At 41.1% G+C, this 62,681-nt stretch overlaps 1 protein-coding gene across 4 annotated transcripts; it reads right to left on the bottom strand.

Annotated features, from left to right (window-relative positions):
- Nucleotides 1-2,701: 2,701 nt before the first annotated feature.
- On the bottom strand, nt 2,702-34,999 carry Aplp2 (amyloid beta (A4) precursor-like protein 2). Of its 4 annotated transcripts, XM_005378559.2 has the most exons (17): nt 34,822-34,999; nt 34,055-34,178; nt 27,127-27,239; nt 25,982-26,196; nt 25,375-25,574; nt 24,223-24,390; nt 21,157-21,287; nt 20,002-20,076; nt 18,491-18,649; nt 17,562-17,690; nt 14,155-14,254; nt 12,070-12,222; nt 10,598-10,633; nt 7,381-7,466; nt 5,864-5,938; nt 5,520-5,675; nt 2,702-4,075 (listed from the first exon to the last, which is right to left on the bottom strand). In XM_005378559.2, the coding sequence occupies exons 1-17, from the start codon at nt 34,939-34,941 to the stop codon at nt 3,974-3,976; spliced, it is 2,142 nt and encodes a 713-aa protein (XP_005378616.1). In that variant the 5' UTR covers nt 34,942-34,999; the 3' UTR covers nt 2,702-3,973. The 4 variants fall into 4 exon arrangements, with proteins under 4 accessions (XP_005378616.1, XP_005378617.1, XP_005378618.1 ...); XM_005378560.2 differs by lacking the exon at nt 10,598-10,633; XM_005378561.2 differs by lacking the exon at nt 24,223-24,390.
- Nucleotides 35,000-62,681: the final 27,682 nt, after the last annotated feature.

The raw sequence follows: 62,681 nt of genomic DNA, 5'->3' as shown, positions 1-62,681 counted from the left end.
CTATCTATGAAAAGTGTTGTGTTGACGTGTTGTTTAGTCAGAAAGGGACACTGATTTCAAAATTTTAAGTTCAGCCAGATTTTGGCCTCCTTGGCCACAGAACTCCAGCAGGCTCCTCTAGAGCCCTGCTGCAGCCGCAGAGGTTTTGCAATCGAGAAGGGGACCAACAGTCAGAGGGAAGGTGTAGGTAGGGGGAGGGGAAGGAAAACATCAGGATGCATTGTGTCCATGAACCAACGCCACACGGTGAATGTGATCATTGTGTACTGCAAATACGTGCAAATACAAAACTTTAAAATACAAAAGTAAAGACTCGAGGGAAAAACTTTTATGCCACTCACTTCTTGTGTATGTGGAATGTACCAGCAGTCTGTGACGAAGGTCTGCGAAGCTAAGTACTCGCAGGGGACAGGACAGACGAAGAGGCCTTCTCTTACTGCACAGGTAACAAGGCCAGACACTGGTCTCTGCTGTCACAGAAAAGGGTCCAGTACCCGCAGCCTTGGACTCTGCTCTGCTGCTGGCTGCGCCTATCCATCAGGTTTCACCTCTGAAACGAGGGTGGAGCTAAGGGCCCTTCTGTTTTGTCTGCACCCAACTCCCTATCCAAGAGGGAGGACAGTGTATTTCTATGAGAGGAGGCCCATGGGGGCCCAAAAATCTTAGAAACTCCTTGCATCCTAATCTGGGTCTCTGAAAGTAAGAGTATCAGTTGTCATAGCAACCGAAACCAGAGCGGATCACGGGACACCTGGGCTGGCTCTGCTCTCAGTGGAGAGCTGGTTTGCAGACAGGCAGGTAGGAGGGGACCTTTGCACCTGAGGCAGGTGGGTAGGGCCGTGTTCTGAGGTCAAGGCTGTGTCATGAGCAGAAACCAGGAGTCAGTTTCTCTCAGGAGTTGTGCCACCAGGGAGCAGAATGCAGCCAGCCTAGGGTGAGGCCACAGCAGCTCTTGCCATACCTTTCCCTGATGTTTTCTTACAACCTTTCTCTCTAGGCAGATGTAGTGCTTGCCTGTATCCCAGCACTCAGGAGGCTGAAGCAGGATTGCTGTGAGATCTGGGCTTCATAATGGGTTTAACACCAGTTTGAAGTTCTCAAAAATTTTGATGTCTGCCATATATAAACATCTACCTCAGTGTAAGGAAAGTTTTATTAAGATGAATCTGTATCTGTTGAGTGCAACGCAAATCTAGTCAGGGTGAAGTTCCAGGGTCCCCAGCTGCTCAAACACCTGAACTCTCACCTATCCCCAAGCCCCAGTGGTGTAATAAATAAGTAGAAGCCACAATTCCACCAGCTTTGAACAGGAGTGCAGGAACCAGACTCTGTCCTCAGCTGAGCTGGTGTATGGGAGACAGGCCTGCCATCTTCCAGGACAGAGGGAGGGAGGGAAGGAGAGGGCCCACCAGAGGCCACTGTGACAGGTGCCCGCTACACTTCAGAGGGGATTAAACTAGGCATGGACAGCTGTGAAGCAGCTGGCAGCCATTACATTACATGTGGTCAGTCTGCTACATCTGCAGCCAGATCACGGACACTAGAGCTGCTTTCCAGCGGACTGTCAGCAAAGTGATAATACTTTTTACAGCACTCTGACAGAACTGGCTTTAAAAAGTTCCCTCTTAACTTTCTCAGCAGCAACTTCAAGTGGGCAAACAGCAGGGTGAGGCAAATGGGGAAGAACCAGCCTGTCTCCAGCTCACAGCTTATAAAACCCTCACTCCCTCTCCATGTCCCAACAAAGACCCTCATGCAGGTACATGTGTGTAACACAGCATGCACCTGTAAGTGATATGACCTTGGTAACTACTGTAAGTTTTAATGCACCACTGGAAACTAGGGTGGGGACTGCCAAGAGCAGCTCTTGAACTTTGAGCAGCTGGACATTAAAGAGCAAGCTGGGTATGGCACCACAAGCCTGTAATCCTGCACTTTGGGAGGCTGAGGCAAGAGGTACACAAGTTTTGAGTCCAGCTTGGGCAACTCAGTGATTGAGGGTCTATCTTAAAAATAAAAATATTTTTTAAAATATTAAAAATGGACTTAACCGTAAGTACCACCAAAAAAAAAAAAGCAACTTAGTGAACAGGGCACAGTGAGGAGGATCATGAGCTCAGGCCCGCCTGGGCAATTTCGTGAGAGCCTGTCTCAAAATAAATAAAAAGGGTAAGGGATCCAGCTCAGTGGAAAGCACTTGCCTCATATGCAAGGCCTCAGCCTGGAATCAATCCCCAGACTGCAAAATAATAGTCATTTAAAAAAAGATTTGGTGAAAACTCTTACAGGGAAGCCCGGTACGCAGTGACACCTCACTCAAAAACGCACACAACACCCCTTCAAGGACAAGATCAGCTCCCAGTGGCTGGCTGTTTAAGCAACTCAGAGATGGAGGCTGCAAACACATTTCCGAAGTTCAGCCACAGCTCTCCTCTTTGTTTCCAGGAGCACTAAGAAAATTCTCCTATCAACTAAGTACTGATAGTTCAATTTCAACTTTCCAGGACAAATGTCCTTGGCAGACTTTCCTTTTTTTGAAGGGAGAGAGAATTTGAACTTGAAAGGTGAAGGCCTGCTTGGGCTGCTGCGGCCCAGTCTGTGTGCGCAGGCCGTCACCCTTTGGAGCAGAAGGCACCCACCATCCCCAAGGGCTGGACACGTAAAACGTCAGCACGGAGCAACGCCAACAGAGCAAGGAGTCTTGGCGGAAGTTAAAGTGTTTATTTATGTGTTTAAACTCTGTACATTCTCCACAGATCATATTAAGAAGTCTGTAGGTGAAGTTTAATCTGTGCATAGTGGGAAGAGACATGGATAGGGTCAAAAGGGAAGGAAAAAAAAAAGCTACAGAAAATTAGAAAAAACAAACCAAAATAAACACCACTGGTTACCAGAACTTTAGGATTAAAAAAACAAAAAGCTGTGAGCAACAACATCAACTATACAAGCATTACAAAGACTTGTGTGAAGGAAACAAAACTCTTCAAAGCTTTCTGCAGGGTTTATAGATCCAGCTTCGTGCACAGCGGACAGCACCCTCCTTCCCAGCGACAGCCTGGCTCCTCCAGCCCTCAGCTGCTTACTTTCTTAGTCTTCTGCACACAGCAGAGGCTGGCGACGGGAGGCGGAGCGGTATGGAGGCAGGCGCCCCGAGAGGAAGAGACTATACACGTGGACATACGTGGGAAGGGGAAGTGGAAAGCAAATGCCATTGTAAGTAAACAACACATGGTGAAGAATGTCAGACACAAACTACAGGCGAGCTGCTGTGGAAGAACTGGATTTAGAGGAAAAGCAGCAGTGGACACCCTCATTTGTATGCATCAGGCTCGCTAAAAGATGTGAGAACAAAATGCCCTGACTCGCCTTGGAGACACGGCCAGTGTACAAGCAGTGGGCTTCCGAGCGTGCTCCTGTAACAGCACTGAGCCAGAGTAACATGCTGTCTGTCAGTGGTCATTCACAGTTCCCTATTCCACTTATTTCTCCGTGACTCTCTCAAAGTGTAAAAAGGGAATACTGTGTCTTTTTCACTTTTTTTAAAATAAAAACTAGGACAGTGAATGAGCCTAGAGTTGATTTATACAATGTAACTGGAACAAACAGCCTGCATATACAATCTATCATTTAAAAATCAACATTTTCCATTTATATAGAGCAGGTGTGAAACAATACAACAGAAGTGGGATTTCTGATTAATTTAAAAAAGAAAACTACATCCTTCAGATATCTGCAATAGATCATTTTTTCACGTAAGGTTTATATATCATATATTGTTATATTAACAATTTTCACCCATTTAAAAGAATGGAAATTGTAATTCTACAGTAGTACTTTATAGTTTTAATGAGCGAGGAGGTCAGGATGTACGATGAGACCTTCTGGTGGTAACTGGCGGTCTGTAGTCAATCCGGAATGCTGGATTCTTCTACCCGCCTAGCTTCTAACTAGGGTGCCGCATGCTTCCTGCCGCTCAGATCTGCATCTGCTCCAGGTACTTGTATGTGGGGTTTTCATAGCCGTGGTTCTGCATCTTATTCAGGTGGCGCTCTTCTGGGGTGAGCATGGGGTCAACCTGGAAGAACAAAGACTACAGGTCACTGTGGGGACTGTAAGAGGCTGGTTCAGGGAGTCGGGAGACCCACGCTACAGGATGCCCAGGACTAAAGGAAGCTCAGAGTCCTCTTCTCACTGGAAGACAAAGGAGAGGGAGAGGAAGGGATTGAAGAAAGAATTAAGATGTGGCATGTACATGTATCAACTCCCCATATGAGTGTAATCACACACTATAAACATGTACTAACAAAACCGCGAAAGACCCAGTGAGAGGAGAGAAGAGAAGAGAGAAGTCCAAGGGACTGTTTTTCCGTCTGAGACCAGAGTCCTGAAAGCTTGCTCTGCAGAGCCCAATGGACCTCACAGCACCGGTGACAGCGAATCTCTGCTCTGCTCCCACTCCCAGGATAGTTTAAGTGTCACAATGGCTGTGAAATAAGGAGTGGGGCCATATGGACACTGGTCCTCTGCAGCTCTGAAACTCCACAGGGGAGACAGGCTCTACGAGCAGATAAAACAAACTACTAAAACTTGCCTCAGAACTAATTTTCTGTAGCACATTCTTTTTTATCTTTTTGAGACAGAGTTTCACTATGCAGCTCAGGCTGGCCTTGTAAGTATATTCTAGATTCAAAAGACTCCTGGTCAGCCTGCTGTAGCACGCGTGCCATTAGGCTTGCCACCACTGCTGTAGTCATTTCTCTTCATATCCTCCAAGATACTGTTTCCTGTTGCTTTTTGTAATTTTTAAAAAATTTACAGTACTAGGAATCAAACTCTATGCCTCAAGCATGCTAGGCAAGTGCTCTACTACTGAGCTATACCACCAGCCCTCCTACTGGCTTTTTTTTTTTTTTTTTATTCCTTCCCTCCTGATTAAGAAAGTGGAGGTAGACTGTGATATACACGTCAGTGGTAGAACATTTGCTAGCTTAGCATACTCTCCATGTGGGGCCTGTAGCATCACCAGCAGTCATTCATTTTATTCTTTTTTTTTTTTTTAGACAGGGTCTTACTATGCAGCACAAGCTGGCCTTGAACTCATAGCAATCCTCCTGCCTCAGTCTCCCATGTGCTGGGATTACAGGTGTGTGTCACTATACCCAGCCTCATTCCGTTCTTAAATATCTGACCCATCTGAAAAAAGAAAACACTAGGAACACTCTGAGAAAACCAATTTTGCTATCCAAAGCACAGAATATTCCTCGGACTTCCTGATATTCAGTCAAAACCCAAATTAAGGCTGAAAGGCAGCAGCAGCCCCCTGCAGCAGGAATGGCAGAATTCAGCTATGGCCAACTCCCAACGCAGCCTAGCAACTAACACAGTGCTGCCGTAACTGACGACGGCAGCACATCTAGTACTCGAGATGCTTGGGCTCCACACAACTCCTGCCCGCACGTCACCCCAGGCTGCAGGGCCAACCCGCGCCAGCCTGGCCCAGGCAGGACCCCAGCCCTCACCTCCACAATCCCATGGCTGATGGTGCCGTACTGCCTCTTCCTCAGCATCACCAGGCTGATGACGATGACTGTGGCGATGGCCACGGCAATGACCAGCAGGCCGATCAGGGCGCTGCTGCTCAGACTGAAGTCCTCCCGTACTGGTCGCACAGACTCCTACAATCAAAGCAAACAAGGACTTGGTCCTTGACCACCTTTGAGCATTTTCATTTCGCCCTTCTCACCCCAAGTATGGGAAATTAACTTGAAACACTGGGCATCTCTCACTACCCACATGACCGGAGCGGGTAAGAAGTTCACACTGACATGAAACCCGGCTTTGGGCTCTGCAGTCCAACACATACCGGCTCTCCCTCCAGGCCTCCAACTCTCTCGGCATTGAAAATCATCTCCTTTACGTCCAAAGTCTCATCAACGACCTGGAATGGTGGTGAAAGGTCAGCAACCAACTGGGTGGCTGGGCAAATTCAGTATAAATATCAGCGCTTTTTCTCTACTCCATCTGGTGGAAAGCAGACACCTGAGGGACCCCTACTAGCCAGTCACTTCTGTCATGTTCTCCCAAATCCATTCACCAAACCCTTGGCTGGAATGGTTAGTAAATTAGTATAGCTGTATAGCTGGTCTCATAAGGGTTTTTATGAAGAAGCCATATTTACATACCAAATTCAGCTATCTAGATATAATCTGGAAGACAATCCAGAAATATAAGTGACAAAAATGCTGAAAGAATTCAAGGAGGGTATAAATTTCAGCAGTATAAGAACCAAACCCAAGCCACACATGGGGCGCATGCCTATAACACCTCAGCACTGGGGAGGCTGAGGCAGGAGGACTGCTGTTATTTGAAATAGCCTGAACTACATAGTTCAAGGATAGCCCAAACTATACAGTGAGGCCTTGTTTCAAAAAAAACGAAGACATGAACCCAAATTTATTCTATTTTTAAGTTACCAAATTTCTGCTCATTTGAAAATGGCTTCTAACATGTTATTCATACCTTTAGTAGGAAAGGTACAAGGGGATCAAAATATACAATGAACGCTTAAATTGTTCTTGCTACTCTTTTTTTTTGGTACCAGGAATCAAACTCATAACCTTAGGTTTGCCAGGCAAGCGCTTCTGCTGCTGAGCTACATCCCTGGCCCACTTGCTACTTTCTGAAGAAGTTGTGGAAGTCCTCTTTTGTGCCATGAGGTGTGACAGAAAAAAAAAAAAATATAGCACCCTGCTGCCAAATGCCATCCAATGAAAAGGCAGGCAGGTAAAACAGTACAATGTATCCTCATCCACCTTGTTCATTAGACCTGGCACTGTGTGACCTCTGGGTATTCCCAGAGTCAAAATGACCTTGAAAGAGCTATGTTCTGAATTGATTCAGGACATCAAGTCAGCTATGACAGCACAACTAAAGACATTCAAGAAAGATGACTTCCAGAACCGCTTCAAGAAGTGGCAGGATGCCAGGCATGGTGGCGCATGCCTGTAATCCCAACACTCGGGAGGTTGAAGCAGGAGTTCAAGACCAGCCTGAGTTACAAAGTGAGCTCAAGGCCAGTTTGAACTACATAGTGAGACCCTGTCTCAAAAAGACAAAAAAAAAAAAAAAAAGAAGCGGCAATAACAATGGGATGAGTGCATTTGAAGTGACGGTAAGTATTTTGGTTAAACAATTACCATATTTTTTGCACTGCATATTTGTCTACTGTATAGGATGAGGTACTGGACAAAAGACGGTTTCATTCACTCCTCTCCTCACAGACACAGATGTAATGCTTACAACAGTCAATCTGTGGGAGCAGCTGGACCACACATCCTTAAGCACTGACACTTCAGTGGGCAAGAGAGAAAGTGGGCTCACCATGTTTTCATCCACTTTATTCTTACTGTTAATCACTTTCTCTTCTGCACCGATCAGTCCTCGGTCCTGCTCTCCTACTCCTGACCCTGTGTGAAGAGAGATCACAGCTGAGTGTCCAGGCTGTTTACCGCAGGCTTGTCTCACAAAAGCGGCAAACACCTGCCCAAGGATATCACTGTGGTCCATGGCCTGAGGATGCTCTATGCTCTACCCCAGGGTGAATTACAGGCACTTTCAGAAGACTGGTGGGTGTAATGAAGGAGGGCAGAGTGCTTACTTTTCTCCCACTTGGAGAAATGGGACCCATGACTTTGGGGTGAATGCTTTGGTAAGGTATATACAGCAGCTGAGTGAAAACACGCAACAACACCCTCCCAGCCTGATCTTGCTGTCACCTGCTATCCTGCAGCCCAACCCTTCAGCACCTGGGTCCTCTGGCATCACCCAGCAATGATTTGCATGTTAGCTCTGAGCTTGACTTTACTGTACAGGCAATTCTTTCTGCCTCAAATACACTCCCTATGCTCAAGCCCTCCTACCCGTCCTTTGAGCTTCAGCTCCTCATGGGAGGTGCTCAGTTTGGAGCTCTTAAAATTACAGTTTGCAATTCTCAATCTCCTTCTGCACCTCTCACTGGGCTGCATGTACGGCAGAGAGTAGATCCCAGATAGATGCACTCTCATTGGTTAGTACAGAGCAAACAGGAAAAAGCATTTCCTAACACCAGGACAGAAGGCAAGAAGGACAGCAACTCTCCTCTTTCCAAGCTCAGACATGGCCTGAGCCTACATCACTTGTGTGTGGCACCTGGAACGACAGCATCAAAATACGCAGCACGAGGGGCTGGGGATTTAGCTCACCAGCAAAGCGCCTGCCTGGCAAGCGCAAGGTCGTGAGTTCGGTTCCCGGTACAGGAGAAAAACAAAACAAAAAAAAATGCAGCACGACTAGACTCAGCAAGGGCAATACTGGAGACAATTCCCTTTGTTTTTAGCTCCAAAGGACCCGATTTCTAGCTATTCTAAGCTCCTCTGCAATATATGCAACTCTACACACATTTATGTTTTGAACTTTTTATAAACAAGCAGACCAACTTGACAGCATACAGAACATTCTAAGCTAACTACCTGCAAGCAAGATCCTAAGTTTCCGCACAGCCTGCTTTCCGAGCTCATTAGAAGCAGGCAACGACTCTAGGACCTGCTTCAGCAGAGCCTTCCAGTTCACATCCAGACTCCTCCTTACCACAGGCAACATAAGCAATTCACAGCCTCTGCAGCTGCTCGGCTTGCAGGCTAATTCACTAACATATTATAACACAGCCAAAAATGATGCAATTTTTTTCTAAGCCTTTCACTTTAAAAAGACTTGCACAACCTTATTCAAGTTAAGTCAGAGCTGGCTTTTGTAGTCTTAAAATGCCAATGAAAACAGTAGCACTGCACTCCAGCTTCTGAGAAAGAAGAATCTGTAAGTGTTGCCACAGCAAAGATGCTATGAATAAGCCCAGTAAATTCTGAGTTCCTTCCATATTTTTTCTTCTGAATTTTAAAGGTCGTAAGGGCAAGATCCTACTCAAAAAATGATGTGATATGAACCGAGTCACTTAAAGGCCTATTACCAATCCAGATCATTCTAATTCTTTTTTGGCGGGATAAACCTCATTCTTTCTTTTTTTTTGAGACAGGGTCTGGTTTCACTATGTAGCCCAGGCTGGCCTTGAACTTGAGGTGACCCTCCCTCATCAGCCTCCTGAGTGCTAGGATCATAGGCATCACAGGCATGCACCACCACACTCAACTCTCGCATTGTTTCTTCGGTCAGTTCCCAAACCATTTGGCAGCCAGGTGTGGTGGAGCATGCCTATTAACCCCAGCACTTGGGAGGCTGAGGCAGGAGGATCACTGTGAGTTTGAGGCCAGCCTATGCTACATAGTGAGTTCAAGGCCACCCTGAACTACACAGCAAGACCCTGTCTCAAAAAACAAAACAAACAAAAAAGTCAAACCATGTGATTTATAAAAATGTTTAAGTGACTTAAAGAGACCAAAAATTAATGGTTAGATTGTCCTAACTCGTAACAGTTTGTAAAAGGAAAAGCCATGTGAATTTCAAGAAAATTCATCATTATCTCTTAGCACTGGAAATGTGCTGCTGAGAGGAATGTTAACACAATGACGTCTATGAAAAGGCACAGCCAAAATAAAGCAGCTACATGTAAGTCACTTTCAGAACATTCACATCACACTGTTATGTTCCGAGAGGAGCTCTGGCATAACCGAAAACAACGAATTCTGAGCCAGGGAAAACTGCCTGGTCTACCCATAATCAGTCTGCCAAAACCAAGAGTGGGTCCCTAAAATACATGAAGGACATGAAGAACTTGCACTTGTTAGCAGTGACTCACTCAAGAGGGGACTACCCACCCAGCTGGGGCTGAGCAGCTGCTGCTGCAGCTCAGGCAATAGAAACCACATGGGCTTCAAGGACAGAGTCCCTCCTCCCCCCCTGAAATGCAGACTGGGACAAGTCACGCAGCCTCCAAGGGTTCTTCAACCGCCTCACCTGTAAAACTGAGTGCAGAATCCTGCACCAAGGGTAAATTCAGTGGGTTAAATGAGGTCAAGTACACAGGGACTCAGCCTGGTGCTCTTCCAAAATGTGAGCTGTCTTTGAAAACTGGGGACTTGCTATACCAAGAGTTCACCTGTCGCTATCTGATCATCAGCTTCTCAAGTTTGCTACAACTCAGAGGACATGGACAAGTGATGTCACACACACACACACACACACACACACACACACACACACACGGCAGAGAGAGCTAAAAAGGGAAAGAAGGTAAGTGGGAAAATTAGAGAAAAAAGATGCAGAAAGGCAAAAGATGCACCCTGTGAATTAGGCATATTGTTATTCTATATATCAGCAATTCATAACCAACTTGTTTAAGGTTCCTAAATCCTAGAAGGATTTAGCAAAGCATCTATGTGAGTTACTGTGCATTTTCTGGACAGCCTAGAAAGAAAGCTCCAGGTGTCCACACAGCAGCCACCGCCAATGAAAGCGGCCTCTGGGTGCTGACCGCCAGGGCTACTTGTGCACAGCACAGCCAAGGCTGAAGGAATGAGGTGGGGAATCAGGCGATGACATGAAACAGAAAGTGAGACTGCCGACACGTAGGGAGGTGAGAAGGAATGGAGGTCTTTGACAAACCAACCTTTCTTCATTGGGTGGTACAACTCCGGCTGAGTGTCTAGCAGAAAGGAAAACAATAAAAAAAAAAAATAGCACAAAAGGAGATTAAGAAAGAAAATGGCTTCTTTCAAAATTCCTGTCTTAGAATTTCTCTATCATGTAAATGAAAGGCATTTTTACTTAAAAACCATGCCTGACATATCTTATAAGCAAATTAGCAACAAGATCCACAGCAATTTACTTGAAGACATTCTTGATGAGAGAAAAAACAGTAAATCTGACTTGGGCCTTTTAAGGGAAATTATGGGAGATTGACAAATTATTTACCTTTCCTTATTTTCTCAGGAAATAGGGGAAAAAAAACCCCAAAAAACCAAGGTTAGTATTGGTTGTGGTTTACTTACACGGAGACCAGGCCCTACTGAGCTACCACTATGCCCAAGATGCTTCAACCCCAACTAAGCATAAAGAAATGGCCCTATGTGACTACACTACAGCCCCAGAGCCTGGGATCTTTAAATCAGGGTCAGGAAGGGTGATACCTCTTCATTCCTGCTTTATTACTGGAAGGTCAGAGTTGGTACCTCCAAGATAACTAGTTCAGAAAGCATTTCTATTAAAAGCTGAGAGCTAAGCTGGACCCGGTCTGTTTCAGCACTATGTGCGGTCAAAGGTATGTTACTGCAATCCCGGGGCTACAGGTCCCTGTTAGCTCAGGTTCGAAGCCTCACTCTCCCCCTCCAAGTGACATGGCTCTGGGAGGTATTTAAACTCTTTAAACTTTAGGATCCCCAAAGGGGACATTCCCAGTATCTACCTTAGAGGATTATTCTGAAGACTGAATGAAACCCTGTGAGCCAAATGCTTAACTAAAGCTGGCGAATTGCTGTGGCCATTTTTACCACTGTTATCACCATTTGCAGTAGCAGTAAATAGAATCTGATCACACACATTGGTCTTGGGATTCTGGTCTCCAAAGTATGCTTATTTCTGGTGCAGACTCATCCCCTTTAGAGATCCTTTCAGTCAACACGAACCAGCGAGAGAAGGGAGGAAAGCAGGCCTGACTAGGTCTCAAGACTGACTAGGACACAGTTTCTTACTCAGCCACATCAGAGATGTGACCTTCAGCCCATCCAGGCCCTTCCTCAGGCCCTACCTCCCAAAACTGTCATAAAAAAAGACAACCTTACATAAGACAAAGGTGCTATTTCACCTACAAAGTGACTCCTGCATGAAACAAGGCATCGCAGAAGCAGAAGAGCAGCAGGCTTAAAGCAACCCATCTATAACATGGCAGGAGGACCCCTGACTTGTGTGGTAGAAAAGCCAGCTGGCAGGCAGGACCACCTTGGTGCTCACACACAGCAGTGTTGAAGGAATCCAGTCTCCCTTTCCTTGCCTCTCACCAGGAATACAAACAACAGACCCCAAATGTTCTAACTGTGCTGTCCCCCAGCCCACTGTCAAGAAGTTATGTGAGGACATACGCACCTTCATTCTCAGGCAAGGGTGGGAAGGGATGGAAAGAGTGAAACGGCGGGAACTCTTCGCTCTCCTCAGAGCTCACCCGTACATCCATGGGGCTCTCTGAGATGGAGGCAGTGAACTGGTCCATGTCTGCTCGCTGTTCCTGAAGGAGTTCATCTGAGGACATAGGCAGGAAACAGAAATGCAACTTTCAGAAGACTTAGTGTGTTCACCCAGGACCAGCAGCCTACAAAAGGGTAATTCTTGTTACACAAGAGCTCAAGATCTGCCCAGTGTCCCATCAGTCTGCAACCCAGGTGACCTCTGCATCCCTGCCCTCAATACCAAACACCTTCTATGACTCTACAGTACTACCACGTAACCTGAGGCTCTCTCCAGACCCTCTTCTCGTAGTTCTCCACATACTGGTTAAGTGGTCTTCTTGAATGCCCCAGTTTTGGATTTTTAAAAATTATACATATTTTTGATATACAGGGTGATGTTTTGATACACATAGTAAAATGACTACTAACTGTGCACATTAAGTACCCATCACCTTCCACAGTTACTCTTATTGCAAAGAATACTGAAAACTTACTCTTCTCGCAATTTTTCAGCATACAATATAATATATTCTTTGAGACAGGGTCCTGCTATATAGCTCAGGCTGGCCTTGAACTCACTATGTAGCCCAGGCTGGCCTTGAACTTGTGGCAATCCTCCTGCCTCAGTCTCCCGGTGCTGGGATTATAGGAAGCGCCACCACATCAACTGCAGTATCCCATTAACTACACTGCTCACACTGCATGTTTGATAACTAGGCCTACTCACTCTACATGGCTGTAGTCTCCTACGCTTTGGCCTACCTCTCCCATGCCTGTTGAAAAAACCACCCATATATCGTGATTCCCATACCCTTAACCTGTAGCTACTGGATCTTTGATCTCCACTTTCACGTCCAACAGCACCTCCTATCTGAATCCATACAAGCAGCATTATTTTCCCTCCACCTCCGTAAGCACTGGCACCACCATCCACTCACTCACTCAGTTCCTCAGTGTGACGTGCTGGTGCTCTTCTCCCTCACCCCTCTCCGCACACCCTTTTACCTGTCCCCTGGAGCACCTCTCACAAATGTCTCTCACTCTCCAGCATCAGCGGCACACACTACCACAGTCTTGCTCCTGGATTTTCATAATCTCTTCTGGGCTGGTCTTCAATCTCAATCAGTTCTCCACATGGCAGCCAAGAGACTTTTTTTTTCCTTTCCAAAATTCATATTCAGGACAACAATCCAGACCTAGTCACTCCCTAGGCTGAAGTCCTCTAGCTGTTTCCCATTATCCTACCTAGAATAAAATCCAACTCGATTTCATTTAACTCTCCTCAGGATCCAGACCCTGCCTACTTCTTTGTCGTCATTCCCTGTGACATGGGACTCAAATGTGCTGGTGACTTAAACTTCAGGCCTTCAGAGTGATCATTCCCTCTACCAGCAACATGATTTCCCTTATGATCTTTGCAGGAAACCAACTCTCAAACTCTCAAGTTATTGCTCCCCTGCCTGACAGCATTCCCACCATTCCACCCTGGTTGTAAGGCTCTACTCATCACTAGAACCACCTGATCCTTGTTTTGCTGTTTTACTATCAGTTTCTCTCCTGCTATAACCTCAACTCCAGTAGTTCCCCCCCACCGGTGCACTATTTTACCCTGGGACACAAAAGTAGACACAGTAAAGCTTGGAGAAGAGGATGTTGGAATTTGTGTTAAACAGGGTGCCTTGGAATACCTCAGTAATTAAAGGGAAATTTTAACAGGAAACTTCTCAGCCCCTGCATTTCATACCCTGGATTTTCTTCCACTAACAAGAGTGAATGTCAAGGAAACTCAAGGCTCTGTGGCTTCCAGCCAGCACACAGCTGTCCTTAGGAACTCCTTGACCTTGCCATATGAGCTTCTGTTGACTCCAGACCTCTGGAGCCACAGCATGCTCGTGCCCAACCTTATGAGCCCTGCTAGTTCCAAATTCTCTCCTCTTACCCAGCCATGCCACCTGAGCCTCAGCAAGAAGTAACCCCAACCTTGATGCAGGCACCTACGACCTACCAATTTCTGCTTGAATTTCCTGGGCTACATAAGGGACTTTGTAGAGCAGAGAGAGGCTCTGGTTCCTCCTTTCTTCGATCACATGGAGATGTGTCATCACCTGGAAGGAGAGTTAGGGTGGAGAGGTCTTATTACAGAGAACCATCAGCTAGGAGGGAACACTTCCAGAAAGGTGAAGGCAAAGGTGTGCCCCCTCCAGAGTCCAGCAGAGTAGCTGGCCAGGGAAATGTGTTAGTCCCAAGGTCCCACTTACCCAATACATTCAGACAGCATGTTCATCTATAGAGGGATCCAAGTCAGAAGAAAACTTCACTGTAAAAAATGTCTGCTATCTAGTTTTGAGTGTGATTTTCACAGGAGGCACTTACTACCAACCACACTGAGCTAAAGGACCCTCATTTATACAATGCTGGGTGTTCAATTAGTTTTGCTGAGTGAAAGTATCAGTCAATTATTACCAATGCTCAGATTAGGGGCAAAAACAGACTGAAATGACCGGCCAGAAAGTAGGTATGTGGAAAGGGGATCAATGATGGATTTTGCTTAGTGAAGAAGCCACTTACAATGATTACTATGGTGAAGAGCAGAACAGTTTATTCCTACTTAACTAAGTTACTGTTCTTGAAAAAATTAATGTTCAGGTATAAATAAACCACAACGTGACTTGGGCTAACATCCACCCAATGAAAACAAGGCACGCTGCTGCAGCTCACACGAACTCAGCAAACCCTGTCTGGTCAGGCTCGCAGTTACCCAGTTCTTCCTAAAGAGGGTGCTCAAGGCCAGCGGATTAATTATGAGAGCTTGAAGCCATTAAAATGAAGGGTCAAAATGAAAGAAAAAGTTAAATGTAAAGACGCTTTTATTGCAGACTGATGTGTCTCTGACCTTTAAAAGCAAGAATGAAAGCAATTTAATTTTATATTTGCCATTCTGCCAATCAAGTAAATTGATGGGAAAGCCCCAGAGTGGGTGCCTCTGAGGAAATGTAAATACGCAGCCCTGCACCACCCCCATTCTCAGCCGGTGTGGGCATCATTATGCTTCCCCAGAGCAGTCAGGGAGCCTTGGTGAAAAGGCCAACTCATATATCCATAGGAGGTGAAGAACTACAGGGCAGAACGCTGGAAACTAGTGTTGCTACGGTAACCCTGAGCTAGATGGGGGAGGGGCACATCACTTATATTTCAGGCAAGAAAATATAGCTGAAGTTCTGCCAGTTAAATGTCTCTAACATGCAAATCCAAAATCAGAAATGCTCTAAATGCTTAAAATCTGAAACATTTTGAGTACTGGCATGATGCTCTAAGTGGAAAGCTCTAAACTTGATCTCATGTGAAAGTCACAGTCAAAATATAGGTCAATAAAATTATATAAAATTACTTTCAGGCTATGTGTAGAAGGTATATATGAAATATAAATGAGTTTCATGTTTAGACTTTAAAGGATAGCTCATCATGTACTGTGGCAAATGTTCCAAAATCTGAAAAAACAAACCAACCAACCAAAACCAGAAATATTTTTCTGGTTCTAGGCATCTCAGATAAGGATAAGGATAAGGTTGAGTATCTTGGGTTTTTCTAGAGTTCAGATAATAAAAGGTTACTTTAACTCAGTGAGGATGCTGGGCTAGAATTAGGAACATAGCTGATATAAAAGCACCAAGAGACAAGCCGGGTGTGGTGGCACACACCTGTAATCCCAGCAGGAGAGACGCTGAGGCAGGAGGACCACCAGGAATCTGAGGACAGCCTGCGCTACATAGTGAGTTCAAGGACAGGCTGAACTACATAGCGAGACCCTGACTCAATAAATAAAGCAATTAATTAAATTAAATAAATAAATGAAAACACCGGGAGAGCTGGGCCTCCCTGGAATGCTCTCTGGTAGGATGGTTCTTTTCACTGTACTTGGTGTGGTGGTTTGACTGTGTGCGGGATCCTCTGATTATCTGAGCTATTGACCAATGTCTCCCCTTCTATTCTGACCACACAAAACAGGATTATTTTTTTGTAAAATGTAATACTGCTAATTTTTCACCAAAAAGTGTGGAAAACAATTAATTTTATTTAAAAACAGAGTAGACATCAGAAGTCTACCTAACCCCTGACAGGAGGCATTTCTTCCTGTCTTCCCAGAAGTCTTTCCAGGACTCTTGGTCCTTTTCTCGTTTTTATTTTGAGACTGGGTCTCCCCTAGGTTGCCCAGGCTTGCCTGAAACTTTTGAGCTTTCCGAGTGGCTGGGATTAAAGGTGTCTGTCATCACGCCTACCCAAATACCTAACTTCTACTGCTGAACTACTCTGGACATTTATGGATCATCATTCTCCATCTTTATAGTTAATAAAATTAATTTCATATTGGCTGTGAGCTGCTCAAGAGTACTCAACTTTGTATCATCCAAAGCTACTATGGAATCTGCCGGTAAGTGGACATAAAAATTCTCTTGCCCAGCAAATGGAGTAGAACTTAGCAACAATATTCCTAAAATTTAAGAGACAAATTACCTTATGATCACAGTACACACAAGAATGGGAGGGAGAGTTTCTAGGATGATGAGCAATGACCAATAGTGTATTCTGTGTGGACTGGTGCTTGCAATCACACAGCATTATATTTAAAATATGGAAGTAAATAAGATCAGTGATGATACTGTACAAGGCCCTTGAGTAAAACTAACAGGCAGAGGCTTCCTCGTTTATAAGACAGCTAGCAGTCTTATAGGCAAGTTCTTTTTCTATGAATCTAACAAAAAAGTAAAAAGTCAACATAGGGACAAGAGCAAAATGACAAAAAGGAATCAAGTCTCTATAGATGACTATAAAGTAAAGCTAGATGCTGCATGGGACAAAACCAGGAATGAAAAACAAAAAACCAGGAATGTGAAAATGTCTGCCTAAATAAAAACTGTAATGCACAAAACAAAAAGAGAGATCTTTTGTTTGTGAGAGGCAACAGCACTAGGGATCAAACCAGGGAAGGCCTCATACATGTAAGACAAGTAATCTAACATCTGAGCTGTACTTTCAGCCCAAGACAAACTTTTAATATCTGCTTAATGATCTTTTCTGCCTAGAAGAGGGTCTCAAATATTAATTCTGGTGGTATCAGAAATAAACTGATATAAAATTTGGCATCAAAACTGACTTTCTCTTCAACATAATCCTGTATTTCTAAACCTTCAAAAACTGTTAAATACAAAGCACTTAATATAAAGTATGGAAAGGACATTTTAAAAATAGCACTGCAAAAAAACCAACTCATGTGCCACTCTCTTTGGAAATCAAAAAATCCCTTCCTAAGGACTAAGAAAACGAGCATAACCAGCAATGCTGTCCCAGTATCAGTCAAGGAATACGCCCCTACTTGAAACTATCTTGAGGTAGAGAATTCTACATGCAGCCTACCTGAGATTTCATTTGGGCTGCCTTTTCCGGGTCAACAGCCAACACGTGCTGATAATGACGAATGGTATGCAGACGATCTTTGTTCTCAGCACGGACATAGCGCCGCAAGGCCTGGAGAATGCGATGAGGCTGAAGGAGAAAACAATTATTTTAATATCCACTCACTGGAATTCAAAATAGGTAGAAAAACAAAAGCTGAGAAAGTTCACTTAAAAATGTGAAGCTTACCCAGATACAAGAACAGAAACTTTCCATATAAAATAGCAAAATTTTAAGTTCCAGCATGGAATCAGCTCCTTAAACAGTACTGCCCAGAATCTCCAGCCCACTGCCCTCCCAACCTGTCTTCTTTCTTGGCTCAGCCTCTGACACCCAGCTGGTGGTTTTCTGTCACCCGAACAGAAAAGGCCTCACTGGCGTACTCAAGAAGGACACAAGATACAAAAATCCTCCCTTCTGATGTCTGCCATCCCCAAGAGCAAGGCAGGACAGAATTAAGAGGTTAAAAAGTGGCCTCCACTTGCACAAGTTTCAATATAAATTACTTTATCCTTTTCTTCATAATCTTGTTTCTAATGGAACTGTTTCAAAAGCTTTCATTCACAGAAGGCTTTGTTCTCATTCTTTGAAGACAAGGCTACTAGAGAAAATCCAATAATTGTATAACTACCTATCAATATCCTGAGGTTGTTTTTCTAGTATAAAGTATTTGCATATCATAGGTGGTACTCACAGGCATGAAGTTATGCAAGTTTATATACACAGATACTAAAACATAATACTTTTTCCTTCTAAATCTTTCCATACCCTTAACTTAGTAAAAATGTGTTATAAAAACATAATTTTCACCCGCCTGTACCCCACACATTGATTCTGCCAAGTGCACCAATTTAAGGTAGGCCCCACTGAAAAGACCAATGCCAACTCACTCGCGGTGGGTCAGACTGCAGGGCCGCCAGGTAGTTCTCCAGCGCCATCCGCCGGCGGTCATTCAGCATGGCTTCCACTCGAGCCAGATGGGTTTCCACAAGCTGCTGCTTCTCACTGGCTGCTTCCTTCTCTAAAGCTTTAACCATAGCTTGGAAGTGCTAAATCAAGAGAGAAGGAACACCACATAGCATGTGACCCCTAGAGGAAGTCTGAGTGAGCAGCTCTAGACTCCAGTGCTTCTCCTTGCCCAGCACCTATGCAAGACAGGTTCAGAGAGTGCAGCATCTGAGATCGACATACTCTTTATCTGCCTGCTATTGGAATACTTCCTCTCCTAAAAAGCAAGTCAGATCTCAGTGTCAGAAAGACTCCTTAAGCGCTTTGGTAAGTGAAATTAATAGCAGTGCAGCCTCGTGCCTGCCATTTCAATGTGCACTGCAGTAAAAACCTCTCTTTTCCACATTACAGCAAGGTGCTGACTTTCCAAGGTGGTGAAACCAGGGACCAACAGGAGATGTACTTTGAAATATAATCCAGCAATGTGGTAAGTTATGCTGAATTGCGCTTGTTAACGTAGTAAAAGGCAAGTTATCCATAAGATATCTAGCCATGTTTACAGGTACCATTTAAGGCTGTCAAATTAAAATTTCACTGGGTAAGACACACTGGCTGGTACAGATATTACAACTTAGGATTTTCAAGGTGATTAATAAAAAAGCAAAGATCTTCCTGAAAAGAATTCCCATCACAAGAGGGAAGTCAGCTGAACATAAACATCTGAGGGCTGGGGAGATAGCTCAGCAGCACAAGCACCAAGCACCAGGTCCTGAGTTTCATTCCCAGTACCAAAAAAAAAAAAAAAAAAAAAAATCTGAAATGTAATCAGGGGCTGGGGATGTAGTTTAGTGCTACAGCATGTGCTCGGCATATTACAGGCCCTGGGTTCAAGCCTCTGAACCCCAAAATACAAATAAAACAGTTTTCCCAAACCAACCATACCTTATAAATTGGTACCCCTATCAGCAACTCTCTTTTATCAAAGCAGAATGAAGTTTGTTGCTATGATTTTAAGGTTATACTTTCACAAAGTTAGAGATGAACGTGAGTTAAAAACCTTTGTTTTTCGGCCTTTGGACTCTTCAATTAGTCTACCCCCCAGTCTAGTACTTCTGGAAAACAAGCCACATCCCAAGAATGAAGATGACAGGGGACTTTTGTCAATGAAAGAAAATTACCAAATGGCACCTGAGCTAAAATTACTTCTTGGCCAAGAATTAGGCATGCTCTCAGAGGGAGTCTGGTTTCCCTCTGGCGTTCAGAGGGACTCTGGTTTCCCTCTACCATAAGCAAGCAATGCTAGAGGTGAAAAAGGAAACAACTTTCCTGCAACTTAAGCCCTTGACTAAGAGGAGGTATCAAATTCCCACTTCCTGGAAGTTTGACTGCGAACATACACACTTGTTTTCAACTGGTCAAGATGCACACTTTGTTCCTGGAGAAGGCATCTTACCTGAATGAGAGTCTGCCGCTCTGCTTTGGGGAGATTCTTGGCTTGAAGTTCTGCCTCTTCCCATTCCTTCTTTACCTAGAACAAAGGTCAAAACATCAGAGAATAATCCTCTCAAACAACTTCCGTACTTTCTAAAAATACTGCCAGGCACTGATCTCTGTGTCAGAAACTGCAAAAGGAAACTGTATCTGTATTCTCTGATCCCTTCTGAGCTCAGGAGCTACTGCCTAGGAAGGTTCTAGGCCTCAGCTAGGCACAGATGGAGCTTCAATTCTGTGACCTCTTTGTTATGCAACCTTGGGCAAGTTATTTCAGTCTATGCCTTAATCTCCTTACCAAAAACCAGAGCTTAGTAGCTATTTCTCAGAAGAGATGTGGAAAAATAAAATGAGCCTGTCCCAAAGTATAAGGCCAGCCCAGGTGTCATGAGGGTGTTGGGGTGAAGCACAGGCCTTGAAAGGTGCATCTGTGTCCACCTCCTTCAGTCCTGGGCAAGGCCAGAAGAAAGCAGGCTCCTGCCTGACACTCAGAATCTGCTCAAGGAAGACACAAGGCCCTGGGACTCAGAGCCTTCTCCTTATAAGGATATCTGGCTAGAATGCATTAAAATGTTTCTCTTCATCTATTTTTTCAGCTAACTTGTTCACATGGCAAATGACACTAGTTGTCTATTTATGACAATGATATAGCTCCTGGCTTTAAAAACTTTGTTGAAGTCAGTGATTGCAAAGAAAAGTAGTAAGTAATTAATAGTTATGGGAAATGCTCAACAGTGTCTGCAGCCAAATTTTCATGGAGACAGGATGTGGGGGAAGACTTGCCCACCCAGAAGGAAACCCCACAGAAGCTCAGCTTTTCTTATACAGCGCTACATTTTAGGGAAACAACATCACTTTTTCTCTTTCCTTCTCTGGAGATGGTCTTATCATGTAGCCCAGGCTGGCCTCAAACTCATGGCGATCCTCCTGCCTCAGGCTCCTAACTACTGGGATTATAGGTGTGCACCACCACGCCCAGTGTTGCCTTCTTAATATAAAAACCATGCAACAGATTGCTTGTCTAGCATGTGCAAGGTCCTAGGTTCAAGCCCCCACATCACAAAAAAATAAATAAACCTACCCAATACCAAAGCACCATTAAGATTAAGAGGTTTACCCTGTCCATTCGGTTGCGGTGTCGAATTTCTAGCTGTTCCTTAGCCTTCTGGAATCTAGCATGTTCATTGTCATCTGCAGCAGTCTCAAAATACACATCAACATCATTGGTTGGCAGAGGAGTTGGGGGAACTGAAACAAAATTATAGAAGTTGTCTTCCTGGAGGTCAGGTGCACTATTAAAACCATGGTGTGCTCTAGGAGAAAACCCAGCTCAAAACCTGCAGGGTGGATTTAATCTGTCGCTTGGCTTGCTAAAAAGTGCCGGCGCTGCTGTCTGCCAAGACTTCACTTTGTGAGATTACATGAGCTGTCTCTTTTACATAGTACTCATTAACCATATTGGTCCATGCTAATACAGCAATTTGTTGGTGGCCCCACCCCCCAGGATCCTAGGACTGCAGGTTAGAAAAGGAAGCAGCTCCTTTTCCAATGTCTCTTCAGGGCCTTTTAACCTGAAAACCTGAAAAACAGCAACCTTTCTGCTCATCACTCATGGCGACTGAATAGGGACCAGGGCTAAAATTAGACCATCTCAAGGCAATTCCACATGTGTCTATTTTTTAAGGAACTTATGACTCAACCCCCTTCCTCTCTTCAGGCAACCTTTAGGTCTTTATTTTGGCTAAACAGTTCATTTGAAAGTTCTTTGTACACATGAGGGATAAAGAAAGTCCAAATCAATCCAGCTCTAATTCTGAATTTTTAGCATCATTTTTACACTTACCCCAGAAACAGGACTACTAGGCATTAAAAAACTAAGTTTCTGTATCTGACAAGGCTACCTTCCAGTGACATGAGGACACCCCGGGCCTCATGCGTAACACTGACCCAGGGACCTTTCCAGGTACCCCTCAGAGCACAGGGCAACTGGAAAGGACACCCTCACCTCACTGCTGGTCAGCAGAAGCTCCTACTGGCCCCAGCAGATGGTATGTGTAGGGTAGATGGGCACAGGAAAGGTTTACCCAAGGCAAGCTCTGAAGAGATACCTGTGGGAATGCTACTCATGTTCAAATCACTTGAGTAAGATTTCTCAGACTGGGAAGCAGAAAGCAAATGCCAGAATCCAACTAATTTTTAATTCAGAAACAAATTCACTAGTTTCTAAAACTTCATAATTTTAATTCATAAAATTGATGACTACAGTTACAAATCAGCCAGCTGCTTTAAAGTTTTTCAGAGATTATCTTTTCTCTGCTCTCTTGGACTTAATGAATGCAAAAGCTACTACTAAAGTCTTGTGAAGAATCTTAGAGTCCTGCATGTCCCAAAAGGATCTCAATATTCAGCTTTCAGGTTAACTAAGTTAGAAATACATTGCTTAACAAACCATACTCGCCAAGAGATGCTACATCCAGAGAGGGAGAATCCCATGTCCATGCATGCCCACATACACATGGCTACCCTGACACTCATTAGTAGGGCAAAGGCTTAGGGTCATTCCTGTGAGTCACATTCCTGTGGGAACGACTGTGGGTCATTCCTGGCACTAAGCTGGTTAAAGACTGCAAAACACGGTGCGCCTCTCCTCTTTTTGGGAACAATGGATAGCACACCTAAAGGTTTACTCCAACAGGTTCAGATCAAAATCTCACAAGCTCTGAAAGCCAGCACATCCACTCGCCTTAGCCCCATTGCAAGAGAAGCACAAATATGACCATTGATAGCCCAATGCTTCTAGACTTTCAAGGCCCACCAGACAGGGACCCCTGCAAGTACCAGCAGTGCTCTCCCTGGCAAATCTACCTTAAGCCACAGGAAACAACTTTACAGACCTGCCATTCCAATACATCTTAAAACACCGATGGGCACAGGCACCACCACTGAAATAGGAAAATCTCTGAAAGGCCCGAACTCTTCACACTTCAACCCTGACAGTGTTTTGCTGATTTTAGAGTTTGAGTAGTTCCACATAGTAGTACCCGTCACTGCAGTAATCTCTTTCTCTAAGTCTTTCCTATGCACCTGAAGTCCCGTGTGTACCCTTTCAGCTTTACCCCTGTATCTATCATCACATACAACAGCCTCTCCCTGGTGCACAGCTGAAGGGGAAGGACTGACAGCACGCCATGCTGTTAGATCAGGATTTTAAAATTCTTCTAGAGAAACAAAGACAGAATATGAAGGGATTTGAATGAAAAACCATCAGGTGCTATAGCCAAAAATTTCTAGAGCAAATATCAGAAAAAGGCAGCAACTCATTACTCTGATAAAACTCCACAAAGAGGAACCAAGGAAAAAATGCCTGGCAGGATCGTTTTCCTAACACAGGGAAGGGTTAGTAAGGCTAGGCAGAGAGACAGGGTCTTCACAAAAGACAGTAACCATGGAGAAAAGGAATACTCTTCCTATGGATAACTAATGAAACCCAACTCAATGGAACCACTATGCCTTCTGAGACCAAAACACACAAATTCAAATTCCTTCACAGCCCTGCATGACCCAGTATTTTGGAGCAACAACTACCGCCAGTAGGCTAGAAAGCTTTCCCTATAATGCGTGAAGCAAGGTATGTGACGCTGGACTCAAAAACTACTCCCACTGTCACTTCTTTTGAGAGTGGGTGCCCCAGCAGGTGGCACACTTTACAGGGGTCAGCAATGGGGTAGTTCGATCACGAGGGTTAAGAGGTGAAGCCCAAACACAAGCATGTGCAGAACTCAGGGCTATTCATCATCCTTGGTACTCTTAAACCAGAGACAGCCGAGGGCATGGCTGCCATCCCAACCAACCCCAAAGCACCCTCAGACCCCGCAGGTGCCAAGGCTAGATGAGAAAGAACAAGCCCCTGCTTGTGCCACCTGCTGCCACCAGGGAGGGGACACACCACCACCAGCCAGTAGCAGACAAATGGGGAGCACGGGACACAGAAAACTGAGCTGACAACTGCCAACAGAAAAGCAAAGCCTCGATCTTGAAGGCACAAAGATGAAGGGAAAATGACTGACAGCCAACACCTGAGTCGGCAGGAACACGACACAGATGCGGTCACAAGGATGGCCAGGAGACAGAACGCTGGACAGGACAGTGCTGCTGCACAGGGCCAGCGCGAGGCGGGACTTACTCATCGCTTTACACACAGCCATACAATAATCCTCAGACTCAAAATTGTTCCTGTTGCCGCCGCAGCCGCCATATATAAAGCGCACGCACTTTCCCTTGGAGAGGTCGAAGTACCAACGAGGCATCACGGCCCGGCAGGGCCCCGTCATCGCCTCCTGGGAGCAGACAGCTGTGTGAAAATGGTCAGAGTGTCAGCGGGACAGAGGCAGAACTTCAAATGCTTCACAATGCTACAGGCCGGCTGGGGCGGGGCAGGGGAAGGCAGGGTATGTAGGGAACCATGATAGGATGGACGGCCTGGCCAACCTAACTGACCAGCACAGGTCAGGCACCTGTGCGCAGAGTCACTGTCCATGTGATGTCAGAAATAGAGACTGTTTTAGATTGATATAAAAGCTGACAGAGAGGAATTCTGTTCAGTGGAGACGCTGTGTTTATTTTGATGGTTTCAAGGACTGAAGGAGTCAATGCAGGTGGAATGGCTGTTTTAAGCAGTGATACCTACGGCCAAGACTAAAGCACCTGGAAAAGCAAATGTTCTAATTTTCTTATGTTTTACAAGATGAATCATAGATTTCTAGATTAGTTAAATAATTTTCTCTTAGTTGGGTCATAAATAATTCTTTCTCCCTTCACTGGTTTCAAATAAACAATCAGCAAAGGCTATGAGTAAATGGCTCTGGAACTATCACCACCTTCCCTTTTTAAATTGGTAAGATCAATTTCATCCTACCAGCTACAAACATCAGTACAGAGAGGGCAGCCTACAGACTAGGACACACGTGTATACCTGAGAAAGTTCTTCCATTCCTGAAAGCTAGGACTTGAGCAGAACTGAAGAGGTAGCTTTCCTTGGGAGGAGAGAACACTGGAGGCTGGCTATGGAAGGAACTTGCTGACAGGTAGATTGTGTGGTCTTTTATTCTTGAATTACATCCTTCTAATGTAAACTTTATAACTCAACCCTGCACCTCACCCTAGACATGACTGGTTGCTCACTGTTAACATGGCTCCTCCATCAGTGTGATGAAGAACCAGATTCTCCTTCAGCATACAGACACTGCCTTCTTTCTTAGACTTACCTGTGAAGAGTGATGAATGTAATACAAATTCGAAATAAACAATGACTATGTGCATTTTGCATTGAGGTTACCTTTAACATCATGAGCAATTTCCTTGTCTGAAATAGCACCAACACTGCTGGGTTCAGTGGGGTTCTCCTCGTTGTAGTCATCTCCTTTAAAGGTGTCATAGTAATAATCACGGTCTTCCACCACTTCCTCCCCTTCCTCCTCATCCTCATCCACAGCTGCTTCTGTGAAGTCTTCCAAATCTGGTTCAGTAGGAAATTCACTAAAGGCCAAAATAACAACAACAACAAAAAAAAAAAAAACAAAAAAACAGGTTAGTGCCAATTCCAATGCACAAAGCACAAGAATCATTCCCTTTCCTCTTCTGAAACACAAAAACAGAGGAAGTTCAACTCACATGTAACTGTACCACCAAAGCACTCAACCCAGCTATGTCGGCAAAAGGAAGAATTAATGAACACAGACTGTATTAACTGACAGAAAATAACGTGTCCTAGAACAACAGAAAGGCAAAAGTCACAGGTACTTCTGTGATTGGCTATGGCTAATATGAAATGCAGGCTGAATCAAGTTCACCATAAGAAAGCAACTCCCACCTTATCCAGAAGTGAGGGTCCAACAGCCAACAGCCAAACAAGCAAAGTGACTTCAGTGCTCTGGCTGAGTTACCTTTTATAAATATCATAGTCTTCTTCGTCCTCATTGTCATCATCATCATCCTCATGCTCATCCTCTTCTTGCTCTTCTTTTGACACAAGAGAGTCACTAGAGTCACTAATCTTTGTTGGAGGGCAGCATACATATTCAGTGCCATGGAACTGGTCTACCCCACAAGGCAGCAGCATGCCGTAACTATACAAGGTCATTCCCTGAGTCAAACACGCCTAAAAGAAATTCACAGGCCACATCAAAACATATCTCACAAAGACCTCCTGATCCCTAGCTTCATCCAAAAGGAACCTTATTAAATCATTACATAATGCTTTCACAGACACAAAACTTCTCTGCTGAAGAACGGCAATCCTGTTATCTTAAGATTTGTTAATTTTACTTAATTTGTAGTATCTTGTGAGGTCAAAACATCAACAGGTCATTTGAAAAAAAAAAATTAAGGTAAAGGGAGTTTTCCTTATAACAACAGTTAAAGATGATCAATGTTAGTTTCTATTACTGCTGGTATAGGCGCTACTTCCAACTCTGACCAAAGAAAAAGACTACTGACTGGTGAACCAGCCTAACTACAAGAGCAGATGCTCCTCTCCACTCGAAGAGTGAAACAGCATCTGATTCTGCCTGTGCACATGTCCAGATCTAGACTTTCTACAGTTGGCTATTTCTCCACAGTCCTTCAGGGTACCTCCTGGGGAGCCCTGCCAACAGCATACAGTACCCTTGTTCAACAGCTTTTAATACCCTTTTTTGCTGGGTGGGTGGGGGTGGTTTGCTATAAATCAAACTCTGGGCCTTGAACATGTGTGGCAGCTCTACTACAGAGCTGCATCGAAGCCTAAATAAAGAAGGAAACCCCATTATTTTTCTTACTTGGTGCTGAAAATAGAATCCAGGGGCTTTAGGCAGGTGCTCTATAATTGAGCAGTATCTTTAGTCCCATTATTGTTTCAGTTTTAGGTGCTGGACTGTCTGTGCTCTTCTTCCCTACAAAAACATGTATTTCTCTATCCAACACTTTTAATTTATTAGGTATAAGTAATTAAAGAAAATAACTGAAAATTATGGTGAGATTTGGACACCAATGGTACTTCGTCTTCTAACAAATGGAACCACGCTGAAACTCTTCCTGTCTGTTCTCTTACCTCTTTGACTTCAGTGTGCCAGTGCTGATGATTCTCGCATACTTCCATCCTTTCTCTGTGGAAAAACTGGCACTTTTCTGGAACTAGCAGAACATCACTTACAAATTCACCCACTGGAAAAAAGAAAATCCGTCAAGCAAATCTGATTATGACTCAAGGTGAAAAAAAACTTCACTGCAGTTATCTAGCTAGGTGTATACAGGAGCAGGATCTTATGTACATCAGCACATGTGGATACTACCAGAAATCACTATTCCATTAGGGCCTCAACGTCAGAAACAATGTTTTCTTGACCACAATCCCTTGCAGGCACACTGCAGGGTTTCAGCACCACAGCACTAGGGACACAAATGGCCCCCACCCCCACCCCACACATAGCTGTTCCTGTGACCTCTGGGTTCACATGGGCAACATTCCTCACCTCCTACTTCCCTGTGTTGGCCCACAGCTCTTCTAATAACAAAATGCTCAGAAAACTGAGACCAGGTGTCCTACTGAGGTACAGATGACTGGTTCTTTAGACCAATCTCTATCACAACTGATTCATGTAAGAATCATCAATGTGTGATCCATTACAAAGGGCAAAGGTACCTACAAAGGGAAACTAACCAGGTGACCAATTTCGCATCTCAGATAATGTACAAGCTGGCATGTGTGACAGATATCCTAAGAAGAGCATGGCAATTATCACCTATACAACATTTACACCAAAATTTATCATTTAAATCTAATCAAAACAATAAAACAAATACAAATTCAGGAATACTGTTACACAAGACTTAAAAAGTAATAGTCTGGACTCCTAAAAAATTCTGTCATTAAAGACCAAAATAAAGACTAAGGAACTCTTCTAGATTGAATGTAATATGTGATTTTTTTTTTTTAAAGGAAGCCATAAAGGGTATTATTTAAACACTTAGGAAAAGTACTTAAGTGTGATTATACTGTCATTAAATAAGAAAACGGTCCCTACTCTTAGGAGAAGAAACAAGTTTAAGTATTTAGAATGGAAATATTAAAACATCTTAACTCTCTTTCAAATGCTTTAGCAAACAAAAGAAAGGTACCTATCCCACACACAGATGAATCAGGCAAACTGAAGAATATAGGAAGAGGCTATAGAGGCATTTTCACAATGACTTTTCATTTAGTTCTAAAAATTCAAAACTAAGATGGGGGCAGAGGAATACACAGAGCTGTTTGCTTACAGGGGTGAGGGGATCTGATTTGTGTGCAGATCATCAGCGTGAGTGGAATCTGGGACGACAGATGAAGTGTGAATGGCTCCTAAATTATGACTGTGATACGGCCGGGCAACAGGGACAAGTGGGTTCATGGGCATTACTATCTCCCTGTCTGTTGTAACAAAAAGTGTCTGTATCACTGGGTCCTACAGGGAGGGCAAACTCAGGATTTCCTTCCCAGGTGATACTGATCATCGGTCCTACTCTCCACAATGGGTGCTGATGGGAAAACAGAGGCAGGGCTGTACGCTCCGCTCAGGAAGAGATGCGATAGGTGGGGCAGGGGGAGAAAGGCTGGCAGCAAACGTGAGGTAAGGACAGGGCAAAAGGGAGGCAGGAGAAAAAGTCAACTAAGGCCTCAGGGCTTAGTTGCTAGAAAGTTTGTGTACAGCCACCCTGGCTGTACAGTTATAGAAGACCCCAAAGGTCCTAGGGGAGTGCATACCGACCTGTATACAGACCTTACCAATCAACCTAACTTACAAGCAGTGTTTAAAAATTTTTAATTAATAAAAAGAGAGAAAAACAAAACAAAACTCTTCTACTGGGAAAAACCCTACTACTTGATCTAAATAGAAACTACTTAGGGCTGGGGATTTAGCTCAGCAGCAAAAGCGCCTGCCTGGCAAGCACAAGGTCGTGAGTTTGGTTCCTGGTACCGGAGAAAAACCAAAAAAAAAAAAGAAACTACTTAAATTCTGACATAAAACAACTTACGAACTGTTTTATATTTTTTATTAACCAAGCATTTTGTTAATTTATGACAAAAAGCAACCTAAGCATAACATAAGGGGCTGCTTATATAGTATTAAATACCACAGTTCAGTTTCACTACTGTTATTTATCAGTAGAGTGATCTCCACCAAATTATTTAACCTTTCTGTAACTCAGTTTCCTTATCTTGTCACTGTTAAGATTAAATGACCTAATCTATGCAACCTTTGAAAAGCTAAGAGCACAAACTGATACAGTAGGTACTATGTGTAATTGTAGTTCTAACTACTTATGTTAATATTTAATCTCTTGAGTAACTAGCTTTAAATAAAGCAAACGATATAACTATAAAGACTGACTGATTTTAAGATGGTCTCTCCATGTAGTTCAGGTTGACTTTGAACTGGAGGTGATCCTCCTGCCTCAGCCTCGCAAGTGCTTGGATTACAGGTGTGTGTCACCACACCTGGCATGAATTTAATTCCATGATTCTAGTTGCAAACTGGACAAAAACTGCATCAAATTTCCCCATAAGATCAACATTTAACCTAAGCACTGAATTTGATTCAGTTCTCATTCTATTCTGTTTGCAACCAGAACTGTGGAAAGACTTAAGTTTATGAACCAAGGTTCCACTGTAAACTCTTTTCTAAAAAGAAAACAAAAAGAGAAAACACATTTTAATCCCAGCATCCATTGTACCATTTGCTACTTTTTGCCCCTGCTACACTTACTCATCAGAAGCTTCTGGGGAAAACTTATATAGGCAGATCAGTATTACCTTTATAGAACACTGAGAATTGTTTGGTCAAAAGTTCTATCAAAAAAAAAAAATTCTATCCAAATCTGCAACAATCCTCAGTTTAGCCAGTTGAAGGAAAACATAATGGCAATAATTCTAAGTTACTGCATAAACATAAAGCTATACTGTTTTTACTGCTTAATGTATAGGGAAACATAGCAAAACCTAACCTATAGGATTTCAGATAAGAGGCATTCATGATTCATTTACACCCTCCACGCATTCCCTGAGACTGGGTTTTTCTTTCATTCCACCTTACTCCAGCAGGCCATGATGCATGGCAGCCTTCCAGCATTAAAACTTTTTCAGAGCTGCTGAAATTCCTTTCAGAAATCTGGGGAAGCCCACTTGGCAGAAGCCCCCAAAACCAATAGCCACATGTATAAGTAAACCTACCACAAGCATGTCATCCAGCTGCAAACAAGAACATCATGTCGTTTATGGAGCACTGGTGGCTGTACCCAGGTGGAGAAGATAGCTTAAGCAATAAGGTCTGGCTTTCTCTTTTTTCAAAAGTAGAATATATTTATTGGGGGAAAGAAAGCTTCTGTCTGAGAGAGAGACAGAAGGGGACCCGAGTAGGCTGCCCCTCTTTTCCTTTTTATGACATGAACTTGGTATGAAGCTCAGAGTGGCCTTGAATTCACCATGATCCTACCTCAGCCTCCTGAGTGCTGGAATTATAGGTGTGTGCCACCATGCCCAGCCTTCCCCACACCAGCCACTCTTTTTTTTGAGACAGGTCTTATAAGTCAGTAAGTTGCCAAAGCTAGGGTAAATTTGCAATCTTCCTTCCTCAGCCTTCCAGAGTGCTGAGATTATACGCATGTATCAACACACCTAGCTAAACAGCAGTATCTTAAATGAGGTTTCAGGGATAAAGCCATCGGTAACACCATCTCCTACTCCATCATGGAGTACTCACTTTAAAACCTGTAAAAGGACGCACTGTGATTACTCCCAGTCAATCAGTTGCACAGGTCTCTTGCTTTTTACTTAACCAATTTCTAGTTTAGTTTGTATGTTAAAAGAATCATCCACCAGGTGTAGGGGTGCACAGCTGTAATCCCAGCACTCGTGAGGCTAAGGCAAAAGGACCACAGTGAGTTTGAGGCCAGCTTGTCATACACAGTGAGTAAGTTTAAGGCCAGCCTGAACTACTCAGTGGAACTTGTCTCCAAAAAAAAAAAAAAAGATTCATCCATGCTGCATAACTAAATGAATATACTATAAGTCATCATTAAAATGCATACTTTAAAATGGGCAAATTGTACAGTATATAAATTATATCTTTTTTTATTCTTAGTGTGATTTTTTTTAAGAGATTAACAGTGGTTGTTCTATTACATATTGTTATCTTCAACAAAGTTGCTCAGATTACCAGATGTAAGAATAGAAGATTGATCAAATCATTAAAGGGAATAAGAAAATAATAATTTGAAAGAACATTAGAGACCATACATAGTGTTACTAGGCAGGATTGTAGGAATTCACCAACGTATATTATACTGCAAATTGCTGTCGTCACATAAGTTGCTCAGATTACCAGATACAAGCATGCAAAATTGGTCAAAAAAAAAAAAAAAAAAAACTTTTAATCATTAACTGTTCCTCACAACAAACCAGCAGACACCAACAGTACAGTTATGCCATCAATCCATATATACATATATATATAAATATAAAAAATGCCTTAGTACTTTCTTTTTCGTCTTTCCTTCATCCCAGTTGTTCCTTCCTTTGAGCAATTTCTTTCCCTTTCTTATTATCTATTGTACATTTTGGGTTTTATTTGCCTATCAACTGAGCAATGGGTAAAACAGATGTGGTATGTCTATACAATGGAGTATTACTCAGCTATAAAAAAAGACAAACTCAAGGCTTTTACAGGTAAATGGATGCAACTAGAGACAATACTCATAAGTGAAACAAATCAGACCCACATGTATAAACATCATATTGTCTCCCTGGTGTAAGAACATGAAAGAGTATAAATTATATCTTGACAAACCTGTCATTACAGTCCAAACTATAACAAAATGCTGAAGTACAACAGTGGGAATCTGACAGGGGAGCACATAAGCCACAGGTTCCCAAATTTTTTTCAACTCAATACCCTCAGTGTCTTAATTTTTCTCTTTTTGCAACAATACTAGGCCAAAAGAGTATTTAACAGTAATGTAGTAGCTTGGTGTAACTTATTAAGTATTAGTGTCCTACCATCTTAGTGTGATTTGGGTACTGCACGACTCCTACACTGCAACCAGACCCAACACTATTACCTTCACTTCTTCTTTTACAGTGACTTTTATAGCATACTTGCTTTCTTTCACAGGAACCGTGTTCCTGAAAGGAGGGACGGCTAGCACTCTTCTTGACAAGGATGGAAAAGGCCCTTGGGCCTGACAACATGCATATGGTTAAGGCATCATCAGCTGCCTACTTCGTGGCGTCTATCACAGGAACCACTGCAAACAGTACTTGACAAAGATGAGGTCATTAATGGGTACAAAATGTGGAAACTGAGAACAACCTCCAGGTAGAGGTTGTAGAACATCTGACAAATACCCATCACACAATGTCCTTTGGGTCTGTGTGTACCTTGGGTGCCTCGGTGCAGTTTGGGGATCATGAATATAAGCCGTATTGAAGAGGTAAAAATCGGGCCACTTGAAAACCAAATGGATGAGGGGAGACAGGCTAAGAAGAATTAGAGTGGTTTCCCAGGTCCAGGTCTCACTCTGATATCTAACACAGTAATCTTGCAAGGAAGATAAGGCTGTAAGGTCTCCAGGGAGAATAATGCAGAAATAGAAACAATTACAAATTCTTTCTGTGGTCTAAAAATATTCAAAAACAATCTTTTGTTTCACTTAACAGAGAATTTTATAGACAATGAATGAAATCTCACAGGCAGAGAATTCTTGGGCAAATGGAAGGGAAGAGCATCTTTATAACACATCACACAAAGTTTTGAACAAATTCCACACGACTGTGAATGCTCCACTTTAAAGTAAATGGTGTTAAGCACACAGTGTCCCTTTTTCCCCTTCTGAATGGTATCAAAGCAAGTTAATTGCTCCACGTTTTAAATTACTGTTCTGGGGCTGGGGATTTAGCTCAGCGGCAAAAGCGCCTGCCTGGCAAGCGCAAGGTCGTGAGTTCGGTTCCCAGTACCGGAGAAAAACAAAAACAAAAACAAAAAAAAAAATTACTGTTCTTCAGGTGCTGCTCCTTCTTTTTATGTGAACATTCTTCCTTGCCACATAAGACTAAGAAAGTAACATATCTCATTTTGCTGCTGTCTGTGGTTTAAGGTATTAATGAAGGGCAAGAAGAGAAAAAGGTAAAGTAATGGCTCAAATTAGATGTATCTACAAAACTACTCAGGGTATCTATGTTAATGTCATATGTATGTTAATGCTATCATAGACAATCTGAAATTGATTGTTTTACCCTTTCAAGCATCTGTGACCAAATGTGTTCCCGAATCACCCAGACTCTAGATATGTGAATATAATTCAGATGTGTCAGGTGATAAACAAGTTAGGATGACTACATTCACTAAACAACTGTTTCCCAGTAATACTGTCACAGCTTTACTCAAGTTGGCTCTGAATAGTAACACCAGTAATGCAGTCATGAGCACTAAGATAAACTCCAAGCCCTTAGGAGTGGCAAGTCCCACAGCATCTGGCCCTGGCACGTGCCCACAGCCTTATCCAAGTCACTTTTCCTCCTGAACACAACCAGAAGTACGGCATGATTAACACTGCACATGTATGTCAGATGAAGAAGACTCTTCCTTCCTTTGGCTGCTTTCTTTAGTATCCCTCTCTACTGCTGCTGTAAATCATTAATTTCAAACTGCTAATGTAAAGGCAAAGATGGATGGCTCTGCTGGCAATGTGTTTATTCAGTACCACAGAAAGAGCTGGTCCTCCAGAGACAAGACATTCACAAGACAAGAGGCTAAGTTAGTAATCAAGAGAATCAGTCAACCACTGACTTTGCAAGTCTAAACCATATTCAGAAAGCACTAAATACCCATAGAGAACCCCCCCAATAAATTCATCTTAACGGATGCAGATACATCACTGTGAGCCAAGAGAAAATTGTATTTAAGGAGGGGAGGGAAAGACTTCCTGAAGTTACCACAAACACTCACCAAGACACTTGAAAGGTATAACAATGTGATTTTTGCATTGTTTTTTGTCCCTACGGCACCAGTTGTCGACACTGACGGGCTGATTTGCTTCCATCACGTTGGTGATCTGCAGCTCAGGATACATCTGTTAAGGAGAAGAAAACAAACACATATGATAAATCTACCTGCAGATGGGCATGAACGTTCAAGCAAGAAAAAGGACCCACACTTACTCATCCTGCACCTCATCCTACATAATCTAAGTTCTACTCCACTACTCCTTGCACCAAATGAAGTTATCAAGCAAAAGATCCTCTTACTTTTTTTTTTTTAACTAAGAGGTTAGATTTACTACTGCTTCCATCTATTCTCATCAAAGAATGAATCTGCATTTAAGAACAAAAGCAGAAAGCCTTCAACTCAAAACAAATCCAGTTAAGTATTATGTTTGCTTATAGGGCATGCACAAATCTCCAAGTTCTTAGGGGAAAAAATAACACAAAGAAAGTCTATTAATGAAATTATCCCTGGCCCTCGATAAGAAATTAAAACATCTTATGCTTTTATAGCACTTGCTCACAGCCACACACAGGTAAAGCTTGGCAAGATCTCAAACACACTAGACACTTAGAAACGGAAGACCTAGGGCTCCAGTTATGACCATCTTGATTCTTGGGTCAAAAGAATGCAGTATCTATTTCTATAGTAAAGAGAATCAACCCTATCCCAGTTAAAAAACAAAAAAAAACCAAAACAACAGTTTTTTAACTTCCTGACAATAATCTTACCTCCTGACAGTACTGAAGAACCTCTTCTTTTGTTCCAAAGCAGCTCTTGGTGCCTGTTGGGTCGGGTTCCCACTTCCCAGTCTGAATGTTCACATGCATATTTAACTTCCCACAAAACATTGCAATTTGAGGCTCAGCAACAGCAAATCCTGTTCCAGCATTGGCTGCAAGAGCCTACCAAAGAATACAAAAAGGTTTATTCCTAAAAGGCTGGCAAAAACACATATGCAGTGGTTTCTGATAGAACTGATCTTTTGGTACTCTTCATTATTCACTGTTTTTATTTTTAAAAATCCTTCTCCCAGGAGGTAGGACAGAATTTTAAAGTGACCTTTGGGCAACACCATGATCAAAGGGAAAAGTCAATGGGAAATCTAGCTTCCAAACCCCACCAGGGATACTTCTACATTGAGAATTTAAAATGTAACTATAGTCTGTCCTGATGCAAGCAATTTACAACTTCTGACATATACCAAATCATAAAACTAAAGAATGGCTAAAAAAAATTTAAAAAAAAATAAAGAATGGCTAATGTTCCAATATTTCACTTATCTCACTTATACAACAAAAAAATCTTTATTAAAGAACTATTTTGCAAAAGCAATATGCTAAATAAACAGTTAAGACAAGTGAGCATAAAGTCATAGTCCCACTCTCTCGAGGTTCCCCTTCTAATGCACGAGTCAAGATTCACACAAAAATGTATAATAACAAATGTATAATCACATCCTCGAAGACAATATATGAAAAAGGAATCTGACATAGGCTTAGATAGGGAAATGATCAAGGAACTTTGGGCACCTCACATGGAGAATGGAGACAAGAGTGGAGAGGAATGCTGAAACAGGTCTACAGAAAGTATACGCTGAAAGGATTTCAGTCTTTATCAGTGGAAATGCTGAGACATTTTTAAGCTCAAAGCTACTATTTTTAAAATGCACCTATGATGCTTATTCTGGCTCCAGGGTAAAAAATGAACTGAAAAAAAAAAAAAAAAAAACATATCCAAGAAAATGGCTCTATCCACAGTGCAAGAGAATAACAGTGCTTGCACTGAGGTGGTATGATAACAGAAATACACGAAATCACAGAGTAAAATGGTAAGACATAGGGACAGATTGATTAATGGACAATGAGAAAGAGAATGATGGTCAAGCTTGGTTTGGACCTTCAATGTCCCAAGGCCCACCCACAAAGACAGTCACCAGCTGATATGACTGGGGGGCAATGGAACAGTAGGACAGTGACAGTGAACCTCTTAAGGGTAACAAACAGCCACTGCAGCATGTGTGCCATAGTTCTGCCAGCACTTAGGAGATGGACCCCTATGCAAGATCACTGGGGCCAAGAGGTGAGCAGCAGTTTCTGCATGCTCTTTCACCATGATATTCTGCCTTACAACAGATCCCCAAACACCAAGGCCAATCATGGACGCCATGGATGGAGACTTTTGAACCTGTGAGCCAAAATCATCTTTTCCTTTAAAAAACAAACAAAAACAGGGTCTTGTATGTTGTCCAGGTTAGTCTCAAACTCATGATCTTCCTGTCTGATTCCAAATGCTGGGATTATAGGTATGTCGCCACTATACCTGTCTCATCCCTTCTTTCTTTTTTTTCTTTCATACTTCAGGATCAAACCTAGGGTTTGATCTAATGCTGGAACAGGATTTGATCAGCTCTACCACTGACCTACACTCCCAGCCCTTTTTTAATGTTTTTTACAGTCTTGCTAAATTGCCCGGGAAGGACTCAAACTTCCCTAACCTCTGAGATTACAGGTGTGCATCAACAGGGAGCAGCTTCCTTTTCCTTTCTGAAAGTTCATTATCTTAGGTATTTTGTTACAGTAACACAAAGCTGACTAACACAGCTCGCATTACTCAATATACAGTGGCATCATTCATGGAACAGAATACTGAAAGAGATTTCATGAACCAGGTGACATGCCTTTAGTCTGTGCTATACTGAAGGATTGTTTGAGCCCATGAGTTCAAACCCAACCTGGAAAACACAGAAAGACACATTCCCTCCTTTTGTAAAAAGGGTGTGATGGGAATTTCATGAACACTTTTATCTTGTGTTGGGTAAAAATAATGAACTATTTCATAGAGTCTTTCTTTGGTTAGTATCATCTTGCTTTGTTACTAGCTCTTAACTATTAATAGCTCAAAGTTATAGGTAAGTAGCAGCATTTAGGAATCATGACAGTAAGGTTTCTGCAAAGTATTGGGCCCTAGAAGAGCACAAGAATCTATGCAACTAGTTACTATAGTCCTCATCTTTACCCATGGGATGCATCCCAAGACTCCAGTGGATGCCTGACACTGCAAAGTACTAAACTTGATACTGTACATGCTTTTTGCTATGACCAAGTTCAATCTATACATTAGGCACAGTAAGAAATACAACTAAATAGAATGTAGCTTATTAAAATCAGCCTGCTTTCCATTAGCTTAAGACAAGGAAAGACAAACACTTGTTAGATCACTGGGAGAAAGCTAATTTGGAATTAAATGTTACCAAGACCTATTAAGGCTGAAAAACATCTCTATTTTTCAATAAACAATTGACACCTTTATTAACTAAAATTTTGTGATGAATTATCACATACTGAAAGAGAAAGTCCTATGCCTTCCTTTAATAAAACTTGTTTATGAGGCTACAAACTGATGTGAATTCCTGCACCCTCCAAAGAAGGAAAAACATTTAAAGGTATCTAGAGAAAGGAATACACATTTATTTATAATAATACTTCACTGAACTATCATAGTTACATCTGAAAGATTCTGAGTAATGTTTCCTAATTCTTTCTAGTCTTGTACTTTAACATTAAAGGCAACTATTAAACAGGATTTAAGTGTGGCATCTAATCTTTCAGAAGACGGAGGGGAGAAGAATATTTACCCCTTAAGTTCAAAAAATTATTATGGGGGGAAAAAAAGAAAAAACAGTGTCAATTAGTTATGAGAGCTCACCCAACCCCAACCCCCAACCATAAAGTGGTCAATTTTAGTGCAGGCAGCCATTTATCCGCACCAAAGATGACGTTCCACATGTTACTCATTATGGTTGTTGGCTGAAAGACCACAAGAGTTCCAACTGTGCAAGTATTCAGTGTATGGGTCAACCACAGAGGTCAACATGTGAGTGATAAGTGCACTTGATCTCTGTGCTGAGATGGTCAGTGTTACCTTCCCTAAAGAGAAGCTAAAATACCAGAGGTTAAAGCAACAGGAAGAGGAGCTATGTAGCAACAGATCCTATCAGTTACCACCAAGAAAAAGGAGTAACTGGAATCAATCCAGACAGCTAATAGGCTATAGTGATTCACTTCTGAGTTCAGAAAGATTAATCCTTGTGGTCATGAGAGACTCTCAGGAAGGTATCATCTGAAACATAAAAAGCCTCTGTGGACCATGTCTAGGAATTGACTAATCAAACATACCCCTATCTTACCTAGAGTAGCATAGGATGATTTTTTTCTATAATGTCTGTACTTACTCGCTTAGAAAATATTTAATGTACTCTCCATTTTCTTAAGCACAGACTGCACCTTGATCCATTACATCAACATATAAATCAATGTTTCCTAATCTAACATGTTACAAATGGGGTTTCTCTGCCAAGTCAGCACTTCTGATATCCTGTGAATCTGGAATCCTTTGTGAAAGAAAATTAATGTCCCACACGTTGGCACTTAAGCCAGTCCTTGTGATCTATGCATGCTGCAGCGCTTTTAAAGCTTTGAAAACAAATTGCATCAATTGCTTTTCTAGCCAGTACTTCTACTTTACTTAATAATTCATTCTTAATAAGAAATTCCATTTTATTAATTTGGCTCAGGGAAGAGAGTTTAGCTATCCAAGGACAGAAATTTAACTTGGTAAAAAGTGCTTCTAGTAACTTGGTTGAAACCCTGAAATGGCTTAAACCATAAATTATGTAAATATAATAAATCTAAATTTGAACCTATGATAAATTAGGTCCTTTAATCATCATTTCAAGAGACAAGAGACACAACTCCAGGGACCACCTATACCCCATCCCCCTTCACAAAGCCACCCAAGACAAAGTAGTCCTTTTACTGCAAAGCCAGAATATATTGCCACGGAATCAAATCTGACGCCAGGGTTTGTGAAAGTGCCTGCTGTACAGAGCACCTTCCCAACGGCAGGAAAATGTCCTATTATTGGGGAAGTCATGTTTCCTTGCATAGGAGTGGCGCCGTACAGACACCCTCTACCCTGGGAAGGCAAACTAACATAGTTCCAGTTCTAATGAACACTGAATTGAAATAGGCCTTAATAGCATCTAATTACCATGTGTAGGCTACTGATAAGTCACTCAAAGGCCTGGAAGAAAAGGTAAAATGGCAATCTTAAACTTCATGATTCATAAACTGTAAAGATTTTAAATCTATGTCCACAAACCTTCATCAAAGACTTATACTTAAATGAACGAAGTGACATAAGTCTTGTTCTTACCACACTTTCAAGGTATCTTCCCCAAGATATTTTCTCACTACAGAAGTGAAGAGTTATTATTTTAGGGGGGAGATACCCAGCAGACACCATCATGAACTTCACCAGCAGTAAGACATTTGTTTTTGTTTTTTTTTTTTTGGTTTTTCTCTGGTACCGGGAACCGAACTCACGACCTTGCGCTTGCCAGGCAGGCACTTTTGCCGCTGAGCTAAATCCCCAGCCCCACCAGCAGTAAGACATTTAAGAATTCTGATCAGGAAAAACTGAAGGGCTGCTACAAATAGGAAAAGACTAAGCAGGAATGACAAATACAATGTGGGAGTATGAGGAGGACTTGGGAACAGGAAAAAGACAACAGTGGGAAAACTGGAGCAATTATTTGCATAAGAAGGGCCAATGCAAAGTTCCTGGTTTAGATAACTGCTCTATGGGTTATATAAGGTGTTAACATTAACGGAAGGCATGGGAACTCTGAACTAACTTGGTAGCTTTTATTCAAAGCCTAACAGTAGTTTAAAATAAAGTATGGGGGGCTGACATAGTTGAGGAACAGAATTTATGCCTAGCATGCATAAGATCCTGGGTTTGATTCCCAGCACCAAAAAGATGAACTGGTTTTGATTTAATTTTGTTTATCATATGCCTGGACTTCAATCTGGAGGACACATTTTCAATCTTAACAGTCTAACAGCCAGGCATGGTGACATAGACCTGTAATCCCAGCGCTTGGGATTACCCTGAAGCACGAGGATCACATATTATTCATCCTGAACACATGGGCACACATTCTCCTGCGGTAAAGCCCCAGGTATACATCTAAATTTTATTTCCCTACAGTGGGAGAACTATAACAATTCTGATCCAGAGCTTAGCGTATAGAAATTCAACTTTAGTTGTTTTTCAAAAAGGTGACTATAGCTTGGAACCTTACCTTCTTAGAGTATCTTCTTCAGTAGCAACTTTGAATCTGAAAAAAATTGCAGGCCTCAAATGTTTCAATTCACTATGTCACAAAAATAGCAAGATTCTTCTTAAGTGTGTTCTGGTTTTAGCAGTAATAAGCTAAAGCCGATTCTAAACACAACCATTTGCATTTTAACCAAATGAAAATTCTGGGCCTTTAAAAGAACCTGAATTTATTTCTAATTAGAAACTGGTAAATTAGGTGTAGGGAGATAACTTCAAGCAGTAAAGGACACTGTTCTTACACTGATATGTATAAGGTGTTACTTTCAGAGGCAGTAATTTATACAAATAACCCCTGCTTTTACTAGAGCTTTAAATATTAAAGTATAAATGAGGTATCACGTCCAAATCTGAAAATGGTTTAGCCTATCTCCAAGGCTTTTTATAGAACACGGTAATTTGTCCATCTGGATCACACTGGTGAAGATCCAAGCACCATGATTTAATACAAGTCTGCCTTTTGCTATGTGTGAGATGAGAGCTAAGAATCTTCTACAAAGGAAGTAATACCCAAATATATAAATCATTTTTATATAAAAGATGCAAATTAATGTTTGCTAATATTCCATGAATTGATTCTTCATTGGCTCCTGTGTTTCTTCCCAAATGCCATTATAAAACAAGAAGTCTAAGAGCATGACTTCTGGGGTACAGAGCCAACAGGGATTTGCCTCAGCTAGTCTTCTCACTGCACTGCATCACAGAGGTGCAGGAGTGAGTGGATCAAGACACAATCTGTGAGCTCTAGATCCATCACTGACTAGCTGTGCTGTCTCTGTCAGGTCACCTACCCTCCCTGAGCCTGTGTTCTCCATTAAAAGGGCCCTAATGTGTTTGAAGTAGTGCCTGTCACAAAGATGGAGCTCTTTAAGTACTGATGTGGCTATTATTTTTATCAGACTTTAAATTTGTTCATCTGTAAAACAGGGCTATTAGCATATGTATTCCTCTCAGGCCTGTTGTGGGGATTAAATTAAGATAATGCACAAATGCACTAGGCACAATGCCTGCTGCAGAGCAAGCAACATTATCACAGAGCTGCTCTTGAAGATTTAATTCTCTCTGACTGCAATTACACAGAATTGGACTTAAGTTATGGGCACTCAGGGGGAGCGCACAGGAAGAAGCTCCCTGTGATTAACTATCCTTCCAAAATTCAAGATGGCATGAAATGGACTGTGCATTCCTTCTTTGCCTATTACATCTAGATGTACATAAAGCAGGTTGCATTAATGCCCCACATTTTATTTTGTGGGAGTCCAGTCACTAAATGTTTACATGAACAATTTAATATAGTCTGACCACTTAAAAAAAGAAAGTCACCAAGTTGCTGGCTTTGTGAAGGAGCTCATCTTTGTGACAAGTTGCTGGCTTCTTGGTTCTGGCCCACTTTCCGGCTGGCTGGAGAGTGCAGTCCAGGTGAACACAGATGTGAGAGTGTGTGATGGTGCATGCCTGTACCCCAGTACTCTGGGAGGCTTAAGCAGGAAGGCCACAAGTTTGAGCCCAACCTGGGTAATTTAGGGAGACTCTCAAAAAATAAAATATAAAGGGCTAGGAATGTAGCTCAGTGCAAAGGCCCTGGGCTCAATCCACAGTACCACACCTACTGAGAGAGTTCCTTGATCAAAAGAATACTATACGTGTGCGTGTATATATATATGTAAGTTATTTCTTTAAATTTGTTTTCTTGATAAACATTCACTTGTAATAGCTATGAAACCCCATGGAAGGTATTTAATCACTCCTGACCCTGCTGTTTACTTTTGTGCAACATAAATATGGTGCTATCCAAACATTACCTTATTATAATAATAAACGAGATACCAATGATAATAACTGGATCTTGGTACATGCTGCAACTGATAAGTCTACCTTCCCAAAACTTCCAATGCACAAGAAACACACTTTGGAAACAAAGATGTTTCCTCACTGAATTACATCTCACTATGATTCCACAGGAAAGCAGTCATTTGTCATACTTACAAAACAAGCTAACTGCAGGGTTCAGGTTGCCAGGAGGCTTGAGTATTACTGTAAGATGACCCAAATGGTATAAACTGGGGCTTAATCTTTGAAACCAACAGCTGGTATTATTTAGGTAGTTACCATATTTATTAAAAGTGCTCAACAGCAGGTACAGGGTTGGGGAGAATGTATAGGGATGGTCTGCCTAAACCTTAAAAAAATGGAATGATTTCAAGTAACGAACACCCAGGAAATACTGAATACTGATTAAATAATACTGATTTAATACTGATTAAATAATAATAATAATAATGAAATATGTCCATTCTAAATGATTTTTATCGATTCACAGATGACAGAAATAATGCAAAAGATGGAATTTTCTGCAGAATATCTAAGCACAAAACTGCAATACTTTCTGAAACTCCAAGCACCTTTCTGGCTGACCTGATGCTCACCTACAAAAGAGCTAATTAAGGTCTACAACAGGTTTGGGTGGCATTCTGAAAAATGAGAAATATAAGCCGGGCATGATGGCCCATACCTGTGATCCCAGGTACTATGGAGGCAGAGATGGAAGGATCATGAGTTAGAGGGCAGCCTGGGCAACAGTGAGGCTCCGTCTCAAAAAAGAGAGAAATAAAGGAAAGGTCTCACAAAGTGTGTGTCCACACACAGATATGTAAGCAAAGATACAGATCTGAGTATTCTCTCTGGAGAATGACAGTCAGGAATTCTCAGCCTCTCTTTCTACTTTCTGTTATTAAAACGTTTTATAAAATGATGGCAATAATAAATGGGTAGTCTGTTGTTTTAAAGTATTCTTTTTGTAATATTAAATAACGAACAACCTTATTTATCCAAACGTTCTTCTTAGCTTTACTATTCCATGATAACCAAATACCAGAAACCACAAGCTTAGCTTTTTATTAGCTCTCTAAGGTTTTGTAGTACTGAAAGGCAAGAAATTCTTTATGTATAACCTGTATCTTTGTTTTGTAACTAGAAAAGATGACTTTGCCAAAATCATTTTCACAGGACAAAGAGGGAGAATTTACATGTTAAGACATACAAAGTTCGATTCCCGATTCCCGGTACCAAAAAACCAAAAAGATAAAAAGAATCAAATTGTGTCATGTAGAGGTACAAGTTCCCTGTGATGATTGTGATTGTTATGTATACCTAAAATGTACCAATAAATGTAATTAATTAAAAAAAGACATAAATGGTAATTTTTATAGTTATTCTACTAAGCATTGGAACAGATGCAAACAATAGTCAGATACCAATCTTAATGAAACAGAATCACTTTAACTTGAAATGCCCATTAAAACTGAAAGTAACAAAAATTTGAAAGCATTCCACCCTCTCTAGGTTCAAAGTAAGTCAAAATACATCTTTCCTATGATTTATGCACCATTTAAATTTCAAGTAAACAGACTGTACTATCAGCTCACACCAGATCTGCTCTCAGACAATAATTCTTCCTGTCTTGGACCCATGCCCATGTGCATCATTGTAATTACCAGCAATTTAAAAAAATAAAGTAACAAACCTAGTGCCTACGACTCAGTATGTCTACTGCTTTGCTGTGCTGGCCATTAGTTTGCTTTCTTAGGTTCAAGCACCTAACGACTACATAAACACATAAAGGACAGCAGGAAAAGCGACATTCAAGTAAAAACAATAAGTATGTGAATACACATGAACACGCCCACACACTGGGAAGCACAACAGCACTTCTGTTCATCTTGTCAGGTGGCCACCTGGGAGCTGGGCCAGCTCTGGCCCTGCTGGACCGTCTCCACCCAGCACTTTGAATCGTCAAGTCAGAAGGCACTGCTCTTCCATCCCACAGGCTTCAGAGTCCTTATCATGCCCTGCAAGGCCCACCAGCACAGCCCCTGCCTGCCTACCCCACACATCTGTTTCAGCACCACCCTGTCTTTGTATCTCACTCTTGTCCAGGTCCTGGCCTCCAGGCTCTCCTCTGCCCAGTCCCTTCCCTCCTCTTCTTAAGAAAAAGCAGACCTGCTCTCACCCATCAGGAATGAGCTCATATGGTCTTTGCGATGACCTCCCACCTATTCCGGCTTTTTGTCCCGTAAGTACCCTGCTCACTTACCTGCAGTATTATCTACCTCCCAGTTCTAGAAGTTCCTGTTTTTCTAAACTCTGTACCTGGCACTAACACCACGAATATAATTGGTAATAATCACTTATACCTAAATAAGTGACTATAAGACACAGCGGTGAGTGGTGGCACGCGCCTGTAATCCCAGCACTCAGAAGGCTGAGGAAGGAGGAGCGTTGCAAGTTTGAGGCCAGCCTGGGCTACAAAGTGAGCTCACGGCCAGCCTGAACTGCATAATGAGACCCTGTCTCAAAAAAGACTCTAAAGCCCAAGTTCCTGTTTTTTTTTCAAGACATTTAGCTAAACTAACAATCAACAGTGAATGACAGCTGAGTATGGTGGCACATGCCTGTAATCCGAGCACTAGGGAAGCTGAGGAAGGAGGACTTCTGGAAGTTGGAGGCCAGCCTGGGCCACAAAGTGAGTTCAAGGCCAGTCTGAACTGCACAGAAAAACCCTGCCTCAAAAAGACAAAAATAAATAAACAAAAAACTCAAAATACTGAATGACTTCTAAATCATCAACACTGTACTAGTCTATATATAAACACAACCACAAAGAATGTCAAATTAAGTGAGGAAAATAAATTAATGCAGGATTGTGTATTTCATTGTTTTCAGTATCAATCTTTGCTAAGTGACTCCACAAAGACAGTCTGAAAAACCATATAATACAAGGCTGGAGCAATATACTGGAAGAACAGCCCTCCAACCCAATATAAAAGCACTCAGTAGAGGTAGTACTTTCATGGCTCTCAGGCCTTCCATCTGCTGTTTATCTCCACATTTCTAAACAGCATGCTATACTTCTTTTCTTGTCTTGTTTTTGAGACAGGGTCTCGCTATGTAGTTCAGACTGGCCTTGAACTACTCTATAGCCCAGGCTGGCCTCAAACTTGTGACAATCCTCGTAACTTAAACTCTTGAGTCCTGGGATTATAGGCGTATACCACATCTGCCCACACTATATTTCTACGTCTTTTCAGTCCAGACGGGGGAGCGGAGTCTGGAACTCACAGTGATCCTCCTGCCTCAGCCTCCTGAGTGCTGGGATTACAGGTGTGCACCACCACACTCAGCTCTGTTAAGAAGATTTTAACTTTTAAATCATCACACCAACAACCATCAACCATCTACTCACTCATCCCACAGTCAAGGCAATTCCACTCATTTCCATTATTATGATGCACACCTGCATGCTGTGATGACACCCCCTGGGGCAGCTACTTCCCCTAGGGGTAAGCAATTGCATTTTTTCTCTTACCTACTTGGTGTCACATGCACCAATTGCTCATTCTCCCTGAAACTGTCAAAAGAGCTCCAGACTCCCCAGAGGGTAGCCAGATGCTCTATGTGACTGGATTGCTTCACTTCTCCCCAGAAGACAACCCTCCTCAGCTCCAATCTCCCTCCTTCATCTGAACCCATTATTCTCTGGGCCTGAGGTCATCCGTCTTAAAAATCCCTTCTGCTTTTCTCTGGTTTCCGGTTTTCCTCTTTCTGACTTCCAGTTTTGGTGCCTTATATGGGCTTACAAATGATAGCTTTCAAACATGATAATTCACAAACTTTTTATTTGATGCACAGACTTTACTAAGATTTGCAATTGTTTTTCCTCAGAAATTCAGGTCCTCCAGCTTTAAGCACTGCTTTTGATAAATCTACAACTGAGCTGATTCCTAGTGTAGGCCTGTTTTTTGTCTTCCTGATAACTGGTATTCTGAAATTTCAACATAATGTGCCTTGGTGTGGTCTGTGTGTCACTTCCGGATCTGAGCTTTCTCTGGACCCTACTGCTCTTTCTCAAATCCTAACTATTTATCTTGGGAGCTCCTAGACTGATCCACTAGTTATCTTTTCCTTTCTAGTTTCTTTTGTTCTTTTCTTCCTCTTGGATGACTACTGTTGAATTTCTAAAGTTCTAGGCTGTGGGCATAGGTCAGTGGTAGAGCACATGCTTAGTATCTGACACCCTGGGTTCAGTCCCTAGTATCATAAAACCAGACTGCTCTAGGGGTATTTTAATGAAGCTACATTTGTCCAGTTGAGACCAGCACTAGATGCCTATACATGCCCCAATAGTCCTCATATATCTGTATTCCATGACAGGTTCAGCTTCTTCAAACACTGTTGTCTTGTATACACACATAAAGCCATATGCAGTGGCTGTTTGGCTAGAAGCTGATAAAGGTTTGGGTCCATACTTTGTATTTAATCTTTTAAGAGCAATATTAAAATACTTTAATCTGATTTTAAGCCTCAATATTATTCCTATGGTTTAAAAACAACACTAACCAACATTTGGTTTCAATGACTTGTATAAATCCACAAGATTAATCTTTCCAAAGATTCCCAGGAGGATATATATCAATGTAGATCCTGAAGACGATAACAAAGCTTCAGACAATCACCTATCTAATAGCGGCTAAGAAACAGAATGGGGGGGATTCCATAAGAAAAATAATTCATATAATATTAAGCAGAATTCCTCTTGAAAAGGGGATGGGGATAGGGTAGAGCCTAAGGAAGATTTCTTTAGGAACTATGGCTTTTTGTTCACATAAAATTTGCAAAATTAATGGAAGTCTGCTGCTACTTGGCCTCCACTGCCAGATCTTCCAATTTCTTCTAATCCTGAAGAGGAATTTTTACATTAAAACCCATATTACTATTTAGGCATGGTAATATTCACTCCGAATTTTAAAATACAATGAAGCCAAACAAGGTGATGGAATACCAACACAGGCCATTTTCTGCCTTCAGGATGCAGAACTTCTATCTCAACTTCATACTGTCCACTAGGAATCACAGTGACAAGGACTAGTGGTTATTCTAGAAGAATAAAATTTATCCAGTTCTGTGTATCATAAAGTGGCATATTATGGTGCTTTAAAGAGATGTAGAGCCAAACTGAGCCCCGAATAGCTTAGGGAGCCTCAGTGACTGCGCCCTGCCCTCCCATCATGGGAGCTACACTGAACACTGGGGAGCTTCGAGAGCCTTGCCTCACCACTCCCACACCATCGCAGGAGTGAGGCTGAACCCCAGGGACCCTCTGGATCTTTGAAAGTGACAAAACGAAGCCCCACCCAGAACAAGTCCAAGAGATATTGATATCATAGAGCTTGGAAGTCGCATACCTGGAACTTCTTAAATGATAGCAACTGAAGTAAAGAAACAACTCCATCATGCCTTAGAAGAAATCAGATTAGAAATAATCTCTCAGGTAAAAAGAGAAATGACAACAATAATGAAAGAATTGCTCAGCACATCTAAAGACAGATTTAAAAAAAAAATAGAGGAGACAAAAATAATGGAAACCTTCAACGAACAATATAGGAAAGAATTAAAATGCATAACACAGATTCAAACAATTAAATTCCACCCAAAACATCAAATTCCATTGAAAGCTGACAAAACCACTTGAATGAAGCTGAAGACTTTCAGGCCTTGAAGACAGCACTGCAGCTAACAATCGTGAAAGGAAGAATCTCCTAAAAATAAAAAAGAACCAGGAAATAACAATTTAACAGCTGTAAGACAATGTAAAGAAAAATGATGTAAGATTAATAGGTGTTAAAAAAACAGTAGGTATCAACACAAATGACATAAAGACTATTTTCAGAAGTAATAGCAGAAAATTTCCCAAGCATGGGAAAAGAATCTAACATACAGAGAAGTGAAGCATGTAGAACTCCAATCAGCCTTAACCAAAATAAATCTACGCCCAGACCTATAATAATAATAAAGATTCCAGAAATTCAGCAAAAGAACAGAATATTAAAGGCTGTTAGGGAAAAGAAACAGATCACCTATAAAGGAAAGCCCATCAGAATCACAGCAGATTTCTCAACACAAACCATCAAGTCAAGGAGAGCATGGAGTGAAGTATTTCAGGTCCTGAAAGAACTGCTAACCCAGACTGATGTATCCTGCAAAACTATCCTTCAAAATTAATGAAGAAATAAAATATTTCCACAAAAGGAACAACTGAAGAAATTCATGAGCGCCAAACCAATCCTACAAAGAGTATTAGAAGACATTCTAGTAAGAGATAAAAATGACCAGTATTTCAAGAACAACAACAGAAAGGAATCACCAAGCAGAGCAAGCAACTAAACAGAGGGAAAAAAAGAGAAACCAACAGCAGGAAAATAACATGGCAAAGATAAGCCAATACCTATCAATTATAACCAGCAATATAAATGGTCTCAGTTCACCAACCAAAGAATCAGACTGGCAGAACGGATCAAGAAACAAATCCAACCATATGCTGTATATAAGAAACACATTTCACTCAAAAGGAAATTCATAGACTGAAAAATCAAAAGATGGAAAACAATACTCCATGCAACAGGAACCCAGAAAAAAGTAGGGATAGCTATTCTCTTTGCAGACAATGTGAACTTCAAACTAAGAACTATCAAAAGAGATAAAGAAAATCACTACATACTTGTTAGGGAGAAACTGCAAGAGGAAAAGATAACAATCATAAATATCTATGCACCAAATACAGGAGCACCCAACCATATCAGACAAATTTTAACAGACCTGAAAACTCAAATAAGCAGTAACACAATCATAACAGGAAACTTTAATACCCCACTGTCACAAAGAGATAGATCAACTAGACAAAAAATAAATAAAGCAAAGAAATAACCTGTGAACTGAACCAAACCTGTGAACAAATGGACTTAGTAGACCTATACAGAGTATTGCAGCCAGCACCACCAAAATACACATTCTTCTCAGGTACACACGGTACTTTCTCTAAAACAGACCATATACTAGCCCATAGAACATGCTTAAGTAAATGCAAAGGAATTGGAATTACTCCATGCATACTATCGGACCACAGTGCAATGAAATTGGAAATGAACAACAACAAAAAAAACCACAAAAACTCCATAAACACATGGAAATTACGTAACAGCCTCCTGAATAACCAATGGGTTATAGATGAAATTCAAGAAGAAATTAAACACTATTCACAGTCAGACAAAAATTTTAAAAAGAGACGCAGCATCACAGCTGAAACTTTTGGATATGCTAAGTGAAATAAACCAGTTATGAAATGTCAAATACTCCATGACTGCACTTATATATGATACCTAAAACATCAAAATTGATAGAAAAAGAGTACAACTGTAGTTGCCAGGCTGTGGGAAACAAGAAATTGTTATTCAATGGACAGTTTCATTTATGAAAGATGAGTAAATTCTAGAGAGCTGTTGTACAACAGTGTACTTAAGAGTTCACAATATTGTGTACTTAAAATTTAAGAGGGTGAACCTTATAAAGTGTTCTTATCATAATAAAAATGTTAACGGTTAAAGTGATAAATTTTATGGTATATATATTTTACTACAGAAACAGAAAAACTGTGGATTGAGTTGTACAATTTAGAGAATTTCTTTTCATATCATGGCTGACAATGTCAACAATCTGGAAATAAACCCTATAAACAGTAAAAAAAAAAATAGACATGCTAGATTAAAATAATCTACGTTAAAAGGAAGTGTTGGCAATACATTGTAAAAGCTTTTTTCATTTATTACTTTAGGAACTATATAGTGCGTTCAGCTTTGGTGTTATTTGTTCTGTCATAATGCCTTGTATATACCAATTTAATGATGACTTTGAAGAACTTCAAATGAACCAATTACCATGAAATGTCTGCAACTTTTGATAAAACTACATCCAGAGGTTCTTTTAAATGTCAACTGGAATACCACTAAAAAGATTGAAAAAAAATCCACTGCATACTGTTTATATTGCACAAATATTAGAAACATACATATCCAATGATATAGAAATCAATTAAGTTATAGAACAGGCAGTCCTTTACTTTTACATATAAAGTATTCCTGAAAACATAGGCAAGTCACAAAGATGTGCATGCTACTAGATGTTCTACTACTAGGAAGCTCGCAATTTATCAAATCTCCATTACTTCCATGTTTTAGAAGAGTAAACTTTTGAAAATTTATTTTCCACCTTCTTTAAACATTCCTACACAACTGAGTCCAATAAGTGTTGACATAAGTTTAAAGAATTTCTGCCTAGAAAGCACCACATAAGCATCAATTTTATCAAATCATGTGCTTCTCATCCATAAAATATGCACCATCTCCCATCTTCCCCCTCAATGTTACAAAAATGAGAGCACAATTTAAAATACTCAAACAGTTCCAACACTGCTACAAACATCCAACTCCTGGCTTCTTGGCAGCTCCCTACACAGTGACTCAAAATGAAGCACACACGCCAAATCCAAATTCAGGGGATGAAGGGCTACTTATGGGGTTGGACACTGTACATTTAAAATTTCAGTAAGTTCAAAAGTCCCGCCATGAAGCATGATTCAGTTAAAATCAATGTTATGAAATATTTAAAGGCTTGGAAAGTTAGCCATTATGTTCAATGGAGGAAAATGGGGTACAAACCAAAAAAGGGAATTTTTTTGAGAGGTAAATAAAGATGTGCAGAAAACAAAACTGGAAAAACAAAAGTTATGTATTTCAACAGTAAACTGCAGCTCTGCAAGGCGGGCAGGGGGGGGGGGCTTTGAGTTTGGCAGTGCGGGACAGTAAACCTAGGCCCTTTACACAGAGCTATATCCCAGCACCCTCCTCCCCACTTTATCTTGGGACAAAGCCTTGCTAAACTGGTGAGCTGGTTACCAATATTTTCTAATTTTTTTTAATCACATTTCTTCTTTGACACAGGATACACTGCAAGAGTTACCACCTGCTTCAAAGCTTTTTTTTTTTGTGGTGCTGGGCAAACGCAGGGCTTCAAGCCACCTAGGAAAGCAGGCTACCACTAAGCTACATCCCTAGTCCCCAAGGTTTGGTTTAGTTTGGTTTTTGCAATAGTGGGAACTGAACCCAGAGAGTGCTCAGCTACATTCCCAGTCCTTTTTACTTTTTTATTGTGCAATAGGGTCTCATTAAGTTGCCTAGGCTGGTTTCGAACTTGAGACCCCATGCTGATCTGAGATATCCTATCCTCCAAACCATCTGTTCCCTAGTTAGCACAAATCTCAGAGCAAGTTAACCATGTACTAATTTGTGAGCTTGGTCCAGCTACTTTACAAGGTGTAACTGAAAAATACAGCGAATGTTTTAAGTTTTTAAAAATTTATTGCAGTAAAAGACCCATTCCCATTAATCCGCCTCAAAATATTCCCCCTTGCTTCCAATACACTGATCCCCATCATTCTTGCTGCTTTGTGAAACAGTTCTGGAAGTTCCCTTTCATGTCTTTAATGGCACTGTTTTTGGCTGCTGCCACATCCTGAACTGATTCAAAACCTTTACCATGGTCATTTAACCTTGGGGAAGAGCCAGAAGTTGCAAGTTGCCAGATCTTGTGAATAAAGTGGATGAGGAAACACCATGATGTTGTAAATGGGGTGCGATAAAAAAATAGTGAATACTTAAAAATTTTTTATTACAGTAAGAGACACTATTATTAGTCTTCCTCACTTTAAACACATTTATTCCATTATTTTTGGCAGTGAATGTTTCTTTTACTGTAACAAGTTTAAAAATTTAAACATTCACTGAATTTTCTATCACTCCTTGTATCTGTGTATGTCTCAGTTCCTGCATCTGTAAAGCAGGGGTAATCCTATTTCCAATCTCAGAGGACTGTTCCGGGGTTTCAATGAATATAAGAAACACACAAGGCATAGTAACTGCACAGTCATTTATGTAGTTTCATTTATTAATAATGACAATCATTTTTATTACTCTTGTAATTTTGACAGTTTGTTGTTGTTTGTCTGTTCGGTGGATCTCCCTATGTAGTACAGAGCTGGCCTTGAACTCACAACAATCTTCCTATCTCAGCCTCCCTTGTGCTGGGATTACAGGCGTACACCACCATGCCTGGCATTTTTATTACCCGTAACCAACACCAGAATCTGTTTCTCTATTCACTAGATAATTCAGACCAACCCTCCAACTAAGGACTAGAAAAGCAACATAGAACATTTCAACACCCTTTCCTGAAGATAGTGGGAGTCTAAAACAAAGTAAAGAATTACCACGTGAGTGTGCAGAGGAAGGAGGTGGTCCAGGGAGATGGGACAACTTGTGAAGCCTTTTTTTTTCCTCCAGAGAACTTAGAAGACTCTGAAGAGAGTAGTTTAGTGGTGCTTGATAACATGGAAAGACTAAGGGCCAACCAAGCATGGTAGCACGTTCCTGTAATCCTAGCATTTGAAAGGCTGAGGTAGAAAGATCGCTGAATTCTGAGGCCAGCCTGAACTACACAGTGAGTCCCTGTCTCAAACACACACACACACACACACACACACACACACACACGAAACAAACCATGAAAGGACTAAAGAAAACCAGACTGGCGTCCAAGGCAGATGAGAAAAGGGAAAGGGAGTATACTTGGAGAATATAAAGGTTTGGAGTTGATAAATTAAAGCAGACTGAACCTAAAGGCAAGCCAAATTTGACAAGGCTCCATAAAGACTATAGCTTGGTTTCCAATCATAGCCCTGCTGGACATCAGTTGATTCTGGACTGCTAGTGTCCTCAAGTTCCAGCTAGATATAAATGAACTCTGGTCTCTGAAACAACATTAGAACTCCAATTAACCTATGAGCATCCACATAAAAAAGATGTCTGAAATATAATAAGTCAACAAACCATTAGACAAACTCACATAAATGAAAACATTCAGAAATAATAGGGAAAGATCCAAATACAGGTACTAGATATTAGAATTATTCACAGACTTTGTAATTCCTTTTATGTTCAAAGACACAAAAGACAGAGAAAGAATTAAAAAAGCCATTTTAAATTATAAAACTTAAAACAACACAACTGAAATTAAGAACTCAATGGATGGATTTAATGGTAGATTGGGCAGGGGGGATAGCCAAAGAAAGTCAAACAAGGGAAGGAGACACAGGGGCTGGGGATTTAGCTCAGGGGCACAGCACCTGCCTGGCAAGCACAAGGTCATGAGTTTGATTCCCGATACTGGAAAAAAAAAAAAAAAAAAAAAGGAAAGGAGGCACAAGGTAACAATGTCTTCAGGTATTTTTTGGAGTCCTACTGGAAAGAACTAGGTAAAGCAATATTTAAAAAATTAAATATTTAAAGAGAAAATGACTGAATATCCTAAAACTGATGAAAGACATCAAACTACAGATTCAAGGAGCTCCACAAGCAAATAATTTTTTAAGTAATTCACTCAGAAGCAGAATATATGTTTTTAAGCAATTCACACCTAAGAACAGAAAGTAAAACTGCTAGTGACCAGATTCAACGAGAACAGCTTAAAAGCAGCCAGAGAAAAAGGATCTTTTATCTTCAAAGGTGTGACAACTATACTGATAATTAACTCTGGTAAGCTAGTATAAATATTCAAAATTAAGAATGAAATAAGATCTTTAAAATGATGAAAGAAATCCTATTCCTAATGAATCTTTTAAAAAAATCTGAAAAATATATCTGGTGAAAGAATATGTCACCAGTGAATCTATAATTTGAAAAGGCATTTAAACTGGGAGTGGAGGACTAGGAATATAACTCAGGGTGAAGGGCCTGGGTGCATAACAGAAAATTCCAAATGGCCTTACTAATAACTTTCCCCAAAAATTTTAGGGAAAAAGCAATGCCAATCTTAAATATTCTAGAGAAGAGAATAAATGCAATACTTCTTCCACCAAAACTCTTTTCATGAGGCCAGCAACTTTGAAACTAAAACCTGACAGATATAAAAATGAGAAAAAATATAGGCCAAACTCACTTTTGGAAGCAGAAGCAAAACTCCTGAACAAAATTTGAGCAAATCCAATTCAGAACATAAAGTCTGGTTCGTTTTTGGAATGCTAAGTTGCCTGCATATAGCACTATCAAAATGAAAGGGGGTGGGTGGATGTAGCTTGGTAGAGCACTTGATAGGAGGAAGGCCTTGCATTCAATACTTAACACTGCAAAATACAACAACAGTAAAGAGAAAAGGCACATCATAATCTTTTTTTTTTTTTCCATGTAAAACATTGCTTTAAGTTTTAATGTTTATTTCCCCCAAGACAGCCTAGCCTGTACTCTACTTGGATAAATTTTACAAGCTAGTTTTCTGCTGCTTCTAACTTTAAACTTTAACCATGTTTCTGATGACAAGGAATGCTGCAAAAATACTCTAGTTCAACAAAGAGTTATGATCACAAAGTAATTTTTATCCATTCTACAGTGTTTCAGAATTACCAGTTGATTTTTAAACACAAAGTAGATATAGATGCTAATGGTGTCTAATCTGGGATGTTTCTTACAGCGAACTGTTGTTCATGCAACACTTGTGCTCAGAGGGGAAGGCACAGGATTTCCTACAATGAGCTACCTTATAAAGAGTTATTTTTACAAATTAATTTATGTCACATTTAATTTAGTGTGTATAACCTCAAAACTGAGGCATTATTCCAATTTATAAAAAACACTTGCATAACTTTTATGCAAGTTTTAAGAATACAAAGTTTTCTCCCTAAAGTGGCTCAAAATAGATTGTTCATGGCTGCCTACTTCAAAGATAAAAGGATTCTAAAACAACTGAACAGATTAGGCATATTATTAAAGGTGTTCAAACTATTACTTGATTTGTACATGTACTCAAACCTCTTCATCGGTCTTTATTCAGCAGTACATATGCACCAAATTCCATTTTAGAAGTTTCCATATCATTTTCATAGAAAACAAAGTTTGAAAACAAGTAACATTTAAACACAGCACGGTATCCTATCACAACTGAAACTTTTTCTTCTTCTTTACAGGACTCAACAAAATCTAAAAGTGAACTATGCTGTAGCTTTACCTCATGCAAAGATCTTTATGTTGTCTCTGAAAATGAAAAGGATGGCCTTTTAAGCACATTTTATATTATTGTGGCAACTTGTGTACTGCAACACAGTCTATTTTGAGGGAAATTTATGATTTTTTTTCATGCAAAAATCTACACAAATTAGTTTTGATGATATGGAAAGCTTTTCATAGCATCATTCATCTGGTGCAAATGCACAGGGAACCCTTCCTAGAAAGTTTTCTGACTTTAGAAGCAACTAAAAAAGCCATACTAGGTAAAGTAAATAAAAACAAAAACAAAAAAAAGGCGAGGGACAGAGGAGAGGGAAAACAGAAACACAGGCTGCAGAGTGGCACATCATAATCTTAATAAGTGAGTGAAAAGTAGTGCCTGAAAATACCTTCAAACTCATTTACGGTAACAAATCTTTGACAGGGCTAAGAACACAGATTAATAGTAGAGCACTTGTACCTGCAAGGTCCTGTTTTTGGCAAACTGAGAATAAGGGTTGTTTCTTACCTGATAAAAGGGGTACAAGAACCACATTTATAAAAAATATACAGCTCTTGAGCCGGGTGTGGTGGCACACGCCTGTAATCCCAGCACTCTGGGAGGCTGAGACAGGAGGATTGTTGCAAGTTCGAGACCAGCCTGGGCTACAAAGTGAGCTCAAGGCCAGCTTGAGCTACATAGTGAGATCCTGTCTCAGGAAGACAAAAAAAAAAGAAAAAAAAATTTAAGAAAATATACAGCTCTCTCTGACACCAAGAATTCAACAGAGATGCTATATGAGCTCCAGCCTTATCAATAAAGAAAAAGAAAGCTACAAGGATTAAATAGAAAGAAAATCCACAATTCATAGCATATATTCAGAAAAACGGAAAGTACACATAAATAGAATAAGAATTAGTACACAAACATAACAATACAAGGTCAAGTATCTATATGCAAGGTCATGCTAAAAGCTACCCTACCCAGGTGACCCTGTGCCTCAACCAGCACCTGGGATTAGACATACGCGCCACTAGAGGTATGCACCACCATGCTTAGCTACAAGGTCAATGTTTTGTTTTGTTTTGTTTTGAGAAAGGGTCTCACTATGCAGTTCAGGCTGGCCTTGAACTAGAGGTGATCCTCCTACCTCAGCCTCCTGAGTGTAGGGATTACAGGTGTGCACCACCATGCCTGGCCAGAGATCACTATTAAAGGACATAAATCAAAACAACAAAATCTTAAAAATGTCATTTATAACAGCATTTTAAAATATCAAATTAACAAATCAGGTGCTGGAGGCAGGAGGATCCCAATCTCCTGGACAGCCTGGCCAATTTAGCAAGACCGTTTCAAAATCTAGTAATAAACCTAACAGAAGACATACAAGACCTCTATTCAGAAAGCCATACAGTATTGAGTGTAGAGAGGACCTAAATAAAGATATAAGCCATTTTCCAGGGTAGGAAGACTCAACATTAGAAATATGTCAGTTTCTTCCAATTGCACAACAGATTCAATGCAATCCCAGTCAAAATTTCAACAGGCAGTTACTTTTCACAGAATGTGGCAAATGTATATGGAAAGAAATGGGTTAAGTAATAGCAAAGACACTACTGAAAGCAAGCAAGGTAGAGGGTTTGCTCTAGTACAAATAAAATCTCCTTACTAGCTGAGTATGGCAACAGCTACCTGTAATCCCAGCACTCTGAGACGCTAAAACAGAATAGTAAATTCAAGCCTACCCTAGGCAACTTACTGAGATGGTCTCAAAATAAAAAACAAAAAGGGATGGGGATTAAAAAAAAAAAAAAAAGGGATGGGGATTGTAGCTCACTGTGAAGGCCCTGGGTTTAATCTCAAGTATGGGGCAAAGGAGGACACAATCACACAAGAAGGACACGTAACTTATCACTTGGTACAGAAAGACAGAGAGATCAAGGACACATAAGACAGAAGCCCAAATTCGGGGCCAGGCGTGGTGGTGCACACCTGCAATCCCAGCACTCGAGAGGCTGAGGCAGGAGGATCGCTGTGAGTTTGAGACCAGCCTGGGCTACAAAGTGAGCTCAAGGCCAGCCTGAACTGCATAGCGAGACCCTGTCTCAAAAAGACAAAAAAAAAAAAAAAAAAAAGCCCAAATTCAGGCAGAGAGGGATACTTGATTTATAGTAAAGATGGCAGAGAAGAGCAAAAGGGAAAGGACAACCTTGACAATAAATGAAACATATCCTATATGTTATGGGATGCACAGCCATATGGAAAAAATAGGAAAAAGGATCTTCCCTCTACATCTTCAAAAACAAAAACAAAAATCAGTTGCAAGTAAATTATAGCTCCAAACGTGAAATGAAAACCAGTCAAGCTCCTGGTAAGACTAAATACAGAATGCCTTTATGTCCTCCAGATAGAAAGATTTCTCAAGGAAGACACAAAAAATGCTTTACATCCTTTCTGAAAATATATGCCTTTTAAAAAGAAAAAGAAAAAACTGAAAGATTAGACATTAATAGGCAAACCAAAGAAATAACAGCTTTATCTTAATAACCTCAGGCTGGAAACAGCTCAAATGTCCATCCACAGAACACACTTACTAATTCACACAGTAGAATACTACACAGCAACAGAAACAAACCACAACAGGAGTGAACCACAGCTGCTCTCAATACAAATGACTCTCAAAAAATCTTTGGTAAAAAACACTTAATACCAAACACTTAAAAGAATACTGAATGATTCCATGTACATGAAACCTACTTCCTTTTGGTTACTTTTAAAAAGCTCAGTGCCAGGGATATAGCTCAGTGGCTCAAGTACCTGCCTGGCAAGTGCAAGGTGCTGAGTTTGATTCCTGGTACCAAAAATAAAAAAAAAAACTTTAAAAAATAAAAAGCTCAAAAACACTCCAGGGCTTTCCCCATTGGGTAGGGAAGGCCACAATGGTGTTTGCCACCCTGACACGTGAAAGACTATACTGTGTATTTACTTTCAAGATACTAAAGTATCTTGATAGTCTTACTTTCTAAAATTGTCACAATATGCTAAAATAATTAACATTCTGTGTTGATAAATTATTTATTACAACTCTAATAGAAGCCTGGGCAGGGGCTGGGGATTTAGCTTAGCGGCACAGCGTCTGCCTGGCAAGCGCAAGATCATGAGTTCAATTCCCGGTACCAGAAAAAAACCAAACCAAAACAACAACAACAACAACAACAACAAAAAAGAGAAGCCTGAGCAAGCTTCATGAGCATAAATGAGAATGCTAAACCCCCAATTTAAGGTAATAGTTACTTCTGGAAAATTGAAGTGAGGCCTTTATAATGTTTTATTTCTGTACCTGTTGTACGTGGGGGGTTTTTTTTGTTTTTTTTTTTTTAAGGATAAAGCAAATATAGGAAGTGTTAAGATCTAACAAAATTACATGTTGGCTATGTCAGTGTTTTATATGCTACAGATGAGACAGTTATAATTAAAAGAAGTAAAATAAAAAAGGGCCCTATCAGCTCATCTCGTCAAGTAAAACTCCTACTTCTGCCTTGGACTGTCATCTGCTTTAGCCTTCCACAGAAAAGGACAAATATCTGAAAATATTTACGTCCTTCTAACAAAATTACATGTTGGCTGTTGGCTATGTGTTTTATATGCTAGAGATGAGATAGTTATAATTAAAAAGAGTAAAATAAAAAAGGGCCCTATCAGCTCATCTCGTCAAGTAAAAATCCTACTTCTGCCTTGGATTGTCATTTGCTTAGCCTTCCACAGAAAAGGACAAATATCTGAAAATATTTACGCCCTTTAGTATCATGACTAAATCCCCCATTTCTTCAGCGGGCTATAAATCTCCTTTGTAATTCAGCCACATAGAAGTTTTCATACTCTTCCAGCCACCTTGTTCTGGATGGCATTATTCCTCCCAAACAAAGGGCCCTGGGTGAGAGGTTCCTCCAGTGCAATTTCACCAGCTAACTTTTAACCCTCAGGTCATTATCACCATTATGGAAAGCTCTGTTTGATTCAAGACTGTGCCCTCCTCCTCCTGGCCATCCGATTCAAAAGAGGGCTCCGAAAATCAAGGGCGACTGTGGTGACGCCATCCCTCCCGGCTTGCTTTGGCTGGAAGCACAGGGTACAATCATGGCAAGTGACACCTGAGGGGTTTTATAAAGAGCAGACTCTTAGAGGGAATATAGGGGCTGAGTATGTAGCTCAGTGAGACAGCACTTCCTCACCATGTGAGAGGCCCTAAATTCCAGCCCCTGTGTGAAAACAGGAGAACTAAAAACTTGGCTGTGGTGGGGCACACCTGTAACTCTGGGAGGCTAAGGCAGGGAGACTGCAAGTTTGAGCCCAGCCCAGGCAATTTAGTGACTTAAAAGACCCTGCCTCTATATTAAAAAATAAATACAAATAAGGGCTGTGGATATAGCTCAGTGCAAGGATCTGGGTTCAATCCCCAGTACCAGAAAGTAGAGCCCACCTCCTCCAGTACACAGCCGCCTCAGCACCCTGCCTTCTGCAGCTGAGCCGCCATTTTGTTGCCCTGGGGGAGCCGCTCTGAGGAAGGCAGAAGGGGTGAGCTGGCATCCTCACAAGCGCCCCTCTACAAAGTTCCCAGTCACACTGGAAACTGGCCAGTGACTGTAAATCTGATGCGGTAGCCTTTTTTCTTCCAAACACCAAACACACCTTATGCTGATAGAAACTCCCCACTGGGATCACAATTTAAAATTTTTTTGTCAGAATTCAAAAAGAAACAAGCCTACTGCTAAACAGAACTTGTACGTTACACAATAAAGTATAGAAACTAAAAAAAAAAAAAAAAAAACCTAGTGGAAAATGTGAAAGGATGGTCTTTTGAAATAACATACTCCAAAGAAATCACTGTTAGGTTTGGTATACATTGGCTCTAAACTATTATAACTTGTATACAATTAGTTCCTTTTAAAGAAAATATTCCCATCAGGTTTTTAATAGTGGGAAAAGACATGAATAAAAAGAAATCTACAATCAAAAGGTGAACATCCAGCTGGGTATGGTCGTGCATGCCTGTAATCCCAGCACTCGGGAGGCTGAGGCAGGAGGATCATTGCAAGTTCGAGACCAGCCTGGGCTACAAAGTGAGCTAAAGTTCCTCTTTAGAGGAACACCCACACTTCATTAGACTGGTAAGGACTTAAACAGCTAACAGAGCTCAATGAGCTTGTTGGGGTTTGCTGGAATTCTGTGCACATTAGGGTCACCTGAGATGCTTTTGAAACTCAGCATCCTAGGGGCCCCCGCTGAGACTCTCTAAATGTAGGGACCGGTTATTACACGCAAGTGCATTTGTAGAGTAAAAACAACTGTCCAGGTTTGTTTTTTACTGTTGTGTTGTTTAGACCTACCATAGAAACATGCAACAGGGCCAGGTGTGGTGGCACACACCTGTAATCCCAGCACTCGGGAGGCTGAGGCAGGAAGATCATTGCAAGCTCGAGACAAGCCTGGACTACAAAGTGAGCTAAAGGCCAGCCTGAACTGCATAGCGAGACCCTGTCTCAAAAAAGACCAAAAAAACCAGAAACTTGCAACAGAAGTTAATACTATTTGAATGAACAACTAATGAACAGTCAGCTCGTTTTTTAACCCTATTTTAAGAACAGATTACAATTATGGGGGTTTTTTTTGGTACTGGGAATTGAACTCAGGACTTTGCGCTTGCCAGGCAGGCGCTTATGCCACTGAGCTATATTACCAGCCCTAGAATTATGTTTTGAAAGACTTCATTAAAAAGATAAATGTAATGGAAGTGTAGCTCAGTGGTAGAGAGTTTACCTAGCAGGCACAAGGTCCTGGGTGCAATCCCTAGCTCCACACCCAGATAAAAAAATACTTCATGATGTTTATGCAAGCAAAATTCCCTTAGCAAAAAAGTAATTAGCTGTACCCGATACAAAGGACTGGAAACCCTTTCTGTCTGAATGCACCTACATGGTGTACTCTCCATCTTAGGCCATAAATCAAGGTACAGTATACTGAATTTAATTAAGCTTCAAGGTAATCTAATTTATCTCACTAAAAAACAAATCATGAAAATTGAATTACAGCGATTTAGAAACCTCTCTCAACTGACCTTCCACAGCAACCACAACTACAGTACAAAGACTTGTCTCCACTTTGTGTCACACAGAGCTTTCTTTCAGTAGTTCATTTTAGGACAATTCAAAGTAATTGTTAGGTAGTAGCTTCAATGTATAATGGGTGCCATTTTAATAAAATGTTTGTACATGATAAATCTAGAACAGTGATGGGGAACCTTTTAGAGCTTTCAGTGATAGTAAACACCGTGCTGCGGCAGCATGCCATGCGCTCGCCACCACTGACTATAGAGTATATACACCAAAATGTCTACATTTCCCTGCAGAGAGGAAGTTATTTTTAACTACTTATTGTCTGTACTAGTAAAACTTTTTTTTAGACAATGAGTATGTATTACCTACATGATTTTTCTTCTAATTTTAAAAACAAAGTGGGAAAGCCTGAGAATTCAATAAGAGTGAATAACGTAAAGAACTTCGAAAAGTTATGTTTTGACTTTTCCAAAGTCAAAATAATATCAGATAAGTAAAAATCTGACTTTTATATTTATAAAAAATACTTCTTTCACATATTACTACCATGAATTCAAAAATTTCTTCGTTTTTCAAAATAACCATGTTTTCAAATGCTTATAAAGGACACTATTGTGTCAAATGACAAAACAGTATATACAGACTGAAGACGTTAAAGTATTATACTAATGTTCACTTTCCTTAGATTGAGAACTCACTAAGATTATGTAAGAGAATGTCCTTGGTTCTTAGGAAATACACACTAAGCATTTCAGAGGAAAAGGGGACAGTGTATGCAACTTACTTTCAAAGAGTTCAGCAAAAATACAATAAATGTTTTCAAGTGCTGAGTAGTGAACGAAGGGCCAACAAGGCAAGTGCTCTACCACTGAACTATACACCACTCAACCTGTGAAAACAAGCTCTGCACATGGAAAATACTAATAATGGTACATATGGATAACAAGTGTAAGAGTTGCTTCTACAAGTTTTGCATTTTTTATACATTTAAAGCTATTTCTAAAAACTTAGTGAGGGCTGGGGATTTAGCTCAGCGGCCAAAGCGCCTGCCTGACATGAGCGAGGTCGTGAGTTCGGTTCCCGGTACCGGAGAAAAAAAAAAAAAACTCAGTGGGCATGATGGTGCACACCTGTCATCCCAGAACTCAGAAGTTTGAGGCAGGAGGAATGCAGAAAGTTTGAGGCCAGCCTGCACTGCATACTAAGACCCTGTGTCTATATAAATAAATAAACAAGTATGAAAATAAAAAATAAAAACTCTTAACAGAAAAAGTAACAGGAAAAAATTAACATATTCAAAACTGTCCTAATAAAAACAAGATCATACTGGGCCAACTTCAAGCAAGGTATTATTGGGAAAATGTAGGAACATA

Source organism: Chinchilla lanigera, unplaced genomic scaffold, assembly GCF_000276665.1.
Source record: "Chinchilla lanigera isolate Chin_1 unplaced genomic scaffold, ChiLan1.0 scaffold00011, whole genome shotgun sequence".
Classification (NCBI taxonomy): domain Eukaryota; kingdom Metazoa; phylum Chordata; class Mammalia; order Rodentia; family Chinchillidae; genus Chinchilla; species Chinchilla lanigera.
The sequence above is the reverse complement of the archived record's forward strand: the minus strand, read 5'-3'. Positions and strand labels throughout refer to the sequence as shown.

What these genes read in the sequence shown, in the direction of transcription:
- Aplp2 (XM_005378559.2), bottom strand. Translation starts at nt 34,941, where the DNA reads ATGTTTTGTGGGAAGTTAAATATGCATGTGAACATTCAGACTGGGAAG. An exon ending in GACTATGATATTTATAAAAG is followed by an intron (nt 25,575 to 25,981) that starts GTAACTCAGCCA and finishes TTTGGCCTTTAG; the next exon opens with TGAATTTCCTACTGAACCAG. An exon ending in AATTGCTCATGATGTTAAAG is followed by an intron (nt 24,391 to 25,374) that starts GTAACCTCAATG and finishes ATTTTCACACAG; the next exon opens with CTGTCTGCTCCCAGGAGGCG.